The sequence below is a fragment of the Harpia harpyja genome, unplaced genomic scaffold (assembly GCF_026419915.1).
Source record: "Harpia harpyja isolate bHarHar1 unplaced genomic scaffold, bHarHar1 primary haplotype scaffold_39, whole genome shotgun sequence".
In the NCBI taxonomy this organism is placed as follows: Eukaryota; Metazoa; Chordata; class Aves; order Accipitriformes; family Accipitridae; genus Harpia; species Harpia harpyja.
This window is the reverse complement of record NW_026293320.1, coordinates 1,475,623-1,545,598: the sequence shown is the minus strand read 5'-3', so window position 1 is coordinate 1,545,598 and position 69,976 is coordinate 1,475,623. Positions and strand designations below refer to the sequence as shown.

The 69,976-nt window shown below is 55.4% G+C and overlaps 3 protein-coding genes and 1 non-coding gene across 4 annotated transcripts; all 4 read right to left on the bottom strand.

Moving 5' to 3' along the window:
• Positions 1-7,187: 7,187 nt before the first annotated feature.
• LOC128138354 (olfactory receptor 6P1-like) lies at positions 7,188-7,787 on the bottom strand. The gene has a single exon (XM_052779649.1). It carries the CDS (start codon positions 7,785-7,787, stop codon positions 7,188-7,190), a length of 600 nt encoding a protein of 199 aa, XP_052635609.1.
• Positions 7,788-17,298: 9,511 nt separating this feature from the next.
• On the bottom strand, positions 17,299-18,234 carry LOC128138373 (olfactory receptor 14A16-like). The gene has a single exon (XM_052779664.1). It carries the CDS (start codon positions 18,229-18,231, stop codon positions 17,299-17,301), a length of 933 nt encoding a protein of 310 aa, XP_052635624.1. The 5' UTR covers positions 18,232-18,234.
• A 2,452-nt stretch (positions 18,235-20,686) lies between these two features.
• LOC128138353 (antigen WC1.1-like) lies at positions 20,687-41,644 on the bottom strand. Its single transcript, XM_052779648.1, has 12 exons — positions 41,578-41,644; positions 40,321-40,635; positions 35,269-35,583; positions 34,363-34,689; positions 33,962-34,276; positions 33,291-33,605; positions 32,753-32,815; positions 32,346-32,664; positions 31,894-31,919; positions 31,470-31,607; positions 30,659-30,754; positions 20,687-20,889 (listed from the first exon to the last, which is right to left on the bottom strand). The coding sequence occupies exons 1-12, from the start codon at positions 41,642-41,644 to the stop codon at positions 20,687-20,689; spliced, it is 2,499 nt and encodes an 832-aa protein (XP_052635608.1).
• Positions 41,645-66,394: 24,750 nt separating this feature from the next.
• On the bottom strand, positions 66,395-66,467 carry TRNAF-GAA (transfer RNA phenylalanine (anticodon GAA)). The gene has a single exon. It is a non-coding gene; the product is annotated as a tRNA-Phe (tRNA).
• Between the last annotated feature and the right edge of the window lie 3,509 nt (positions 66,468-69,976).

Below are 69,976 nucleotides of genomic sequence, written 5' to 3'. Positions count from 1 at the left end.
CTCTGTGTGTTTAAACAAAATAAAGGGCCCTGCAGTAACTTGGGTTTTTTGAGATCCTTCCTCCAAGACCTCTGCAGCTACAGGGAGCAGTGCCTGTGTGCAGAGGGGAAGATGAAAAGAGTCCCGGCACAGCAGCACCGCCAGGGAGCTTGGTCTTTCCCGAGCTGCTCTCTTCCCACTTCCATGCTTTCCTTCTGAACCCTTTGGTTGGTGGAAGGCCTGAGTGCTCTTGAAGCTTGGTTAGAGTCCTGCTGTGTGGCAGGCCTCTGGTCACGGGCAAGGACAGGCAGTGGGCACTTGTGTGACAGAGCTGGCCTCCATAGCAGCATTTCCATCATACAAGGGATCTCCTCAGGCCTTGTGCCACAGATGCCCCCCAGCCCTGGGGCTCAGCCCTCTCCACCCCCGAGGAGCTGCTGTGCCCTTCAGAGGGTCTGGGGCTGTGGGGTGAGTGCCCAGAGCTCTGCCGCACCCTGTGGTGGGCACTGCTGTGGGGCCAGCCCAGACTGGGCTGTGCTGGGGAGAGGGCAGGGGAGGTGGAGAGAGGTCAAGGGAAGTGGGGAGAGTTTATGGGGAGCTGGTCTGTGCTGGAAAGTGCCCAGGAGAGAAAAAACATCAGTGTAGAGCTTGTAGTCTGTGGGCATGCAGGGCAAGGACTCACACCGGGGTTTTGTCATTCAGAGCCAGGGCTTGTGGCAAGCATTCAAGACATGCAGGTGTAGGGGAGAGGAGGAGTCTGGTCTGTGCCCTTGGTGGTGTGGACAGATGCGAAGGTGGATCAGGGCCTTTGTCACCCTCAGCATCTCTCATTGGCCGTTTCCAGCACTTGCTGGTCACCCCAGGTTTACAGGTGAGTTTTGCTGTGAGGCCACCTCCATCTTCCTGGTGGTCCAAAGGCTGGTTTGGGGGAACAGACAGCCCTGCTAAGCTTCTCTTCTTCCCCAGACCTTGGCAGAGCAGAGCTGTCTGCAAAACCCCATGTAGGACAAGGCTGCGGCAGGGCATGGGTCGGGTGCTGGGGAAGCTGCAAAAGTAGGAGGGTCATGGTGGAACTGTGATCTGAAGGCTGCCATTGGGATCACAATGGGGGGAAGGTCCCCGCCCCGACTCTCCCCTTTCCCATACTGTGCCTGCACAGTGGGGCCGTGGGACCGTGTATGGTCAGTGGGGCTGGGCCAGCACAAGGACAGGCGCCATGAAGCAGCTGCCAGGAGGCAGGCTCACATTACTCCTTTGATCCAAATTCTTCTACTCATCCCAACGCCAAGAGGAGCATGGGGGACAGTGAAGAGGGGGTTAACAGTCAGTACAGAACAATTCTGCTGCTCCTTCCTCCTCACACTTCTCCCCTGTTCCAGCTTGGGTCTCCTCCATGGGATCCCACAATATTTGTGGTCAAGGCTATGTGGTGTTCATTTTTTTCTGCCCTACCTTTCTCCTTTATAATCGCAGAATCACAGACATGTTGTGATTGGAAGGGACCTCTGGAGATCATCCAGTTCAACCCCCTCAGCTGAGGAAGGCTCAGCTACAGTATGTTGCTCAGCACCTTATCTAGGTGGGTATGGAGTACCCCCATGGATGGGGACTCCACAACCTGTCCGGGCAGCCTGTTCCAGTGTTTCACCACCCACAGCGTCAAATGATGTCTTCTTGGGTTCAGATAGAATTTTATACACATTAATAAGATCCCCCTCAGCCTTTTCTTCTCCAGGCTGAACAGTCCCACATCTCTCGGCCTTTCCTCCTAGGAAAGATGCTCCAGTCCCTTCAACCAGCTTTGTGGCCCTTTGCTGCACTTGCTTGAGTAGGTCAACAACTTTCTTGCACCGGGCAGCGCAGCGCTTGACACAGCACTCCAGCTGTGGCCTCAGCAGCGCTGAGTAGAGGGGAAGGATCACCTCCCTCCCTCTGCCAGCAATGCTTCTCCTAATGCAGCCCAGGAGGCTGCTGGCCTTTGCCATGAGGGGGTATCGCTCGCTCATGCTCAGCTGCTTGTCCTCTGGGACCTCAAGGTCCTTCTCTGTGGAGCTGCTATCTAGCTGGTCGACCCCCAGCATGACGTCCACAGTGTGGATGGATCACAGGCTGTCCTCCCCCAGGGACTTGTCCTTCTTGAAGATGAGCTTCACCTCTGGCACAGGTCCCACAGTGCTGCAGAGTCACCTGGGACAGCAAACCCCTCTCCTGCCAGGGCTGCACAGCCCAGGCCTCTTTCTCCCTGGGCTCAGGGACTGCAGCTTTTTCTCTTTGTGGGAACTTGATTCATCATCATGTTGCCATCTACTCCGGCATGCCTCTGCTGAGAAGCAAAGCCTTTCTAGACAAGGGCTGCCATCACCTGGTAGAAGGTTTCCTTGTTTCAAGTCTGCCCTTGGCCCTGGAGCCACATCTGAGGTGCTGCAGTCCTAATGGGCATCAAAGCCCACCGCCTGGGGCGCGGACAGCGGGACCGCTGTGTACCATGGCAGAGCTGTGACAAGAGCCGAGGTGAAGAAGGACAGCTCCCACGGGTTATTTGGTGAATGGAGACACAACATGTTTATGAGAGAATGACACAGAAGGTGAGAAGTGGGGGATGCCTTGTGTGATGTCAGGGCAGCTCAGATATGTGTGCACATTCTCTATGGGACAGGCAACTGATGAGGTGGGAGCTTCTGTGTGGGTCAGCTTCTGACTAGGCCATCCAGTCTGATGCTCACCTGGACCTGGAACTCCCAGAAGAGGAAGAGCTGGTCAGGGATGTGAGGACTGGTGTCAGCCTTGGCCATAGTGACCATGAAATTGGGGTGTCCCAGATCCCCAGGGATGGGAAGAAGGAGAGTAGCAGAGAGCAGACCCTGTACATGAGGGAATGAGAATTTGGCCTATTGAGGGCACTGGCAGGTGGGGTCTAACATGGCAGTGTCAGGGCCCTGGGCACCATCACCTGCGGCCTCCACCCACACCTCTGTCCATGGGCCCAGGAGACAACTGAAGCTTAGGCCTGAGTTTCAGCCCCAGCTTGATCTATGCTGTAGGGCTACTGGTCTCCAGACACAGCCATAGACACAGCCTTGCCTGTCCATGGACCTTGTTGATTCGGACTTGCAGGCTCACTTCCCAGCTTGATTCTTTATGGGATGCACAATGGAAGGACTCTGTGGCCCTCCAAGTGCCAGACCCCAGCTGAGTCATGGAGGCCTAGGGCCTTTCTGCTTCCTTTCTTCCTGTCATCCCTTGGTCAGGTTTTGGCAGGAGAGGAAGGAAAAGCAGGGGTGGTTTGAGCAGAGCCATCACATGTGAAATGATCTAAAGGCTATGCCAGTTCAAAACTGTTATCTTCTGCTGTTATTTCAGAGGACTTAAGTCTTCAGCAGGAACCTGGCAGCTCTGAGATCCCTCCATCTCCCTCTCCTGTAGCAATTAAGCTGATAGGACCCCAGTCACAGGCTTTCTTTCAATTCCTTTTGCAGCCTAAAGCACCCCATTGGTCTGCAGATATGCCAGGAAACTTGCATAAGGAACCCACTCCTGAGGACAAGGAGGTGGATGTTCCCAGGAATCTCAGGAGGCGTGGCATACCCATAGCTGTGCTCAGGGAGCTGGTCAAATGCCTCGTCTCCATTTCTGTAATGCTGGCCTAGACGCCTGGTTCATGTGTCAACTCTCTCTGTGGCTGCTGACATTTACGGAGCAACCTGGTCTGACCTCAGAGCTGGCCCTGCTTGCAGCTGGGCATTGGACTACAGACCACCTGAGCTCCCTTCCACCCTGAATGGTCTGATCAGCATATGATGTAGAGACCCTCGCCTCCAACTTTATCTCTTCTTGTACAGCGTGTGGCAAGGCACAGGCTCCCGGAAGGGCTGGTGGGCAAGAGACTGTTGGGGAGTCTCTAGTCCAGCCTCCAGGCTGGCTGTGAATTTGAGGAGCAAGGAAGAGCTCCAAAGGTGGAGATCACAACAACACTCCTCCTAGTCCATTTTATTTTTCCTAAGGCTCAGCCTAAAGCTCCCAAGAGGCAAGTTGTGGCTGTTGACTCTGTCATATCATTGGCCACTGCAGAAGACAGCTTGGCTCCACCATCTCTCCAGGTAGCTGTAGGTTCTTCTTAGGTGGCCCCATGCCTCCTTCAGCAGGCTGGAGAGGCCCAGTTCCCTCAGACTCTCCTCACAGCTCGTGCCTTAAGCCCCTCACTCCACTTTGCAGACCTCCTCCGCACCTTCTCCAGTTTCTCCACTCTCCTTTTAAAATGGGAGGCCCACTGGCTCATATGGCATCATCCTGCTGCCCAGGCCCTTCTCCTCAGAGCACTCCTTAGCCGGCCAGGTCCCTACCCATGCTGCTGTATGGGGTTGTTGTGCAGCTTGTGGATTGGGATAAAAACAGATAATAGGTGAATGAAAAAAGATTAAAACAAGTATAAACCCAACCGAACAGGCAATGCAAAGGCAATCACTTACCACCTCCCACAAGCAGACTGACACCCAGCCAGTCTCCCTTCAACAGACACCTTGAATGACAGGAAACTCCACTGCCTTCTTCCTCTGCCCGAGCTTTTATTGCTGAGCATGACGTCATATGGTATGGAATATCCCTTTGGTCAGATGGGGTCAGCTGGCCTGGCTGTGTCCCATTGCCCCCCAACTTCTCGCCCACCCCCAGCCTACTCGCTGGGAGGGAGCAGAGTGAGAAACAGAGGCAGCCTTGACGCTGTGCAAACAGTATTCAGCAACAGCTAAAATGCTGGTGTGTTACCAACACTGTTTAAGGCACTAATGCAAACCAGAACACCAGAGGGGCTGCTACGAAGGAAGTGAACCCCACCCCAGCCAGACCCAGGACACTTGAACCAGGGTCCCAAAAATGGACACAGTAATGTACAGGTGGTTTGACAAGTGATGGGCAGGGGAGACAATAATTTCCCTCACTCTTTGGGCGAGGCTCTTCTTTCTACACTCCAGGACACTGCTGGCCACCTCTGCTACCAGGTAGCCCCGGATCATGTGGATCACTGCTGGATCGTGTTTTGCCTTCTGTCCCCCAGCACCACCAGGGCTGTTTCCTCAGAGATGCTCTCTGGCCAGGCAGTCCCCTTCCCCTACCACTGCGGGCTGTTAGTCTATCCCAGGCGCAGGATCTGGCCTTTGTCTTTCTTGTATCTCACAAAGTCCCTGACAGGACAGTCCTTCTGCCTGTTAGGGTTCCCCTGAATGGCATCCCAAGGCACAGGAATGGTCCTCCCAATATAGTGCCATCAACAAACGCGGTGAGAGTTGCCTCCTCCGGGTCATGGATACAGGTGTTAAAGTGCACAGCGCCCAGGAGAGTCCCATGTGCAGCCCCACAATGCCCCAGTATGTTCCACTGGCCTCCAGGTAGGGTATGGCCCCTTCACCACTGCGCTCTCAGCCTCATCATCCAACTGGTGTTTTGCCCATCTCTTTGTCTACCCATCCAGATCATAATGTCCTAACTGGAGTAAAAGGATATTGAGGGACACTGTGCCAAAAGTCTTGCTGAAGTGGAAGTAAACAACATCCACCGTGCTTCTCTCATGAACAAATGTGCTTCCTTCATCATGACAGCAATCAGGTTCGAAAGGCCTGATTTACCCTTGGAAAGTCCAAGCTGATGTTGTCCTTTTTTAGGTGCCCAGAAATGCCACCCATGAGGAGTCATTCCATGGCACGCTCCTCATCAAAGTGACCTTGTACAGCCTGTGGCTCCCTGCGTTGCTGTCGTGGTTTAACCCCAGCCAGCAACTAAACACCACGCAGCCGCTCACTCACTCCCCCCCACCCAGTGGGATGGGGGAGAAAATCGGGAAAAGAAGCAAAACCCGTGGGTTGAGATAAGAACGGTTTAATAGAACAGAAAAGAAGAAACTAATAATGATAATGATAACACTCATAAAATGACAACAGCAATAATGAAAGGATTGGAATGTACAAATGATGCGCAGTGCAATTGCTCACCACCCGCCGACCGACACCCAGCCAGTCCCCGAGCGGCGAATCCCTGCCCCCCACTTCCCCGTTCCTATACTGGATGGGACGTTACATGGTATGGAATACACCGTTGGCCAGTTTGGGTCAGGTGCCCTGGCTGTGTCCTGTGCCAACTTCTTGTGCCCCTCCAGCTTTCTCACTGGCTGGGCATGAGAAGCTGAAAAATCCTTGACATTAGTCTAAACACTACTAAGCAACAACTGAAAACATCAGTGTTATCAACATTCTTCGCTCTGAACTCAAAACATAGCACTGTACCAGCTACTAGGAAGACAGTTAACTCTATCCCAGCTGAAACCAGGACATAGCAAAAAACCTCTTAATTTCCAGCTTTTAATGATCTTTTATGAAATTTTGCTGATCACGGAGGGATGCTGCTAGTATCTGGTCCCTCAGAGGACTTTGTACCACTGATGGAATTTGATCCTTACTGTCCAGCCAACTTCCCATGCACTGCATCGTCCATGTCTTCAGTCCAGATGTCAACAATCCGCTCTAAGGAGACTACGGGAAACCACTTCCAAGGACTTGCAAAAGTCCAGGTACACAGCATGCCCTTCTTTCCCCTCCCACATGGGTTCAGCAATCCTTTTCTTCTCCTTCAAGCAATGGAGATGGCTGCAAGAGCATTTTCCGTGTCACCTTGCTACGGTCTGAGTTGAAGGTGGCCGACCTGTAACACTCCCCATCCTCCTTTTTGCCCTTCTTGAAGATGGGTTTGAGATTTGCCTTTTCTGAGGATCTTGGAACCTCCCTGATCTCTCTGCCCCTTCCAAGATGTTTGAGAGAGGCCTCGTGATGACACCAGCCAGCTCCACCAGCACCTCTCTGCTGCGTCGCACACCAAAAGCAATCTTCATATCCCACACTTGCAGGTTAGTGCCCAGGACACTGCACAAGCCAGTCCGGGTCCTCTGGTCTGGTTCAAAAGAGAACCAGAAGCGATCTCTTCCTGCAGGCCCACAGCTCCCATGGGCTCTCCGTGCAGCTCACAGCTTCCCTGAGCATTTTTCTCAGTGTCCCCCTCCCTCAACCTTTCTAGTCCACAGGCTGTAGATAAGAGGAATGAACAGGGATGTGAGGATGGTGTAGATAAGGGGCTTTGTCAACCTATTTCAGGAGGGCTCTTCTGGGCATCACACACCCAAGGATGAGGGCATCATACCAAACAGTGACACTAGTGAGGCGGGAGAATCAGGTGGAGAAGTCCTTCTGCCTGCCTGCCCCGGATGGGAGATGTTCCTCAGGGTGGCAGCTCTGGTGCACACAGGATGACCATGTGAACAGGAAGGGGAGGGTGGGAACTAAAAAGCAGGTCATGACAGCAAAGAGCATGAGTGTCACAGTGTCAGTGTGTGAAAGCTCCAGCAATGGGGTGAAATCACAGAAGAAGTGGTCCACTCCACTGGGGCCACAGAACTGTATCTGGGACATGACTGAAATGATTACTGTAGATGACAGAAATCCCCCTAGCAAAGGAGACAGACCTGGCAGTTCCTGAGTCCTGCAGAGAGCAGGGTGTGTCACGCAGCCCAGTACTGATCGTAGGATGTAGTCACCAGCAGTAAACACTCTGTACTTGCAAAAGCTGCAGGAAACAACTCTAAAACCATGATGAGCAGAGATGCTGCTGTCCCCGGTCATGAAGCTGGCCATCAGCTGGGGCAGGGTGGTGGATCTGTAGAAGATCTCCAGGGAAGACCAATGCCCCAAGAAGAAGCCCATGGGGGTGCACAGGTGTTGGTTTGCCACCGCCCGCATGATGATGAGGTTTTTCCCAAGCACAAACACCATGCAGGTCATGAGAGAGAGGAGGAAGAGATTTGTCTAAGGGCTGGGAACAGTCCTCATTCCATAGGTGTGGGGGATTCCATGATGGCCCCATTGGCCTTTCTCCATGGAAGGTTTTAGGTCCTTCGTTTGCCCTCTAACTTGGTAGGAAACTTACGAGGAAGAACATTTTGTTTGGTTTTAGTTGCTTGGGTGTCAGACAGGTAATTCACTGCGAGTACGTTTATTTTGTTTAATTAAAAAAGGGGTATAGCGCCCTGTTCACACAGTCGCTGGGTCACACTACTGAGGTAGATAATGAAGGAGAAGTGGGGTGGCCACAGTTTTTTTGTGGACAGCATTATCACAAATAAAAAAATCAAAAAAGGAAAAAACCTCATCCAACAACAATGACAACAACAAACACTAATAAAGGCTGGACCTGCAATGAGGTCCATTATGAGTCATATGCTGAAGAGGATGGACACTCTGCAGCTTCTGGAAAACATTCAGTCATCAGTTGCCACGCTGCATCCCTGAGGTCCTGATTCCTCCTGCTGTAGATGAGGGGGTTCACAACTGGAGGTACCACTGAGTACAGAACTGCCACCAGCAGGTCCAGGGATGGGGAGGAGATGGAGGGGGGCTTCAGGTAGGCAAATACAGCAGTGCTTATAGACAAGGAGACCATGGCCAGGTGAGGGAGGCACACAGAAACAGCTTTGTGCCATCCCTGCTCAGAGGGGATCCTCAACAGAGCCCTGAAGATCTGCACACCGGACAGCACAAAGAAAGCAAAACACCCCCAAAAAGAGGGAAACAGTAAACATGAGAAGCTGAAATTCCCTGAGGTAGGCATCTGAGCAGCAGACCTTAAGGATCTGAGGTACTTCACACAGGAACTGGTCAAGGGCATTGCCCTTGCAGAGGGGTACTGAAAATGTATTGGCAGTGTGCAGCACAGCAGTGACTAACCCACAGCCCCAGGCAGCTGCTGCCATGTGGACACAAGCTCTGCTGCCCAGGAGGGTCCCGTAGTGCAGGGGTTTGCAGATGGCAGCGCAGTGGTCTTAAGCCATGACAGTGAGAAGAAAATACTCTGCTGAGATCAAAAAGACTAACAGAAAGAACTGTGCAGCACATCCCAAGTAGGAGATGGCCTTGATGTCCTAGAGGGAATTGGCCATGGCTTTGGGGAGAGTGGTGAAGTTGGAGCCCAGGTCGGGAAAAGAGAGGTTGATGAGGAGGAAGTACATGGGTGTGTGGAGGTGGTGGTCGCACACAGTGACATGATGATGATGAGGCCATTTCCCAGGAGGGCAGCCAGGTAGATGCCCAGGAAGAGCCAGAAGTGCAAAAGACGCAGCTCCCGCATGTTGGCAAATGCCAGAAGGAGGAACTGAGTGATGGAGCTGCAGTTGGAAATTAACTTCCTCTGGGCATGGGGGACTGCCCAAGAGGCAAAAGGCAGTGACAAGTTTGAAGAGACTTCTCTAAACAAAACCTGATGCATGTCTCACAGAAGTCCCACTGATATTGCCTCACCTGTGTCACGTCCCTTTCATGGGCTGTGGTTGATTGGTGCTGGCTGAGGGTGACCCAGGGAGCAGGGGGGCTCTGCTGTGGGCTCTGCAGGAGTCACTCCTGCCCTACAGCAATGGGTAAGTAGGAACTCAGTCTGTTCTAAGATTAAATCCGATTTTGTGACATCAAAAAGCTTTTCAGCATTGTCACTCCCAATGCACCCAGTCCAGAGCCTCAAAATAGTTCCTCCTGGTAGGCCTCGGTGGCAGAGACAGCTGCCATAGCCAAGGGGACAAAGACTTTGGGCCTTTCAGCCTTGCCAGAGACCTTGGCCATCTCTATTGCAGCCTGTACTACACTGTCCAATGCCTGCACCTCTTTCCCTTCAGGCTGCAGACACCCATCTTTATTTCCCACCTAACTCTCAGCCCAGCATTTCTATATCTTCACTGATGTCTCTCCACCTTCACTGGCGGTTCCTTGAAACACAAAGCCTTGGGCTGATCCCGTCTCCCTCTGGGTGACTTCTTACACCACAGCACTGCCCTTTGAGGGACATTTCTTTGTGTGCAGTCTGGGCCTCCCCAGCTGCCCCTTGTGGCACTAGTTCTTTCTCATGCTGTCTCTTACTACAAAGAAAACCTCCACCATCTCTGAAACCACCCTGGAAGCACGCTCAGGCTACTCCTATACTGTCTGGCGCCTCCACACCACTGGGCCAAAGAACTCCACGTCCCTCAGCCACTCCACGCAGGCCATGTGCACTAGGTCCCAAACCCCACTTTGGCAGACCTTCACTCCACACTCTGTGGTTCCTCCCTACTTCTCCAAAACGGGGAGCATCACCCTGGGACGCACCCTTGTGTGTGGGTCACACCAGGGCTGAGTTGAAGGGCATGATAACTCAGGTTGTCTGGGTAGCCCACACTCCTCCTAACGCAGCCCCATATGTAGCTGGCCTTGTTCACAGTGTCCATACTCTACTGGATCATAGGGCATCCCTCGTAGTGCCCAGACCCTTCTCCTCAGGGTCACCTCTCAGTTGGTCAGGTCCCAGCCTGTCCTGATGTATGGGGTTATTCTCCCCACACCCCCCTGCCACCCACCTATGCAGGACTGGCCACTTCTCCTTGTAAAACTTCAAGTGATTTCCATTTGCTGAACCGCAGAGTTTCTCAAGGTCCCCGTGGACTGAAGAACCATTTGGCCAGCTTTTCATGTTTGTGTGCAGCTGGCTTGATTGGGGTGTCTCCCACAAGATAACAGCATGAAGAATTGCAGGCCCCTACAAATCCCCTCTCCTGGAGAAACTGTGGGGTCCTGGGGGTCTGGTAGGGATAAGGCCATAGGTCTGGACCCAGAGGCAAAGTTGCCTTTTATGGCAGAGAGCGGCAGGAACAGGCGGAGCTCTGCCTGGGAATGGACGATGAGTCAGATGACAGCTGAAGGGTCATGGGCAACCCTGTGGTGGGTGGATGTCTTCGCCGGTGCCCCTGATGAGGAAGAGGAAGTAGATGAGGCCTTCTTCAGACAACTGGAAGAAGTCTCCTGTTTGCAGGCCCCGGTCCTCATGGCAGGCCTAAACTATCCCAACATTTGCTGAAGGGGACACATAGCAAGGCGAAAGCCATCCAGGAGGTGTTTGGAGTTCATTGACAATGTCTTCCCAACAAGGGTGAGTGAGGAGCCAGTGAAGGGGAGTGTCCTGCAGGACGTCATCCTTGGAAACAAGGAAGAGCTGGGCAGGGGTGTAACAGTCAGGGGTGAGAAAGTAGAGTTGAGGTTCCTGAGAGAAGGGAACAAGGCAAAGAGCAGGACTTCGGGAGAGCAGGCTTTGGTCTGCCAAGGGACATCCTTGGCAGTATCCCATGGGATATGGTCCTGCAGAGAAGAGGGGAGAGCTGTTTGATGGTCAAGGATCTCCTCTTCAAGCACCAGAACAGTACACCGGGACATGCAGGAAGTCAAGCAACATTGCGGGAGGCTGGTGTGGGTGAGAAAGGAGCTCCTGACAAAAATCAAGCATGAAGAGGAAGCACAGAGAAGGTGGAAGCTGGCTGCTTTCCAGCCTCAGTGGTTCTGTGATTCTGTGCTGGAGAGAGACGTGTGTGTGTTTGTGCGTGGGAGAACTGGAGGGATGAGGCGATCCCAAGGCCAGCTCATGGATAAATGGAGAGCCACAGGTCAGCTCCTGGAGAGATGACTACTGTTATGCATGTCTATAGAGGCCTAAGTTTTCCACTAACACAGCCTAGCAGACAAACAACCCAGCCCTTGTTTCTCTTTTCTCCACTGACAGTGGTTTTGCTTGGCTTACAGACCTCCCAAGATCCTTTCCAGGATGAATGATTGTGCATTTTCTTCCACCACCAGTCTTCCCTTGATGATGGTAGGGATAGCACTCAGGTTCCCCATGACCATGGAAGTAAGCAGACATAAGTTTGGAGTGATCAGCTGTGGCTTTTTTGTCCCACTGAAGTCATGGATGCAGGGCTGCTTGGCAGGTAACCCCAAGCAGGCCTCATCATAGCTGAGCTTAACCTCTGGTTTTCTTTTTCCTTCTTTTCCCTCCCAAGTTCTCCTCTGATCATCCTCACACATTCCTCTACAAACAGCCCAACTCTGCTCCTTCCCCGCTGGCCCTGGCTTTTCTGGCTTTGTACCCTCGTGTGGTGTTTCTAAGATGGTTGTTGTGCTGATTCCTACATTGGTCAGTACAAACCCAGTAACTCCTTTTATTAGCTGTAGTGTCCTGCAACTTCTCACGCTGTGATCTTGTGTTGATGGCTCACCACAATCAGGGTGAGCCATCTGCACACAAATATTAACAGCCGGCAAAATGGAACTTCACTCCAGGGAGACCCTGAGAAACTCTGGGATTTGGCCAATAGAAACTTCTCAAGTTTTTCAAAGAGAAGTGGCCAGTCCTGCGTCAGGGGGAAGAATAACCCCATATATCAGGGCAGGCTGGGTCCGCACTGGCTGAGCAGTGACCCCCATGAGAAGGACCTGAGCACTACGAGGGACACCATACAAGCCAGTGGTGCATGCTCACCATGAACAAGGTCAACTGCATCTGGGGCTGCATTAGGAGCATGGCCACCCCAGGTGTGGGAGAAATTGTGGGAGAACGAAGGAAACTGCATAAGGCACTGAAACTGGATAAGGCACAACTGTTATTCTTTGTTTGCTAGCACAAGACATCACTGTTCTTTGTTATAAGTTTGCTGAAGTAAGCACAAAAAGTAGATCAAGGTCGGGCATACGTGAGTGATAACAGGAGGGCGACGTGACGGAAGACAGAGTGCAAGACAGCATGCAGGCGGAGGAAACTATTCGCGTGATCAGAAGACTTTATCCAATTACACTATTGTTTAAGCACGTGAACAGCACATGTTAACCAATCAACAAATGGCTTATGCGTGAGTAGATACTAGAAACATATATAACCGAGTGTTGCGCAGTTAATAAACAGAGAAACCATTTGATCCACAGTATCTGTGTTAGTCCGTTTTCTTCCCAGGGCGAGTCCCTGGCGATGCGTCGTTTTCCCTAGATTGTCGAAGCGAAGAAAGTGCGGCACCCAGGCATCCGGAGTTCTCATCCCCCTCCAGGGAGCCGCAGTGTGGCCACACCTAGACTAGTGTGTCCCTCGGTGGGAATTCCTGCTGTAGACAGGTGGGGAGGAACTGGAGAGTGCCCAGAGGAGGTCTGCACATTTCCTCTTCTTCAGGCCCCAAACCCCATCTGTGCAGAGCTCTTCTCTACCCACTCAACCCTGGCAACATGCAGTCCTGGAAGAACCACTGTGCTCTCCAGGCAGTTCCAGATTCCCCTCCTAGAGGATGAGTGTCCTTAATGTCACCTGTGGAAAGCCCTGGGTACATCCCTCAATTACACTCACCATCTCGCCTGTCATCAGATACCAACTGGTGACTCCTAAATCGAGTCCTGTGTCTGTTAAAGCTCACAAACAGACACTAAGCTTTTTAGTCCTGAACACATGGAGGAAGAGGAATTTCAGGGGTGCAGTTCTTCAGGCCTCTTTGGAGAAAGAGCCTGGCATGAAAGCAGGGCACCAGCAAGATCCCATTTGATTACAGAGCTGCTACGAGAGAGGCTAACTCTGAGCCAGTGTTAAACATACTTTTATAAGGGCACCAGGGGCACTTATGCATGCAAAGTAGGTACATGACTGAGAGGTAGTGATGCAAATGCAAATATTTGTGGGGACACATAAAAACCATGAATGAAAAATAACAGCAGCAATAATGATAATTATAATGATATTAAAAAAAGAAAAAGAAAAAAAAACAACCACAAGAAGACACATCAAACAAAAAAAAAGCAACAAACCCCTGCCTAGAATCAGATAGTCTGGGAATCATTTGTGGAGAGAGGTGTTAATATTCTCACTGCTGCAAAATGTCAATGAAATCACTTTCTTAAGGGCATCCTTGAGCTCCTGGTTCCTCGAGCTGTAAATAAGGGGATTCACTGCTGAAGACACCACTGAGTATAGCACTGTGTGGTGGGTTGACCCTGGCTGGATGCCACGTGCCCACCAAAGACGTTCTATCACTCCCCTGGACAGGGGAGAGAAAATATAACAAAGGGCTTGTGGGTTGAGATAAGGACAGGAGAGATCACTCACCAATTACCATCACGAGCAAAACAGACTCAACTTGGGGAAAATTAACTCAATTTATTACCAATCAACCAGAGTAGGGTAATGCGAAATAAAACCAAATCTCAAAACACCTTCCCTCCACCCCTCCCTTCTTCCTGGGCACAACTTGACTCCCGGATTCTCTACCTATGCCCTGGCAGCGGCACAGGGGGATGGGGAATGTGGATTATGGTCAGTTCATCACACGTTATTTTCTGCCGCTTCATCGTCCTCAGGGGGAGGACTCATCACACTCTTCCCCTGCTCCAGCGTGGGGTCCCACCCACGGGAGACAGTCCTCCATGAACTTTTCCAACGTGGGTCCTTCCCACGGGCTGCAGTTCTTCAAGAACTGCTCCAGCATGGGATTCCCAGGGGTTCACAGCCTCCTTCAGGCACCCACCTGCTCCAGCGTGGGGTCCTCCACGGGCTGCAGGTGGATATCTGCTCCACCGTGGACCTCCATGGGCTGCAGGTGGATATCTGCTCCACCGTGGACCTCCATGGGCTGCAGGGGAACAGCCTGCCTCACCATGGTCTTCCCCATGGGCTGCAGGGGAATCTCTGCTCCAGCACCTGGAACATCTCCTTCCCCTCCTTCTTCACTGACCTTGGTGTCTGCAGGGTTGTTTCTCTTACATGTTCTCACTCTCTTGCCGGCTGCCGTTTCTGTGTGTCCTGCAACTTTTTTCCCTTCTTAAATATGTTATCACAGAGGCGCTACCACTATGGCTGATTGGCTCGGCCGTGGCCGGCGGCAGGTCCGTCTTAGAGCCGGCTGGTATGGGCTCTGTCAGAAATACTGGAATCTTCCAGCAGCTTCTCACAGAAGCCACGCCTGCAACACCTTTCCTACCCAAACCTTGCCACACAAACCCAATACACACTGCTTCCACCAGGTACAGAGATGGGGAGGAGATGGAGGGGGGATTCAGGTAGGCAAACATGGCAGTGCTGATAAAGAGGAAGACCACCGCCAGGTGAGGGAGGCACGTGGAAAAGGAAATGTTGGAAATGTATTTCTGTGTATGTACACTAACCCCCTTCTTTCAGCCCATTGCCTCTTGTGCTTGTGTCTTGTACCATGGACATGAGCCTGACTCAGTCTTCCTGGGAACACTGCAATGCTGCTACATGTTTCGCCCAAGATCTTCCTTTCTCCGGGCTGGACAAGCCCAGCTCCCTCAGCCTCTCCTCACAGGTAAAGTGCTCCTGCCTTGGACCATTATGAGGGTCCTTTGCAAAACTGGCTCCTTCTTGCCGACATCTTTCCTGTACTGGGATCTGAAATCTGGACACAGTGTGTGGTATAATCCCTCCACTCCATCACCTGGCCGTGCTCCTGGTTGTACAGCCCAGGGTGCTCCTGTCCTTCCTTGCTGCCACGGCACACGGCTGCATCCTGTCCATCTCACTGTCCACCAAGACCTTTCCAAAACGCCTCCTTAAAAGCCAGGCAGCCCCCCGCCTGTGCCATTGCCAGGGTTAGTCCCCTGCAGGGAGAGAGACTGGCATCTGTCCTTGTGGGATTTCCCGAGTTTCATGCCAATGCATGCTCTCCTCTTCCTTGAAGCCTTTCCCTGAGCACAGGGGCCTGGAGACCATTTCAGGAAAGACTCAGGCACAGCAGGCATTCATTCCTTCAGCCCCAGCTGTGTCTGCTGTTATTAAACCACCTTTCCCAGTCAGCAGCAGCCCTGCATTTTCCTTGTTCAGCCTTGGTCTCTCAGAAGTGACCAAAGCTCTTCTGTTTGCTTTTGAATTCCCTTGCCACCAGCATCTCCAGGTGAGCTTTTCTTTTCCTACACACATACCTCCACAACAAAGGCAACAGAAATTCCTGCTTTGGACCTGTCCTTGCTGACACCTCCTGGCAGCTGCGTCATGGCCTATGTCAATGGCTTGTCCTTATGCTGGCCCAGCCCCACTGCCCATACGTGGTCTTACAGCCCCACTCTGCAGGCACAGCATGGGAGAAGGTAGAGTCAGGGGTGGGAAAGTTCCCCCCATTGTGATCCCTATGACGGCCTTCAGGTCACAGTTCCCCCATGACCCTCCTACTTTTGCAGCTTCCCCAGCACCCGACCCATGCCCTGCCGCAGCCTTGTCCTACATGGGGTTTTGCAGACAGCTCTTCTCCAGGGTCTGCCAGGGTCTGGGGAAGGAGCGAGGCTGGGCAGGGCTGTCCATTCCCCCAAACCAGCTCTTGGCCCAGCAGGAAGATGGAGATAGCCTCACAGCAAAACTCACCTGTAAAACTGGGGTTACCGCCAAGTGCTGCAAATGGCCAAAAAGAGATGCTGGGAGTGACAAAGGCCCTAAGCCACCTTCCCTGTCTGTCCACACCACCAAAGGCACAGACCAGACTCCTCCTCTCCCCTACACCTGCATGTCTTCCATGCTTGCCGCAAGCCCTGGCTCTGAACGACAAAACCCCCATGTGAGTCCTGCCCCTGCATGGTCACACACTGCAAGCTATACAGTGATATTTTTCTCTCCTGGGCACTTTCCAGCACAGACCAGCTCCCCATGAACTCTTCCCACCTCCTCTGACCTGTCTCCACCTCCCCTGCCCTCTCCCCACTGCAGCCCAGTCTGGCATGGCCCCACAGCAGTGCCCACCACAGGGTGCGGCAGAGCTCTGGGCACTCACCCCACAGCCCCAGACCCTCTGAAGGGCACAGCAGCTCCTCGGGGGTGGAGAGGGCTGAGCCCCAGGGCTGGGGGGCATCTGTGGCACAAGGCCTGAGGAGATCCCCTTGTATGACGGAAATGCTGCAATGGAGGCCAGCTCTGTCACACAAGTGCCCACTGCCTGTCCTGCCTGCGGTCACAGGCCTGCCACACAGCAGGACTGCAACCAAGCTTGAAGAGCACTCAGACGTTCCACCAACCCAAGGGTTCAGAAGGAAAGCATGGAAGTGGGAAGAGAGCAGCTCGGGAAAGACCAAGCGCTGGTGCTCCCTGGCAGTGCTGCTGTGCCGGGACTCTTTTCTTCTTCCCCTTTGCACACAGGCACTGCTCCCTGCAGCTGCAGAGGTCTTGGAGGAAGGATCTCAAAAAAACCAAGTCACTGCAGGGCCCTTTATTTTGTTTAAACACACAGAGGGTATGGCTCCTCATTTGCACAGCCCCTAGGGCATACAAAAGCTGCATAAACTTTGGATTAGAAACCGGAGGAATAAAGGCATTTCTTTGTGGAAAGAATGCAGATAAGTAAAACAAAGCAAAAAGAGCAATCAAAAAATGCACTCAAAACCCAAAATTACCCTAAAAAAAACATCAGAAGACAGGATGGGCCTGTAATGAGATATGAGTACTATGCAGAAAACAACAGGAACTTTATTGCTTCTGAAAGCATCCAGTCATTAGTTTTCTCAGGGCATCCTTGATCTCATGGTTTCTCATGCTGTAGATGAGGGGGTTCACAGCTGGAGGCACCACTGAGTACAGAACTGCCACCAGCAGGTCCAGGGATGGGGAGGAGATGGAGGGGGGCTTCAGGTAGGCAAAAAGGCCAGTGCTTACAAACAAGGAGACCACAGCCAGGTGAGGGAGGCAGGTGGAAAAGGCTTTGTGCCGTCCTTCCTCAGAGGGGATCCTCAGCACAGCCCTGAAGATCTGCCCATAGGACAGCACAATGAAAGTAAAACACCCAAATGCAATAAAGGCAGAGATCCCAAGTACGCCAACTTCCCTGAGGTAGGCATCTGAGCAGGAGAGCTTGAGGATCTGGGGGATTTCACAGAAGAACTGGTCCACAGCATTGCCTTGGCAGAGTGGTAGTGAAAATGTATTGGCAGTGTGCAGCACAGCATTGAGGAACCCACAGCCCCAGGCAGCTGCTGCCATGTGGACACAAGCTCTGCTGCCCAGGAGGGTCCCGTAGTGCAGGGGTTTGCAGATGGCAACGTAGCGGTCATAGGCCATGACAGTCAGAAGATAAAACTCTGCTGACATCAAAAAGAATAACAGAAAGACCTGTGCAGCACATCCTGCATAGGAAATAGCCCTGGTGTCCCAGAGGGAATTGGCCATGGATTTGGGGACAGTGGTGGAGATGGAGCCCAAGTCGAGGAGGGAGAGGTTGAGGAGGAAGAAGTACATGGGTGTGTGGAGGCGGTGGTCACAGGCTACGGCGGTGATGATGAGGCCGTTGGCCAGGAGGGCAGCCAGGTAGATGCCCAGGAAGAGCCAGAAGTGCAAGAGCTGCAGCTCCCGAATGTTGGCAAATGCCAGGAGGAGGAACTCGGAGATGGATCTGCTGTTGGACATCTGCTGCCTCTGGATGTGGAGCACTGAAGGAGGCAAGGGCAGTGACAAATTAGGGGATTATCCTCTGATTAAAATCAAAGCCATTTCTCATAATACTTGTTCACTGAATTTTTTTCCATTTCAGCGAGATCTCTCCTCAGCTCTGTGGATGGAGCTCTGGTAGTTGCTGGCTGAGTGTGCTGTGAGGATCAGGCCCTCTGCCCATTGGCTGCCAAGGAGTCAGCCCTGCTCTGCAGCAGTGGGTTTCTTGGAACGTTGTCTGTCAGGGGGTCAGTCCTGGTGTTTGAATTGGTCAGAGGAAACTGCTCCTAATGTAAAAGTGCTTGTCAGCATCTGCACTCCCAGGGATAAGAAACCACAATCAAAAGAGTGTTTAGGAGACAGGGGGGAGGTTAGAGGCAGCTGGGCACTCAGGAGAGAGTTACCCTTACCCAGCTGTGCATGCCACCTGCCAGACACCAGCACAGCCAGGCAGTTGTTCTCAGTCCCTGTGCTCTACTTCAGGAGGCTCCTATCAGACTTACTGATCACTCCAAGTTACAGCTCAGGAGTCTCAGGGACTTGTTCAAGCATGACAGCTCCTTTTCCATTTGTCTCAAAAATTTCACAAGAGTAGGAAACTGAAAACACAGACTCAGGAAAGATCCTTAACTTTATAGCAATCACTGCTTCGACCTTCCCCTTGAAAAATGCCCTTGGAAATGTCCTGGGGGTGATCTAGAGATGTGAGCAGCCCTGATCCACACAGCACCCTCTTGTCAGCAGAAGGACCCTGCCCTGCTGGGGATTGCTTCTTCCACCCACAGCTTCTCCCCACTCTGCTGTTACAGTTCCCAGGCAGGCTGAGTACTTACCCTGACCGGTGGCAGAGACCCTGCCCGAACACACAGCCCCCTGGGGCGCAGGGACCCTGCTCAGGACAGCCCTGGGCACCCCTGGCTGCACACCCACCTTCACACTCTGCAGCCATCCCCAGGGGAAGGCAGCTGACGTGCCCTGTCCCTCTGAGGGTGCAGCAGGGAAGCTGTGCTCCAAAGCACGTCCTTTTTCTCTGCACTGGAGAAACCGTGAGAGTCTTTCTGACACATCCCATAGGCTGTGGGATGTGCCAGCTTTAGGAGGTCATTCCAGGAACCACAACTGCATTGCCTTGCAGCCAGAGACTTACCCTGTGAAGGGCTGTGAAGATTTTTCTCCAAGTCAGCTCTCCTCTCTCCTCCCACCCAGACTGCCTTTAACCTCTCCCACCACTTCCCTCCTCTCCCCTCGGTGCCTGCAGGCAGTGCCCTCAGCCCTGCTGCGCTTTGCAGAGGAGCTGCTCCTGGGCAGAGCTGTCTCTCTGCAGTGCTGCCTGCTTGCCATGAGCTCCCTCCAGCCCAGGAGCCCAGCCCAGCTCAGCAGCAGAGGACCAGCCCAAGGCAGCACTTTCTCTGCCTCCTCTGGGCTCCCTCCAGGTGTCCCTGGGGCTCCAGGGGAACCTGCTGGCAAACAGGCTGAAGCAATCACTGATTTTCCCTTCCTCAGCTGGGGAGAGATGCTTCTTTCAGCAGTGACATTTCTCCTATCTGAAAGAATGAGGTGCAAGAATCACCTTTTCATTGTCCTGTCTTTATACAGGAAGCACATCACACTGGGTTGGCCACATGTATGGCTACATTCTCAAACTTCTGGTTTTTCCTCTCCACCTACCTTTACTCACCCCCTTGAAACCATAGTCAAGGAAATGTCCAACGGTTTTCACAGTGGGCCTGTCAGTAACACCTTGTCATTCCTAGAGATCAGCTTCTCCTCCACCAAAGGCCCTCAGGGGCAGCAGAGCCACCACTGACAAAAACCCCATTCCCTGGCAGGGCTGCCCTTCCCAACCCTTCTTCTTTCTGTCCTTGCAGATAGCACAGTTTGCTCACTGTGTTGGCATCCGATTTCAGCTTTATGTTTCCATCCGCCAACCACTCCAGCATGGCTCTGAAGCCAAGCCTTTGCACACACGGGGTCTTAGATGCTTGGACCAGCTTCCCGAAGACAAGTCAGAGCCTGGCCTGGTGTTACAGCTGAGGTGCTACAGCCCAAATGTGCACTGATGCCCTCAGCCAGGGGCATAACAAGGACGAGCTGGAGCCCGTGCTTTTTGACATCCATAAAGGAACTGCCAAGGCATGGTGGGACAAGTGACACAGCTTGGGGCACTGCAATGGATGGGTACCGTTTCTCAGGAGAGACAGGCTGGAAGGATCAGGAGTGGGGTTCCCTCAAAGTGAAGAAGTTGCTTGGATGTATGGAGCTCCTTACTGGGGCCAGGGAGAAGTTGGGTCAGCCCTTGTGAGTGAGGGTCAGAGGAGGGGCCAGTAAAGGTGACATTGTGGTTGGAGTTGAGGAACCCACAGTCAGGGTGAGGAAGTGGGCACAGTCTTTTCTAAGCACCCCAAGGAAGTGTCTGGATGTAGAAGCCTGGGCCTCACTGGGGACTTGGACGACCCTGGAATTTTCTGGAAGGGGAACACAGCAGCATGCAAACAGTCCACGCCGTTTCTGGAGTGTCTTGGGCGAACATCTTCACACAGCTGCCAGATGGGCCAACAAGGGTAATGCAAACCCGGATCTGATACTTGCCAGCAAGGCAGAGCTGGCCAGGGAACTGAAGGTCAGTGTAAGCCTTTTCTGTCATGAAAATGAAAGAGTGAGGTCCCAGCTCCCGAGGGGAGTGAGGAAGCAAAATAGGAGACTGCAGATGCCGGACATTAAAGGACCAGACTTTGGCCTATTCTGGGGAGTTTTAGGGGGGTCTCACGGTCATTCAGAATTGAAAGACAGCAGGGCTTCATACAGTGCTCTTCAAGGACAGCATCCTCCAAGCATGGAAATGACCTCTATCAAAACTGAGTTGAAACTTGAAAGTAAATTCAAGGGCACCATAATGAGCTGTTATTACTTCAGGGACAGTTAAAGAAAAAGCAAAGACAATATGTGATCACTGCAGATGAGTAGATATAGGTAGATCTGACAGATTTTGTGTGCTCTTTGACTCAGTTATCACCAGCAAGGTCTCCCGGGCCTTGGTGCCTCAAGGCAGGACTCTAGAGGAAAAGAAGCAACAGTTGGTAGGAATGAAATCAGGGGCTACTTGGGCAAACTCAAATGCTACCAGTCAAAAGGGACCAAAAGTATAAATGTGTATTTACATAGAGGGAGAGAAAATTTCATCAGCTTGCTAATCCCTGTCCATGTCCTATGAAAAAAAAGAAGAAGGAGACTTTACAGACCAGTATCAAAGTTCTGGAAATGAAGACTTCTTGCACACTTACTACACCGAGGTCTTTTCTGTATATGTTTCAAATTCTACCTAACATCTTCTTTCAGAGGTTGATGTATTTGCCCACATAGAGATGGCCACAGCCTCCAAGATTCCCAGGGGTAGCTGAAGACCCCACATGGCACTGGGAAATGTGACCCAGGGCTCTCAGGAGCCTTTCTGGAGCAGGATCTGGTGGACAGGCAGGGTAGGCCAAAGCATCTCAGTTGACACAACTGATTTTTCTCCCTTGAGTAGAAAGGCAAGCCTGGACAATTGCACTCAACGTGTCCAGTGCTGGAGAAGAATGAGAAATAAGTGGGTCTAGGTGCTGCAGAGTCTACTTGAAGATGCTCCTGTAACCCAGATATGTTGGGTTTAATGCAGATTTGGCTTTTCAAATGTGAGCATTTTGTTCAGTTTGTGTCTTTGCTTCCTTCTGTGAATGGAGGGAGCTGCTGACTTCAGCGTGTGACTCGCTGTGAGTGAATATGGACAGACAGAGCCTGGGGCAGGAAGGTCTTTTGGGGTTCTTGGGATCTGTGCTTGACACAAAAATGTGTTTTCTATTGCTCTAAGACGATCCACTGTGGAAAGTGGACTTCAGAGGAGGTAAAGTGGACTTAATATACAGCAGAGGAGGGTGGTTTATTTTTTATTGAACCATGCCTTCCTTTGGTTTTGAGTTTTGGCAATTAAGAAAGATCCTTCTGTCTCTGTGTACAGCTTGTTCTCCAAGTGAAGCCGGTGGCAACTGGTGTCAATGGGCTGAAACATGCAGCTACTGACTGTGGAGAAAGCTCAGAATTGAACAAAGGTGTGTAAGTCCCAGGTGGCTGATGAGAGAAGTGGTGGGGTTGGAGGCAGGGACAAAGACTGCCCATAGAGTGTCTGACATACAGGGTCTTGGCTTCTCTGCATATTCAGAGTCCATTAGGAGATGCTGAGGGTCAGTATCAGTTGGAGTTTGCTGGTATCCCTTAATGTGTAAGCAGAAAAATAAGAAGCAGAAAAAGATGAAATTGTTTCTTACTGATATTTAGTACTGAAAACTTTTCACTTGGACTGCACTCCAGAAACGCCTCAAACTAACCACGTAAGAAGTGAGGAAGGAAGGAAAGTTATGCCCAGAGGCTTGGCTTGTTAGGGCATTTGGCATGTTAATGAGCATTCTGGTGCCAAGTTCCCGACCTGCAGATACTAAAAGAAGATTTCACTGGCCTCTGGAGAAGTGCAAGTCAGCAGCACGTCTCCAAGTTTCTGAAGGTGTTATTTAGTCCCACTGAGGGCCATAGTGAAGCGATCATGGAGGGAAGGAGATGACAAGGTGACTGTCCCTGGGGGCTGGTGAAGCAGGGACGCAGAGGCACTGGTTACAGGTTGAAAATCAACCGTGCAGACAGCTGTGAATGGCCTTGATGTGTTTCATCAAGCAGGATGTTCAAGCGCTGACCCCCATACCCTAGGAATGCGGATCCTTTCCCTCATAGCATGCTCAGGACTTTTCCAGGGAGCAGTGAGATGTGGGGGTGTGTGATGATGCCGAGTGCAGGACAGCGATAGGACTCCTCCTGGGTTCTATGGAGGGTGGGTGAGGAGGCAACACAGTGCTGGGGTTGTAAGGAACTGGTGTCCTCTCAGGGGCTGCAGTGGAAGAGATAGCAGCCATAAGCAAACGGACAAGGATTTCAGTTCTGCTGGGGGATCCCTGACCCCACAAAAGGGTCATCCCCACCACAGCCTGACCTAAACTGTTCTATGCCTGTCCTACACTGTTCTATGCCTGTGGGTCTTTCTCTGCAGATTTTAAACACCACTCCTGCTTCCTCACCTCGCTCTGACCCCATGATGTCCCAAGCTTTACGGATGACTTTCTGTCCTCACTCACTATTTCTTCAAACACAAAGCTGCGGTTTTCTGAGGTTTTGCCAAAGGCTGTGCATTCTTGATAACCTGTGCAGCTTCTTCCAAAGCCCTGCTAATGCTCCTCAATCAGCCAAGATGTCCCAGCCCCCAGGCTCACTTGAATCTTCTATTTTTCTCCACATCCCAGCAGTAATCTGCACATCCTCCTCCTTCTGCCACCTCAAAATCAAAACTCAGCCTATTTCACTACAGCATGACACCCTCCCACTCCACGCTGTTTCACATCATCCTCCTGCCTTTAACACACACACACACCACTCTCTCCCTGCATGCTTTTGTGTCTCAGAAACCCTTCCTCTTCCCCTGCAGTGATGGGACATCAGCCCAGGAGGTCTGTGCATTCTCCAGGCTCAGGGATGTTTTCCTGAGGGCCGTCCAAGTGTGGGGAGTGAAGGAAGAAAAGAGATCGTGTCAGCTCATGGGGCATTACTGAGCACATTCACCCCCAGCCGTGGGCATTGCCCTTCTCCCAGGCTGAGCCATGCAGAGCAGATGGAAAAGTCTCTATCATCATCCCTGTTTGCACAGGAAGGGCCTTCCTTCCTGCCATCTTCCCAGGACAATCCTCTTCTTCCTCCTCAACACAAAGACATCAACTCTTTCCATTTCTGGGCTCAGACATGACTGTAAGGATTTGCTAAAGCCATCTGCCATCCCCTTGTTTCTCCCTGACATCCCCCGACCCTCTCTCCCAGACCTACACGTGACCAATCGCTGCTGCTCAGGGCCTCTCACTCTTTAGAAGAGGCCTTGAGCTTCTTGGTTCTTCCTGGCACTTACTCTAAACTTCCTCGCTCCCTCCAGAGCACATGGTGAGCTTTCTTGGCCATAGCACGGCCTTTATGACCACGTCGTATGAAATGGTTGTCGTTTTATGATTGTCTGTGCAGAAAGATTAGACACAGAAAAGCACCAAAATCATCCACAAACGGATGCTGAGTGAAATGCTATAAAAACCTGATGAGTTACCCTCAAGGTTGTGTCTTTCTGGCAAGGAGTCTGTCATGAGAAAGGGATCCAGCCTCTGCCACTCTCTGGAGAGGGAAACCGGCAGTGTCCATGCCACCTCTGGAGAAAAAAGGTGACTTTTGCAAGACCACCCTTCACCTGAACCACTTAGATATGTTCTTGCGGATGGGCTATCATGCTTTATAGTGCAAACACCTACATAATTGGCACTGCCTGGAATGGCAACCACAGATGCAGACTCCTGTGTTGCAGATACTTATATTTAGGCAGATTAAACTGGTTTTTTTTTAAATGTTGATACCCTTAGGCAACTCACACAAATGCTTGAAGGATTATTGATGCCTTTCAACATGATTATCAACAGAAGGTCCACCAGCTTTACATCTCAGGAAATGGGACACCAGAGGCAAAGAGAAGGATGGTTTGGGCACTGTCCTGGCATCTGGGAAACTGAAGCGTGCTCCCATCTCCCCGACACCCTACCCTTCTCAGTGAGGGGTGTGAGAAACTCTGCCAATGAGGTCAGAACTCACAGTGGTGACAAGTATCTGATGTCTAAGTGCAGCCAGAAGCTAATAATGATAATGATAACACTAATTAAATGACAACAGTAATATTAAAAGGATTGGAATGTACAAATGATGCAAAATTCAATTGCTCACCACTTGCTGACTGATGCCCCATTAGTTCCCGAGTGGTGATCCCTCCACCCCCACTCCCCCCAGTTTATATACTAGCCGTGACGTCACATGGTATGGAATACCCGGTTGGCTACTTTGGGTCAGCTGCCCTGGCTGTGTCCCCTCCTAAATTCTTGTGCCCCTCCAGCCTTCTTGCTGGCTGGGCATGAGAAGCTGAAAAATCCTTGACTTGAGACTAAACATTACTGAGCAACAACTGAAAACATCAGTGTTATCAACATTCTTCTCATACCTAACTCAAAACATAGCACTGCACCAGCTACTAGGAAGACAATTAACTCTATCCCAGCCGAAACCAGGACAATCACCCACTCTGCCGCAGACACCCCAGGCAGGGCTGTCCCAGGGCACTGTTTTGCTGTCAGGACAGTCCTCAGTGCTGAAGGAGTGGGAAGGTCCCTGAGACCAGCCCACTCCCTCAGCCCCAGGCAGATGGAAGCTCGCTGTTCAGCTCACCTCCAGGGATGCTGGGGGACAGAGGGTGCAGGGGGAGGCCCAGTGCCTGGAGGAGGGGGTGTAAGATTTCTGCCCCCATGTTCTCTCCACCACATGCCCTGGGATGCCATAACAGCCTGAGGACACCTCACCCCAGGGAGGGCATTTCCCTCACCCTGTGGCACTGCTCCTGCTGTGGAGTTGGGGACAGATGTGTCACAGAGGGGTGTTGCCCTGGGTGGCAGAGGAGGCCCAGGGGTTTTCTCCGCTCCATCAGCCCACCCCGGAGTTGGCCACAACATGGGAGAAGTGCCAGCAGCAAGAGCCTCCTCCCGTCCCATTGCCCTGCAGAGACGTTGAAGGGCAGCGCTCTGCAGTGCAGCCTGTGCCAGGATCAGATCCCAGCAGAGAGGCAGTCCCGACTTCCCCCATCTCAGAAGGGTTCAAGTGTTGTTTTCTGCAGAGGGTCCCTGGGCACCCAGGGGACAACAGGGCTGTGCTTGTCATAGATGCATCGCGGGTGAAGAATGTCTCTCCTGCTGGCAGGCATCAAGGGGATGGAGCTCAGTGCAAGAGCGCCCGCTTTGCATGTGGGAGGTCCTGGGTTCAATCCCTGGCATCTCCAGGGGTGGTGCTTTTGCCCTGACTGTCCAGCCTCAGGCAGGTGTGGGCTGGAGCTTGGGCACTGCTCCTCTCCAGGCCCTGTGCGCCTGCCCTGCCCACCCAGGGCTTGGTTGTGAGGTGGGGAGGGCTGTGGGAGGGCTGTGTGTGCTGCCTCTGCTGAGTCCCCTCTTGGAAGAGAAGCAGGCAGCTGTGCTGGACCTGAGCCCAGGTCACTGCCCTGCATCCTAGACCCACCCCACTCAGGGGCAATGCTTGGCAGCAGAGTGTGCCTGTGAGGAGACCTCAGGGAGGGCATAGACAGTAGCAGGCGGCTAAGGAATCCTTTCTGGCTGCACTGGGAGATGTGGTGTGAGGGTGCTGGTCCAGCCCAGGTGTCCTTTGGGACCAGAGCCACACTGCCCTGGTGAATTTCCAGGGCTAAGGAGCTGAGATTGTCCTGTCTCCACTCCAGGTGGAGATCCCATACCACATGGGAAGCATTCTGTGCCAGCAGGTAAGGCTGTCTGGGCTGGACAAGCACGGGCAGGGCTGTGGGACTCCCAGCTGGAGGTTTCCTTCCACCATCCTTCCAGCATCGCCACTGGCTTGAGCAGAGCCTCAGCTCAGGCAACCTGGGTCTGCTGAGGTCAGGAGCAGCCCTGCAGAGGTGGGACTAGTGGGGCCAGTGCCCACCTCTTGTTCCTGGGGTGTTTGGTGACTCTGTCCACCCTGTGTTGGTAGTATCAGGGAGTCACAGGTCTGTCCACAGGCAATGAGGGCCAGGAGATGGTGCCTCGGCTGCTCCCCTGACCATAACCCACACAACCAAAATGGGGCATGAGACACGGAGTTTCACTGCAGGGTGCCCAGCACCCTGGTGAGCCGAAACTCACAGAAATAAGGCTGCTCTCCTATGGGCTTTAAACAGCCAAGCTCTGCCCAGCATGGGGGCTGCAGTGCTGAGACTTGGGGTGTCACTGTGACCCCCCTCAGGCAGGTCCTCGGGAGCTGCAGGAACAACCACAGATCTGGGCTACAGTGACAATCTTGCCTTGCTGCAGAGAATGGACCCAGCCTGCAGGGCCAGACTGTTCAGGTCCCCAAATGCCATGAAACAGGCTCTTCCTGCTCAGGTGTGCTGCTCCCTCAAGCACACACAGGGCTGTGGCTCATCTCCCCAAGGAGAAAGAGGAAAATGTCTGCCAGGTGCCAGAGTAAGGGAGAAATATTACCCCTGTGGGAGGGCAGAGCTGGCAGGGAGGTGGCACAGGACAGGCGCTGGGTTTCTCTCCCCAGTCCCCACTTGGAGCGCCTTGAGTCTGCATGTCAGTGTCCATACTGTCCATAGCCCCCACCATCCTGTGTTCAGAAGATAACACTCCCCCCTCCTTCTTTACTTCACTTTTATACCTTAATTCTCTGAGATACAGGGCTGGAGCTTGCCCCCATGGGAGCTTTCCAGGGGATGGAAGCTGTGATTGCAGTGCCCATGTATGTCACCCATCACCGTGGGGGGTCTCACCCTGGGAACGCTGCCCTCCCATGGGGTCTGCCAGCAGGAAGGCTCTGGGGTATGGGGCAGAGGAATGTGTGTGCCTGGGCTTTTCCCAGATCACCAGAGGGATGGACAAGCTCCAGGCAGGGAATGGGGCAACGCTGAAGTGGGAAAGGATGTTGGTGACAGCTACCTCCTCCCCGCTTCTCCTCTAGGGCCAGATCCTGCTGCTTGCAGCAGTACTGAGCTCCAGCACTGCAGGGAGCCCTGCCACAGACAGCCAATGCACCTTCCAGCCCACAGCAGAGGAGCTTTTTGGGGAAGTGCTGGAGGGATGTGGGTCCCACCAGTGAGAGCAGGGAGGGCAGTTTGGGTGCCAGGTCCTGCCCAGGTGTCAAACCCTTCTCCCCGCCTGGTTCCTGCATAAGAGGTTTCTCTGCCAATGGGTATTGGAGCAGGTGAAAGCCACAGCCAAGGGAGAGGGGCCCTGGCTCAGCTCCCAGCAGTGCCTCTTTTAGGGGAGGGACACAAAAAATCTCCTCTGCCATGGAAATGTGCCCACATGAGCATCCTCCCAGATGAGCCCTTCTCCAGGCCAGGGCCTGCACCACGGCTTTTGGCTGCAGCACACATCTCCTGGGGATCTTTTCTCCATCTCCCCAGCCCTCCAACAGTGCTGGGGGAAAGGTGCCCCCATCCCACCTGCTCCCATCCCTCTTGTACCTGCACAAAAGTACCGCCCTGACCCAAATCAAAACTGACATCCATGGAGAGGCAGCAGGAGGGCAGGGGTGGGGGCTGGAGGAGAGCAGGAGGAGGGGTTCCCAGGGCTGCTGTGGGGCCTTACAGCCTCTGCTCAGGAAGGAGACAGTTCAGTGCCTTGACAAAAGTGCTCAAGGTCTGCAAGGGCCCAAGGCAGCAGGAGCAGCCCATGGAGGCTGGAGTCCTGGCAGAGCATGAGGAGAGGGAATCCCAGCCCCGTGTGTCCCAGAAAGCGGCTCTGCACCCTGTGCTGGGGCAGTGGGGAGCAGAGCTGCCTCCTAACCATGGTGGGAGGTAATCCATGGGCCACGTTTCCCCCAGGGGCTGGCTGGGGTGTTCAGGGCACTGCGGCCACCTCAGGGCTCACTTCTGTGGGGCCACAGCCCAGGGCTTACCCCGACATGGCAGCTCTGTCTTGGCCTCTGCACTGTGGGACCAGCATGGCCCAGGCCCTGCCTGGGGCAAAGAGCAGCTGGGAAACCCTAGGGCGAGGAAATGGGTGCTCCCACTGTGGTGCATCATGGGACCTATCAGAGAGCCGTTTTGACTAGAAACTGCCTGTGGCCAGTAGGATGGAAATGTCTCTGTCAGCAGGATTATTCCCCAGGGACCATGGGCTCTCGCTCCTCCACAGCCTGACCCCAAGCCTGCTGTCCCTGAGACATGCCCATTTCCCCACCTCCGTGACTTTGTTCTCTCCTCCTCCTGATCAGCCTCAGGAAGATGCTCTGACACTTGGGCAGGCAAGCACCAGCTCCAGGTCAAAGCCCCCGCTCCAGGTCAAAGCCCCCAGAGACTTTTATTGAGAACAAAGATGATGCACAGCATAAAAATAGGAATAAAAATAGAGGAAACTCCAGGCAGTTTCTGTTGCCCGTGGGCCAAGGGACATGGTTCCCTGGTGCTCACGGCTCTCCCAGCTCCACAGACCTCTTCTCCCTCCTGGCTGCTCCCAGCTGCACAGCAGGGATGGGCTCTCATGGCCTGGGGCTTTGGGACTGTTGTGCACTGAGCTCCGGTGTCACAGCCGTTGTGTCCTCAGGGGGATGTGCCAGAGACACCTCTTCAGCATCATCATAGCCCATGATCCCCAAGGACAGGGGCCACGTGTCTCCCTCAGCTCCAGGGACCCCAGCACTTCTCCAGGAGCGCAGGCTGGCCCCTGCAAGCAGCAAGGCAGGACAATGCAGTTCGGCCCATGGGGTCTGTACATCATCTTCCTCCCTGCTCCTTCTCCTACCCTTAGTCCCTCCAAGGAAAACTCCTGGGACAGGTTCCCCCTTCCCAGGAGGCTGGGGTCTCAGGACGGCAGTGACTTGGGTGGCACCAGGGATGGCACCCCAGGAACCAGCAGTGCTAAATTTCCCTCTCACCTCCAGGTGCATCCCTGGGCTCTGCTCCCTCCTCTGGCTCCCTGGGCATTTCCCTCTCTCCCTGTCCAAGGGCAACATCCTCCGCTGGATCAGAAACCTCCCTGGCATCATCATAACCATCTGCTGGGTCACCTGCAGGTGGGACAAGAACATCTGAAAAGAGACGGGAGCTGGTGACAGTGAGAAGATACGTCCTGCAGAGCAGAGGGAAGATGCACAGGGACACAGGGCTGAGACATGACTATTGGCAGGACCACAGGAGACGCCCCATGTCCTCCCCATCTCCAGCGGTGACACTGAGAGACACCTCTGTCCATCACAGGTCTTCAGGGAGATCAACTCCTTCTTGCCTCTGTTACCTGGTGCTGATCCCAGACCATCCTCCTCCTCGCTGACCCCAGGGTAGGGCTGCAGCTGGGTCAGGGACTCCTCTGAATAGGAGCCTGCAGAGATGCACAGTGGCTATTATGAAGTGAGCCCCACTGACCTGGCTCATGGTCAGTGCTGCTGGGGAAGGGGGACCCCCAGAGCTGGGGCTGCATGGGGAGGAGGGCTGGGAAATCACCCTGCCTCCCTGGGGCAAACCCTGTCTCAAAGGTGCTCCCAGAGCTGCCCTAGGACAGCCCCTTCCCTCACTCCGCGGGTGTCACTTGGGGTGCAGGGGCAGGAAGAGAGGGGCTGTCCAGCTAGGACAGGCAAAGCTGATGGGGAGAAAGCTCCCCTTCCAGGCCCAGGACCTGGATGGTCTCCCCACAGACCACATGGCCCCAGTGTCACAAGGACCATGGGCTGGGGGGCTTCAGGGAATCAGCCCGGGGTTGGGGCCAGGGGAAAGGGTCCTGCACATGTGCCTCCAGGGAGGACCCACACCCACCTGAGCGAGGAAACCTCGCCTGCTTCTCCCACACTGGGCTGTAACCGATCTCCTCGTACAGGGCCTCAGGGAAGGGCTCCTGAGCACTCCTGGAGCCTGGGGACAGAGGTTGGGCTGGCAGAGGGGCAATGGGATCACACTGCACTGCCCCAAACCTGTTTCTTGGGCCAGCCCAGGACTGGCCCGACGGCACAGCCCCACTGCACTGTCCAGGCCCAGCTGCCACGTCCCCAGTGAGGGCAACATCGCTGTGGAGATTATCTGGGGCAGCGTCACCCTCGCATCATCCCATTGGAGACAGCGCTCATGCCCCTCTGGCCCCTGGGTCATGCACCCCTTGTCTGACCCTGGAGCAGCTCCCATGTTTCCTCCACCTGGAGCTTTCCCCCATCTGCCCCACGGGTCTAGAGTAGCCGGGGGTGGGCAGGGCTGGGCAGAGGGGACAGCCTGGGGGCCTGACACCACAGAGATGGACCCTGCTGCCCTGCACTCCTCCCTCATCTGCCTTGTCCCAGAGCCCCCCCCAGCACTACCCAGAGCACTGCCAGCTTTGGCCATCTCCCTTCTGCTCACATCTCCCCCAGTACCACTGTGCCATTTCTCTCCTCGCCCCATTGCTACCTCCCCCAGCTCTGGGCTCTTTCCACCCCTTGCTGCTGGTGCTCCATGGCCAGGCACTCAATGGGATGGTGCATGAGAGGTGGCAGCACACGGTCTCATCCCCCCAGCTCTGCCTGTGCCCCTCACTGACACCCTGCAGCCCTTCCAGGAGGTATCTATCTCCCCCTGGGAGCGCTGTGGAAAGACCAACCTCTGCGCCCAGCCCTGCTGCTTAGTGCTTGCCCAGCCAGGAGGGCCAGGAGCAGGCAGAGAAGGGCCCCCAGGATGATGCAGATGATGACAGGCACTGAGACTCTCCCACTGCCACTCAGACGGCCCCGGGGGGAATCTGTGTGGGCAAGAATATGGGAAGGCCAGCACCAGGCCTGGGTGAGGTGGAAAAAGCACCATTCCTGACCCCCATCACACAAGGCAGCAGGGGGTGGAGGGCCCCAGGGATGAGCAATGGAGAAGCTTGTACCCTGATGAGTAAATGACAACCTTCCCTACCCCCTCACCACCAGAACAGTGCCTTCTCCTGGGAGTTTCACACCCCAGCAAGGAGCCCCTTCCACCCAGCTGTGGGTCACAGCCTTGCCCTGGGGATACCCAGCCCCAGGGGGAAGACAAGTTACCTGCTCGGGGTGGGGATGCTGCTGTCCTGGGTGTAGCTGCAGAGGAGGAAAAGGAGAGCTGGGCTGAGAGGGTGGGTGTGTGGGTACCGGGGAGCCTCCTCCCCAACACACCGTCTGTGTGTCTATGGATGTCCCTGACCCATCCCACCCAAATTGCCCCTCCTGTGCTGCTAGAAAGAGAGGTCGGGATAGGGCTCAGTGCCTCTGCTCCGGGTGGCTTGCAGGATGGCACAGGCAGCCCAGGGGATAACCCTGGGGCTGCAGGGCCCCACGGGCAATGGCCAGAAGACGTCCAGTTCCACCGAGGCTGCTCCCCACTTGGCACCAGGCTCCTGCGCTCCGCAGGAACATTCTCGCTCTTGGGAGGTCAGGGGCCATGCCAGGACCAATGGGGCAAAAGGCCTTCCCCAGCTCCCTGCCAATACCCGAGCAAGAGGTCCCAGCCCTGCCACTCACCTGAGCAGTTCATGGCAGCATCTTCCTTATGCCGGCAAGCACCGCCATCCCCAGGCCGGGCCCAGCAGTCCTGCAGAGATGGCTCTGTCCCACGGCACTCCACCTGCTCCAGCCAGATGGGGCCCGTCCCCATCCCAAACGCAGCCTCATGCAAGGCAGACACCGCGGGGCCACAGCCCAGCTGCCTGCACGCCACCTCAGCATCCCGCATGTCCCAGGAGTCGTCGCACACCGTCCCCCAAGAGCCACGGTGCCACACCTCCACTCTGCCCGAGCACCCGTCCTCACCTCCCACGGCACGAATCTTCTCCCTGTCTGGAGAAGGCAAAGACCTCCCATGGCACTGGGACAGCAGGCAGAGCCCTGCCAGAAAAGAAGCTTACACGGAGGAGCAGCTCCCTACCTGTGCACGTCGTGGAGTTGGGGCACGGGGCCAGCGGGATCGAGGGCATTTCTGGGCGTCTCCCTGAAGAAGGAAACACTGTGGTGAAAGGGCTGGTTCGGGAGGTCATGCAGAACAGAGCAGGACTGAGTTCTGCTTGTGCCTCCCTCTGCCATCTCGATCACGGCAGCAACTGAACCCTGGTCATTGAGGGGACACGCACAGGACTGTGAGGGGACCCCGACTGCTCAGCCCCAAAAGGTCCCTGTTTAACACAGCAGCAGGAGCATGTCTATGGAGGGGAGGCTCTTCTGAACCCTGTCTGGTCTCTTCTGAGACCTCACCTGGAGATGCCTCTGCCTCCCCCAGGCGCTGTTGGTAACCTGGGTGGCAACTGCTGCTGGACGTGTGTGGCTGTGATCGCTTTTCTGCCACCACTAGCAGAAGGGACTGACATGGAAACAAAAAGCCCCTCCAAGCTCTTTCTCTGCATTTAGCCATACCCAGCAGGGAACAGGAGCTGGGGTGACACTGGGGTGCCCAGGTGGCTCAGAGTTACCATTGCAGGTGATGTGGATCTCCTCTCTCAGGTCTTCACATGACCGTGGGTTCCAGGGAGCAGAGGGACACTGCCAGAAGGAGCTGGTTTTCTCCCCACACTGCATGTTATCCAGCCACGTAGGGCCAGACACCCTTCCATAAGGCAGCTGTGTTTCCAGGGATCCTCCATCCCCGCAGCCCAGCTCCTTGCATGCCAGCGACACTGTGTCGAGAGTCATGGAGTTGGAGCAAATGCTGCCCCACGTCCCGTTGTAGAAAACCTGCAGGCGCCCGGAGCAGCCATCACTGTTCTCCAGCCTCAGGGCCACGAACTCTGGGAGGAAAGGCACCAAGGGGGAACAGGCTGGTCTGGGGCTGTGGGAGCCAGGACACCTCTGCACCCCCCAGGCCCACAGCGGGGTAGGGCCATGGAAAATACATCCGCCTTGCACCCAAGGGCAGAACGAAGTCCCTGATGGACAGACACCCTGCCCTTCCTGCTGACCCTCGGGGACGACTGAGCTCCCCAGGGACCCGCAGTGGGACTGAGGGTACCTTTGCATGGGTGTCCACAGGACATGCTCGGGCAGGAGCTCAGAGGCAGCCAGGGACAGCCTTGGCCATGCCCATCTCTCCTTCTATCCTGGCCTCCGCGAGAGCCAGGCTCCCACTACAGCTCCCACCACAGACCTGAGCAGATGACTCCCGCATCCTCTTTGTGCCCGCAGTCGTGCTGCCCCCAGGGCCTGGCAGGGCAGTCCCAGAGAGCAGCTTCAGCCCCAGAGCAGTTCACGCCATCCAGCCAGATCTGCCTGGAGCCTGTCCCAAACCGAGCGGAGCTGGCTGCCTCCACTGCCCCTCCACAGCCCAGCTGGTGGCAAACGACGGCGGCATCAGACAGGTCCCAGCCATCGTCACAGACAGTCCCCCAGATGCCCTGGTAGTAGATCTCCACTCTCCCAGCGCAGCGCCCGGACCCGTTCACCAGCTGGACCCTCCGGCTCCCTGTAGTGGGCAGAAACCCCAGTTGCTGTCAGGGGCCGGCTGCCCACCTACCCCATCACCTGGGGGGCCCGTGCAGCGCCTCTCACCCCAGCAAATGACTCCCACGTCCTCCACAATCCCTGCCACCGGTGAACTCTTGGGCAGGGAGGTGTTGCAGAGGGCCAGGTTGGCCTCGTGCCCTGCGCACCGGACCCCTCGCAGCCCCACGGGACCCATCCCTCTCTGGGGCTTTGGGGGGTTGTAGGCTTCCTCTGCCTCTCCACACCGCAGCTGCCGGCACACCACGCTGGCCTCCCGCACGTCCCACTGGTCATCCAGGACTCTGCCCCACGTCCCATTCTGGAAGATCTCCACTCGTCCATCGCACCGGCTCCCTCCACCCGCCAGCCGCAGGGATGCAAAGCCGGCTGAGCCTGGGGAGAGCAGAGATGCCACAACCATTGGTGGCACCGGGGAGCATGGCAACCTTCAGGGAGCAGGGCGAGGGGGGATTTTCTGACCAAACACGACAAGATTAAGCCTTTTGCTGATGAGAAGCGAGGGCAAGACCCGGGCCCTCTCTGCAGCTCACACCCAGGTCTGCTGCTGCTGGGGGCACCCAGCACCTGCTGCCTGGGTGGTGGGATGAGGCTCTGCAGAGCTCTCTCTGGGGATGGGATGCAGTTGTCTGCAGCCAGAGAGATGGAGCACAGCCCTGCAGCCCTGTGCCGGGCTTGTCCCACAGTAGGAGAACGGAGGAGCCCAGGCCTGGTGGTGGTGCTGGGGCCTAAGCCACCACCCTGGGGGCAGATGCCTGCCTCCATTCAGCCCTCAGCTCTCCCAAAGTAGAGCTGTCACTCTGAGCAGGCAAAGCCCTCCAGATGGCTCCTGGGGAAGCCAGGGTTTCTCCAGGGAGAAATTCAGCTTTGCACTGCCATGGCATCCCTGTTTTGGGTGGCCACGTCACACACAAAGGGCAAATGGAGTTAATGCAGCACTTTTCCAGCACTCACCTGAGCAAACGACAGCAGCGTTGTTCCCGTGGGAGCATGGTGAGGCCCCCAGGGTGATCACTGGGCACTGTCCCAGGTGGGCTTCTGTCCCGTCACAGTGGAATGAGTCTCTCCAGACAGGGCCAGTCTCTCTCCCAAAATGCTCTCCTCCAGGAATGGACTCAGCAAACCCACAGTTGAGTTGACGACAGAGAACGTGGGCATCCGACAGATCCCAGCGGGAGGCACAGAGGGTCCCCCAGGTCCCCAGCACCTGGACCTCTACCCTCCCTGCACATGCTGTGCTGCCGTTCACCAGCCTGAACCCTGTGTATTCTGGGGACAGAGGAGGAGAGAGGGTGGATTGGTGCTCGTGTACCCTCAGTAGCTGGCGGAGACGCCAGAGTGACAGCATGCCTTTCTTCTCCTTCTGCACTATTTTCATGCTGCAGACAATGCCATCATCCCTCCTGTCCTCACACCTGGCCCAGCACGGCCCTTGCTCTGTTCCCCAGCCCCTGGCACAGCCCCGGTGTTCAACACCTCCCTGAGTCCTTACGTGTGCAGGTGACAACAGCGCTGGTCGCGTGGGTGCAGGGCTGGTCCCTGGAGGACCCTCTGCGGCAGGAGATGAGGTGGGATTCATTCCCCACACACTGCAGCTCTCCATCCCAGATGGGACTGACCCCTTCTCCAAAGTGAGCTGGCCCAGCAACAGGCAGGGCCACGCCGCACTGCAACTCCCTGCAGACCACGTCAGCAGCTTTGGGACTAAAATGTGAATCACAGACAGTTTTCCACTGGTCCCCATCATGGATCTCCACACGTCCTGAGCAGCGGCTCTTCCCTTCCACCAGCCGGACAAATCCTGGAAAAAAACCCAAAACAACTGGGAGTTCCCAGAGCCCTCTGGCAGTTAAATGCCCACGTCCCACATCACCTCCAGCAAGCCATGACCAAACTGCCCATTGCACACCCCAGAGGAAGTTTTTGGGAGGGTGTTTGTGACACAGGCACATCCAGACCCCCCCACACCCCATCTCTACACCATCAGACTACTCGAGGGTATGTGTCTGTCGCAGACTCACAGTCACAGGTACTGCTCAGACAAACTGCTGCACACAAGGTACCCTGAGCAGGCTGGCGTGGTCCCTCCAGCACTGTCATAGTGTGAGCACTTTGGATCCAGGAGAACTGGCCCAGATGATAATGACTGCTGCAGCCTGCTCAGCCCCTGCAGAGCTTTGGGCCGGGCAGGAACATCACCCTGATGCAACCAGAAGCACCCCCTGATCCCAGGGGTGTTCCTGGGGTGATAGAAGGTTCATTTTAGGCAGAAGATGTCACAGAGCACAGAAATGGTGCAGCTGCTATCATGCCTGGTGCCTGTGAAGATCCCACTGATGTCTGCTCGGGGGGAGGGTGTCCTCAGCCAGGGACACAGTGCTCGGACTGGAGGTGTCCACAACCCAGATGGATGGCTGACAGAGGGGCAGGAGACTCCCACTGGGCCCATGCCAGCTCTCAGAGAACAGCAGGCACAGATGAGAGCCAGTAAGTGCTGGAACAGACCCTGTTTCATGGGGCAGCACGGGGAACCATGGGCAGGCAGGAGGGCTTGGGCAGCTGGTCACTGCTGCCTGCATGGGGCTGTGTCCCCACAGGACTATTCACAGCCCCAGGGACATCTCAGTACCAGCCTGTGCATGCGGTGGTGCAGGAGGAAGCAGCCAGAGTCAAGCAGCTGCCAAGCTCCTAAGCCTCGCAAATGCTGGTCCACACAGCCGAGCCCTTGGCACAGGCAGCGAAGGGCTTTGTGGCCACCCTGCTCCATTCCCCAGGGCCCAGCACTCATCCTCTCTGAAAAGCCCATTTGATTCAGGTGAGGTACTCATGCCTGTGAAGGGGAATGGCCCAGGAGGGTCAGCCATCTCATGCCGTTCCTCCAAGGCGTGGAGCGCCAAGCAAGTGTCCCCGGGTGTTTCCAGCATGGGGACCCTCAGCATTGTTGGCTGCAAATTGGCAGAATGGGTGGAGATCGATAAAGCCCAATGGACACACCAGGGAAGGGATGGAGGATTGATCTGCAGCCCAAGACACTGACTGAAGGTGACTGAGACACTCTGGCAAGGTCAGATCACCCTGGGGTAGGATCCCTCTGGGCCCTCCCCAAGGACTGGGGACATCAGCAATGACAGTCCCAGCCTGGCAATTAGACCAGCATCACTTGGCCCTACTCCGGTGTCCACTTGTTGCTCCCTGAGGGCAGAGCCAAGGTTGCTTCCCCCATCCCAGACTCAGAGGTAGGCAGCAGGCTGTCCCCTTACCTGAACATATCACTCCAGCATCGCGAGCGTGAAAACAGTTATGTTCACCCCATCCGCTGTGTTTGCAGTCAGACAGGGCAGACTCAGTGCCATTACAGCCAACATCATCCATCCAAATGGGGCCAGATCCTTCCCCAAACTGTCCATACTGAGGAGCTCCAACAGCAGACCCACAGCCCAGCTGCTTACAAACCACTGCCGCATTGTTCATGCTCCAGTAGTCACCACAGATGGTCCCCCACTGGTCCTGTTGTTTCACCTCCACTCTCCCAGCACAGTGCCTGTCGCCATCCGCCAGCCTCACCTCCACAGCACCTTCAAACACTGACACAGGGCCAGTTAGAACAGTGCCAAGCCCCAGCACTCTAGGTCTGGGGGAAGCCCTGCCCAGGTGGCATCAGAGGTGCCAGGGTGGGAGCCCACTCCCCTCCAAGTCTGTCCCCCGGGCAGTGCAGGGGTCTCTTCTCTCCTCACGGGTGCAGCAAGGTTGGGGGTCTGCAGTTCTGGCCCTGCTGGGTCATTCGTGGCCCCACAGCCTTTGGCACCTCCTTCTACCCCAACAGCCAGCTGCCACCTGCCCCTGGCCCATGCCCACCTAGGGCACCTTCTCCTCCCCTGCCAGCACCCTGAGAAGAGACCTGCCCCACCAAGGCTCCCCCAAGCACACTCTGCTGCTTCTCCCCAAAGACCCCAGTTCCCCTGGACCACAACCTGCCCTGCCCTCCTCCCAACTTATCCTCTGACTTCAAACCTTTCTGTGTCCCATGTGGAACACGATGATCCCACTGAGCCCTCCCAACCCATGCCCCCTCCTTGTCCTTGGGCAGCAGCCCAGCCCTGCCCTGTATAGGATCCCCCAGGAAGGTCACCTCTCTGCCAGCCTGTGGGAACAGATAGACCACTTCCCTTGTCTCAACAGGCACAACCTGCCCCCACTCGGGCTGGAGCTCACCCCCGCGTTCAACAACCCTCCCTGAGTCCTTACGTGTGCAGGTGACAACAGCGCTGGTCGCGTGAGTGCAGGGCTGGTCCCTGGAGGACCCTCTGCAGCAGGTGATGAGGTGGGATTCATTCCCCACACACTGCAGCTCTCCATCCCAGATGGGACTGACCCCTTCTCCAAAGTGAGCTGGCCCAGCAACAGGCAGGGCCACGCCGCACTGCAACTCCCTGCAGACCACGTCAGCAGCTTTGGGACTAAAATGTGAATCACAGACAGTTTTCCACTGGTCCCCGTCACAGATCTCCACACGTCCTGAGCAGCGGCTCTTCCCTTCCACCAGCCGGACAAATTCTGGAAGAAAACCAAAACAATTGGGGGTTCCCAGAGCCCTCTGGCAGTTAAATGCCCACGTCCCACATCACCTCCAGCAAGCCATGACCAAACTGCCCATTGCACACCCCAGAGGAAGTTTTTGGGAGGGTGTTTGTGACACAGGCACATCCAGACCCCCACGCACCCCATCTCTACACCATCAGACCACTCGAGGGTATGTGTCTGTCGCAGCACCAGGCATCACTCAGACAAACTGCTGCTGCACAGGGCACCCTGCACTGCCTGGCATGGTCCCCCCAGCACTGCAGTAGCGTGCGCAGTTCATGTCCAGAACCGGCCCAGATGATAATGACTGCTGCAGCCTGCTCAGCCCCTGCAGTGCTTGGGACCAGGCAGGACCATCACCTTGATGCAGCCAGAAATGCCCCTTGCTCCCAGGGCTGTTCTGGGGTGTTGGGAGTCGGGAGTTCCTGTTAGGGGAAGATGTCACAGAGCACAGAAACGGTGCAGCTGCTATCATGGCTGGTGCCTGTCCAGACCCCTCCGATGCCTGCTTGGCATCCTCAGCCAGGGACATAGCTCTCTGCCTGGAGGTGCACAGGTCCCAAGCCAACAGCCAGGTAGAGAGGCAGGAGACCTGCCTGCCCCCTGGCCTCACGCTGGCTCCGAAGGTAACAGCAGGCACAGATGAGAACCAGTAAGTGCTGGAACAGACCCTGTTTCATGGGGCAGCACGGGGAACCATGGGCAGGCAGGAGGGCTTGGGCAGCTGGTCACTGCTGCCTGCATGGGGCTGTGTCCCCACAGGACTATTCACAGCCCCAGGGACATCTCAGTACCAGCCTGTGCATGCGGTGGTGCAGGAGGAAGCAGCCAGAGTCAAGCAGCTGCCAAGCTCCTAAGCCTCGCAAATGCTGGTCCACACAGCCGAGCCCTTGGCACAGGCAGCGAAGGGCTTTGTGGCCACCCTGCTCCATTCCCCAGGGCCCAGCACTCATCCTCTCTGAAAAGCCCATTTGATTCAGGTGAGGTACTCATGCCTGTGAAGGGGAATGGCCCAGGAGGGTCAGCCATCTCATGCCGTTCCTCCAAGGCGTGGAGCGCCAAGCAAGTGTCCCCGGGTGTTTCCAGCATGGGGACCCTCAGCATTGTTGGCTGCAAATTGGCAGAATGGGTGAAGATTGATAAAGCACAATGGACATGCCGGGGCAAGGATGGAGGACTGATCTGTAGCCCAAGACACTGACTGAAGGTGACTGAGACACTCTGGCAAGGTCAGATCACCCTGGGGTAGGATCCCTCTGGGCCCTCCCCAAGGACTGGGGACATCAGCAATGACAGTCCCAGCTTGGCAGTTAGACCAGCATCACTTGGCCCTGCTCTGGTGTCCACGCGTTGCTCCCTGAGAAAACAATCAAGGTCCCTTCCCCCATCCCAGACCCAGAGGTAGGCAACAGGCTGTCCCCTTACCTGAACACATCACTCCAGCATCCTCACTGTGGCCACAGTTATGTTCACCCCATCCGCTGTGTTTGCAGTCAGACAGGGCAGACTCGGTGCCATTACAGCCAACATCATCCACCCAAATGGGGCCAGATCCTGCCCCAAAGTGTCCATACTGAGGAGCTCCAACAGCAGACCCACAGCCCAGCTGCTTACAAACCACTGCCGCATTGTTCATGCTCCAGTAGTCATCACACACGGTCCCCCACTCGTCATTGTGTTTCACCTCCACTCTCCCAGCACAGCGCCTGCCGCCATCCGCCAGCCTCACCTCCGCAGCCCCTTCAAACACCAGCATGGGATGGGTCAGGAGAGTGCCAAACCCCAGCACTGCAGGTCTGGGGGAACCCCCTACCTGGGCCAAATCACAGGTACTGGGGTAGGAGCCCTCTCCCCTCCAAGTCTGTCCCCAGTGCAGGGCAGGGGTCCCTTCTATCCCCACGGGCTGCGCAAGGCTGTGGGTGCTCAGTTCCAGCCCAGCTGGGTCACTCACCATCCCACTGCACAAGGCAGCTCTTCCCACCCCAACAGCCACCTGCCTCCCACCCACCCACTGCCCAGCGCTGCACTGGACACCTGCTACTCCCCAGCCCGGCACCCCCTCAACAGCTCCTTGTACCCAGGCCTGCAGCTTCCAGCACCAGCCTGCACCTGCCCCAGCACCATCCAAACCCACCCCCACCACCCATGACTCTTCCTCACCCCTGGTGTCAGCCCAGTCCATGCCCTGGGCCAAGCTCCCCAGGAAGGATGTCTCTCTACTGTAGATGCCCCGCTCCCCTTCTCTCTGTGGGGTCCAAACCGCTCTCATGGGGTCAGGGGTCCCCCCGACCAAGGGGGCAGTGAGCAGCACACAAACTCTCCGAGGTACCCTAGAGCTCAGCAGTGCCCTGGGCATCTCTGGGTGCTGCCATCACCAGCTAGCCCACCACCAGCTCCAGAGGTACAGTGCTGGGGAACAGGGGATGCCAAAGGGGTGCCCCGGGACAGGGTGTCTATGAATCCAGCCAGGCGCAGGCTGCCCTGAACACTGGAGCCCTGGGAAAGGAGTTATTCTCACCCACCCAGATGGGCACAGGGAAAGGCACAGGGTCCATGGACCTGAGCACCTTCTGCCCCTCATCTCAGTAGCACCTGCAAAGTAACCCCATTCCCAGACAAATCCCAATGACCACACTGGTACCTGCTGGCCCTGGGCTGTGGGACAAAGGAGTCAGCACTTACCCCTGCACAGCTGTACCCAGAGGAGCAGCCACAGCATCTGAGGGGACAGGAGACCCTCGGTGCCCATCCTGAGCCTCCTGCCCTGCCAGCACATCCCTGCTGCGCCGCACTCCCTGCCACGGCTGCTGGGGACTCATGGGGACAATGACGACGGGAGGGCAATATATCTCTGCAGCTGCCAGCCCAGCTACAGGAGGAGCCAATCGAAGCAGCAGCACCTTTTTAGACATTATCGGGAGCCATCTCCCCTCCGACACAGCCCAGCCCTCCAATGAACTTCTCCAGCACCATTCATGACCATATATGAGAGATGGCTCCGCTACAGGTGTCACGTCACTGTGGTGGGGGGGCATCACAAGACAGGGCCAGTTGTGGGGGGGAACAGGTTTTTCACCCCCTGGACCGTGCCGTGTGGACTAGGAGCACTGAGCATCTCGTATTCCTGGCACATCCAAGAGCCCCAGGTATGAGTGTCCAGCCACCCCTGTGCCATGGGAATCACAGGGCTGAGACTGCAGCGGGGGCTGTGTCAGGAAGGGAAGGAAACAGCCCCTGCCCCTGCTTCAGACTCTGCTCTGCTGGGAGCAGCAGCTGGGAAAGGGCCTTAGCCCCGGCCAGAGCCCCATCCCAGCAGCGCTAGCTTGCCCGTCCCTCCCTGGAGAGCCCCATGGATGGTCCCTTCCAATGAGCTGGAGCTGGGACACGTCTCTGTCCCAGCAGCAGACATGCAGCCCAGAGGCTCAGTCATATCCCTGACTCTTGGCATGTCACCGAGGGGCCGTTATTCCCCGCGGGTGGCTCGGGACCTGCAGCCTGCAGGTGCACAAACCACAGCCCACGTGACCTCGCAGCGCTCCCCGTGCTCCGGAGGAAGTCTGTGGTTTCCTCCTGGCGCCGTGCCCAGGCACATCCCTGCGGTGCCCCCGAGCCACCCCTACCCCGACTGCTCCAGCCAGGGCTGCAGGGGCTGCTCCTTCGGCCTCGCAAAGACGGGCCTGGGTGGATCCCGTCCCCTCTGATGCCCTTGTGACAGCACACGGCCGCTCTGCACCGAGCCCCGCGGCCATGGGGTGCCATCGGTGACGTGAACATTGCCAACCTCCCACGGCCACCGCTGCGTGCTCATGATTTATACTGACGGTGACCTCACACCCCTCCTACTGCCACCACTGCGTGTGCCTGAGTTACAGTGCCACACGCGTGGGCGCGGTGGATGGACTTCTGCTAACGATGCTTCTTCCAAAAAGCCGTGTTTGGTTGTGGTCTGAATATTGTTTTGGTGACACCAGAAGCACCTGCCCAAGCTATGTGCCAGCTCCCGGCCTATCAGCTCTCCAGGCACCAGTGACATCACAAGTTCATCCATACACAGCCATGTGCATACTCCTAGCCTATCTGCTACTCAGCCACAGGTGACGTCATAGTATCTGCATCTGACATGGGCCTGCTCCATGCCTATTGGCTATTCAGACATCAATGACATCAAAACCACAAGCACAAAACAGGGGCCTGCTCCTGCCCTATCAGCTACTCAGGCAGCAGTGACATTAGAAGCACCTACACGTGCCATTGGCCTACTCCAGGCCTATGAGCTACTCAAGTAGGAGTGACCTCATCAGCACAGACACAAGCCATGGGCCAGCTCCTGCCCTATCAGCTACTAAGGCACCAGTGACCTCACACGTATGGGTACACCCATTTGCCAGGTACTTGCTGTTGCAGTAGTCTGCCTCCGGTGACCTTGCAAGAACCTATAAGAGCCATGCACCTGGTCCTGGCCTATCAGCCCTTCAGCCCAGAGTGACAACACAAGTACATACCCAAGCCATGTGTCTCCCTGTCCTGGTTTCAGCTGGGATAGAGTTAATTGTCTTTCTAGTAGCTGGTACAGTGCTATGTTTTGAGTTCAGTATGAGAAGAATGTTGATAACACTGATGTTTTCAGTTGTTGCTAAGTAATGTTTAGTCTCAAGTCAAGGATTTTTCAGCTTCTCATGCCCAGCCAGTGAGAAAGCTGGAGGGGCACAAGAAGTTGGGATGGGACACAGCCAGGGCACCTGACCCAAACTGGCCAATGAGGTATTCCATACCATGTGACGTCACCTTTAGTATATAAACTGGGGGGAGTGGGGGCAGGGAGATCGCCGCTGGGGGAATCAGCAGGTAGTGAGCAATTGTACTGTGCATCATTTGTATATTCCAATCCTTTTATTATTACTGCTGTCATTTTATTAGTGTCATCATTATCATCATTAGTTTCTTCTTTTCTGTTCTATTAATCCATTCTTATCTCAACCCACGAGTTTTACTTCTTTTCCCGATTTTCTCCCCCAAACCACTGGGTGAGGGGGGGGGTGAGTGAGCAGCTGCGTGGTGCTTAGATGCTGGCTGGGGTTAAACCACAACACTCCCTCTTGCCTAGCAGCTACTCAGGCACCAATGAGCTGGCCACCACATAGCCACCTACTTGCTATCTGCTTGCCTGTGAGATGCAAAAGCACAAGTGACCTTGTAAGCTCTGACACAAGCCACGCCCCTACTCTTGGCCTATCAGCTACTCAGGTATCAGTAATCTCACAATCACTTACACAAGCCACGTGCCAGCTCCCAGCCTATGGTCTACTCAGGCAGCAGTGACCTCACAAGCACATACCAACCTATTTTCTATGTGCTTGTCTGGTGGGGTGACCCCATGTGGCAGCCCCCACCCAGTCACTTCCTCACTCCCCACCGGTAAGATGGCGGAGGAAAACGAAAGGACAAAAGTGAGAAAAAAAATCTCATGGGTTGAGATAAAGACAGTTTAATAAGTGGATTACTTCTATTTTGAAGAATGCCCAGCACTCCCCTAGTTCTATTGCTGACTATGACATCATATGGTGTGGAATATCGCCTTGGTCCATTGGGGTCAGCTGTCCTGACTTTGTCCCCTCCCAGCCTCGTGCCACCCCCAGCCTCCTCGCTGTTGGGGCAGAGTGAGCAACAGAGAAGGCCTTGATGCTGTGCAAGCGCTGCTCAGCAGTAGCTACAATGTCAGTGTGTTATCTGTCAACACTCTTTTGACCACCAAGGCAAAGCTCGGCACCATAGGGGCTGCTAACAAGAAAACTAACGCCATCCCAGCCAGACCCAGTACAATCTTCACACCTTGTTCCCTCCCGTTTACACCCTGCTGAGGTCCTACAGGATTCAATACATTTACATCCACCCTCACCACCCCCTTCCCCATCCTTTGACAGGACGTACACACAGCAGACTGGCTTTGGCTGCTGTGGCTCAGGTGGACCTGCACAAGTGCCAGCACACTCCTAACCTCTCCCCTCTCTCAGTCAGCCAGAGCTGTTTGAAACATTCGATCAGGTTATCAACCTAAGGACAAGGAACTGTATATAGCACCAGCCTGCACCCCGCAGTGGTCTTACAGGTAGCTGTGACATCCCTCACAACCCCATGGGGAAAGGGAGTTCCCCACTACCATCCTATCTCTCTGCTTGGAACCTCAAAAGCCACTTTGCAGTTCATGGGCTCACTGGCTAGTTCCTCTCATCCACATGGTCTTTTCTGAGATCCTCTTTGGGTCTTTTCCGTATTGCCCCCATGCACATATTCTTCTGAAGTTTGCATTTTGTCCTGCTTTTCCATGTCGGCAGGTGGCGTTGCCTGTGTCTTGCAGCACTGAGGAAAGCTCAGAGTCTTCCCCAGTAACCCTGCATGGCCACCATGCTGGGCTGGGCTGGGATGTGGGGCCTCCCAGGCCGGTTCACAGGATACCGGCGTAACCATCAGCAGCATTCAGTCAGCGGCGAGGCCACCAGAGGCAACTGTAAGTCGGCGGCTAAGTGCCAGATTGAGGAGGACTGGGAGGTTCCCGAGGTCCAGGAGTGCCGGGGAAGAGCTGAGGGACCTGTCGAGAGCCGGCGGCTCTCGCGAGACTGTCTGACGCAGCATGGGTGTTGCCAGGGGGAACCACGGGAGATTTAAATGGCCCTGAGGAGCGCCAGCGACCAGAAGCGTGGCGGACAGGGCGGGCAAACAGGGCGTGGTGTGTCAGAAAGGGCGTGGCACCGCAGTTCACACAGGCAGGGCATGCAGGTAGGGTGTAGCCCCCCCCCCCCATTCCCAGCTCAAGAAGGCTACTCAAGCAGGCATCAGCCCAGAGGGAGACCCAGGTATGGTTGCCACTTGGGTGAAAGCCATTGTTAGGAAAAAATTGGTGACGCAGACAGAGCTCCCATGTAAACGTGCAGCTGTCCAGGTCTCTGGCTGCAGGGAGTGCCTGAGTCTGTCACTGATGACGGAGGGCAGCGGGGACAGCTCTTGTGTGAGGTGTGACCAGGTGGATGATCTGCACAGCCTGGTGGTAGAGCTGAAGGAGGAAGTGGAAAGGTTGAGGAGTATCAGGGAGTGTGAGAGGGAGATAGACTGGTGGGCCTAAAACCTACCGTCCCTGAGGCAGAGGCAGGAGATGGAGGCTTTGCAAGAAGTGGAGGTTCCTGTCACGGTCGAGACGGACAAACGACAAGTATGCATTCTTATAGTACAAGCAAAGAAGGTTTTTTTATTCTTACAAGCCAGCAAATTTATACCCATTACACTTGTTACCTTGTACATATGTCTGTCCCTTATTTGTCAAAACGTTGTCAGAAGTTGTTTTTCTCATGCCTCATTGGGTGGTTTTTTCAGGTTCCTTATAACATCTGCAAACAGTCAACACATTCCTTAAACTTAGTTTCCAAAACATGCTTATTGTTCTTTCTTGTTCTCTCACGGGAACACTGCAATCTTGTCAAGGTCAATATCCTCCCCAGGCCACTCGGTCCAGCCGAGGTCGTCTACATCCTGGTCTACCCAACCTGCATCGTCAGGGAGGGCAGGTCTACCCCGCAGGCACGGGTAGGGAGGCCAGGTTTACCACTCTCGCGCGGGTAGGGAGGCTTGTCTACCCCGCTGGCGCCGGCAGGGAGGCCAGATCCAGCCCGCTGGTGCTGAAATGGAGGCCAGATCTACCCCGCCAGTGCGAATAGGGAGGCCAGGTCTACCCCGCCCTCACAGATATGGAGGACAGGTCTACCTCGCCCGCGTCGGCAGGGAGGCCAGCTCTATCCTGCACGCGCGGGTATGGAGGCCAGGTCTACCCGGCCAGTGGCGGCAGGGAGGCCAGGTCTACCCCAATGGCGCCGACCGGGAGGCTAGGTCTACCCCGCCTGCGTGGGTGGGGAGGGCAGGTCTACACCACCTGCGCAGATATGGAGGCCAGGCCTACACCGACGGCGCCAACAGAAGGGCCAGGTCTACCTCGCCTGCGTGGGTAGGGAAGCCAGGTCTACCCCTCCTGTGCCGGTAGTGAGGCCAGGTCTACCCCGCCCACGCGGGTACGGAGGCCAGGTCTACCCCGCCCGCGCGGGCAGGAAGGGCAGGTCTACACAGCCTGCGCGGGCAAGGAGGCCATGTTTACCCTGCCCGCGCCGGTAGGAAGGCCAGGTCTACCCCACCTGAGAGGGTAAGTAGGCCAGGTCTACCCCGGCCGCACGGGTATAGAGGCCAGGTCTACCCCTTCGGCGCGAGTAGGGAGGCCATGTCTACCCCGCCCACATGGGTAGGGAGGCCAAGTCTACCTTGCCCGCACGGGCAGGGACGCCAGATCTACCCCACCCGCGTGGGTATGGAGGCCAGATCTACCTCTGCCGTGCCGGCAGTGAGGCCAGGTCTACCAGAACCAAACGGGTAGGCAGGCCAGGTCTACCCCGCCCACGTGGGTAGGGAGGCCAGGTCTACCCCCCCGCTCGGGTAGGGAGGCCAAGTCTACCTCTCCCGTGCCCGTAGTGAGGCCAGGTCTACCCAGCCTGCGCCAGCAGGGAGGCCAGGTCTACCCCCCCCGCGCGGGTAGGTACGCCAGGTCTACCCCGCCTGCGCAGGTAGGGAGACCAGGTCTACCCAAAATGAGCAGGTAGGGAGGCTAGGTGTACACCTCCTGTGCGGGTAAGTTGGCCAGATGTACTCCACTCGCGCGGGTAGGGAGGCCAGGTCTACCCCTCCTGCGCGGGTAGGTAGGCCAGGTCTACCCCACCATCACCGGCAGAGAGGCCAGGTCTACCAGAACAAAACGGGTAGGGAGGCCAGGTCTACCCTGCCCACGAGGGTAGGGAGGCCAGGTCTACCCCACCCGCACGGGTAAGGAGGCCACGTCTCCTACCACTTTCCTCGGAGGAGCCTCCACTGCCAGCCACTCACCGCGGGAGCAGACAACAACCTCCTGAAGCCACAGACTAAATGGTATGTTTACAAAGGTAGCCTGTAAAAGTACAGGCCGGGGCAGCTGGTAAATCGCACAGAGACGTCTGGCGTGCAGCGTAGTCCCCGTATGGGAGGAAGGTACCCTGTATCGTAAGGGGGGATTTGCTGACCGATAGAGCGGCCGCTAGCGATCTTGGGGGTAGATCGAGCAAATCCAGGGTGACTGCTGTATCCTGGTATCGGGAGCCAGGACGGACCTGTCGATGACTGGTATATAAGAGGCAGGAGAAGGGTAGGCGCACCCCCTCGCAATTGCGCTTGGTTTATTTTTGCAGCTGCTGGAAGGTTGTCAACTGGAGCGATGATTGTATGATGTGAATGTTTGGAAATTTATGTTAAAGATTTTGTGGGGGTGTGTGGAAATGATATGTTGAAATCTATAGGTGTATGTATGTTTGTGTGAATGTCTTTACGTATTAATAGCGGTGATCCCCTGCTTTGTATGTGGGCTTGTAACTGGACTATATAGTAATTAGCATCCAGCTTGGCTTTTGTTGAAGTGTAAATCTTGTGGGAGAAGGTGGTACTGTAGCAGTACTGTAGCAGACGGAAACCAGACTGCCTTGAGTGTTTTCCCCAAATTCCACACTTTTATGATTGGGAAAGAGTTCACTAAGTGAAATAGTGAGATTGGTGTGTAAAGGAAAATTTAATTCCAGAAATTTGGGATGTGTGGGAGGGAAACGGAGGGAAGACTATAAAGAAGTGTAAGGAACGATTTGCATGGAAGCTTATTAAAAGGAGAAGCCAAAATCCAACTTAAGAATTATTAGGAAGAGTATTAAAATGGGAAACAATCAAGGAGGAGTATTGAGGAAGAGTCCTCTGGGTTGTGTAATTGCCCACTGGAAAGATATTGTTGGGACCGGAGGTACGGAAAGTAAAAAGAACCTTATTAAATACTGCAATCAGTGGTGGCCGTTGTATAAGTTAGAAGGTGATGCTAAGTGGCCGCTTAATGGGTCAATAGATTATAATACTTTATTACAACTAATGCTGTTTTTAAGGAGAGAAGGAAAATGGGATGAGGTTTCGTATGCAGACATGTTTTTCACCCTCCGAAATCATCCGGAGTGGCAAAGGGACTGTGGAATGGTACCCCCACAGGACCCCATGGTGCTTGCACTTGAGCGAGAGAACAACAAGGAGTTTAGAGGTAAACTGAGGCGGTGTTGTTCGGCATGTAGTATTGGACAAAGATGTACAAAGACAAATAAAATCCATCAGGCACCAGAACAAGATCTAACTGATTTGTTTAAGCCTCCCCCTCGACCACAGGAACAGGATGCAGACTCGGATAGAACTCCAACCCCCCCGAGCAGCCCTGTATCTTCCCGTACTAGGAAGAAAACTACCTCAACAGCTTTACAAGCACCTCTCCGAGAGGCGGTGGGGCCGGATGGTGGGACGATGTTAATCCAAGTACCCTTTTCTACTGCTGACCTAGGGGAATGGAAAAAGGTTGCAAAAGATTATAGGAGAGATCCGATAGGTGTAACTAAGCATTTCCAATTTATTGTAAAACAGCATAACCCTGATTGGAAGGATATACAGCTATTATTGGAATATATGACTGAGACAGAAAAACAGCTGATTTTAAAAACAGCAGGGAACCTTGCTGAAGATCATTATAAGATTACAGGAGGGGACATTAAGGAATATTTCCCTCTCCAAGACCCAAAGTGGGATGTTAATAGATCTGCACATATGGAAAGATTGCAGGGGTATCAGGAATGGATTACAAAAGGAATAGAGAGAGCAATCCCTAAAACTGTAAACTGGTCAGCTTTATATGCAGTTAAACAGAGTCCTTCTGAGTCTCCATCCGAATTCCTGGATCGATTGAGGGATGTAATGTGCCGCAGCACACCGCTGGATCCTGGGTCAGAGGTAGGAATACAACAATTAGTCTCCCTGTTTTGGGGGCAATCTACAAGGGATATAAGGCGCAAACTTCAGAAATTACGGCCTACAGAGAGTAGGAATTTAGAAATATTGTTGGATGAAGCATGGAGAGTATTTATTAACAGAGAGGAAGGATATAGGCAGGGGCAAAGGAAATTAATGGCTGTTATCCAGGAAGAAAGAGGAAGAGGGCCTAGACGAGACTTGCCGCGACTGGGCAAGGATCAATGCGCTTTGTGTAAGAAATTCGGTCATTGGAAAAAGGAATGCCCAAGGAACAAGGAGGATCAGAGGGCTCAAACAGGAGGAACGGTAGCCCATGTGAAGGGAGATTGACGGGAACCTGGGGAATCTACCCTAGCGGATCCACTGGTTATAATTAAGCTAGGGAAAACACAACAAGAGGTAGAATTTTTGGAAGATACAGGAGCAACATACTCGGTTCTGAATCAAGCTTTGATGCCCCTGGGAGATGATTATGTCATGGTGAAAGGAGCGACTGGCCAAAGTGAAAAGGCATATTTTTGTAAACCTTTAGAATATAAATTAGGAAAACAGTGGGGCATTCATAAATTTTTATATATGCCCAACTCCCCAAAGGCACTTTTGGGAAGGGACTTGTTGGAACAATTGGGAGCAAAAATTGTATTCAAAAAGGGAGAAATTACTCTGGAGGTAAAAGATCAGCAATATATTCATATATTGAGCCTAACTTTAACCAGTCTCCCCCTAGAAGGAAGCATTAACGAGGACATCTTAAACCAAGTGTACCCGGGGGTATGGGCTACCGATGCACCTGGAAGAGTGAAAAGTGCTCCACCTGTTGAAGTTAGGATCAAGGAAGGCCAAAAGCTGGTAAGAATTAAACAATATCCCCTAAAGAAGGAAGACAGAGAAGGAATCCGGCCGGTGATAGAAAAATTTTTGCAGTTGGGATTATTAAAAGAGTGTGAGTCTGAATTCAATACCCCTATATTACCTGTTCGGAAGCCCGATGGTTCATATCGGGTGGTCCAAGACTTACGGGCGGTGAATAAGATAACTGAAGATCTTTACCCAGTAGTGGCGAACCCATATACCCTGTTGACCATATTAACACCTGAATTGACTTGGTTTACTGTTTTAGATTTGAAGGATGCTTTCTTTTGCCTCCCTCTCCATGAAGCCAGCCAAAAATTATTTGCATTTGAATGGGAAAACCCCAAGCGTGGTCGAAAGACCCAGCTCACTTGGACGGTGTTGCCACAAGGATTTAAGAATAGTCCTACCATTTTTGGCAATCAGCTTGCAAAAGACTTAGAATCCTGGGAAGCCCCGTCTGAGGAGGGGAAGCTGTTGCAGTATGTGGATGATATCCTGATCGCCACCAAAACAGAGAAAGATTGTATGACATGGACAGTGAGTCTGTTGAATTTCCTGGGACTCCAGGGGTACCGGGTATCCAAGAAAAAGGCACAGGTAATGCAACGCAAAGTGAATTATTTGGGCTATGAAATTAGTGCGGGACAGAGAACTTTGGGACAGGCCCGTAAAGAGGCAATATGCCAAACTCGGAGACCTCAGACAGTAAAAGAGTTACGGACTTTTCTTGGAATGACGGGGTGGTGCCGATTGTGGATCTATAATTATGGATTGCTTGTTTAACCACTGTATGCGTTGACAGCCACTGAGCAGAAACACCTTGAGTGGAACAAGGAGACCGAACGAGCCTTTGAGCTACCGAAAGAGGCTTTGATGTCGGCCCCGGCCTTAGGACTCCCAGATGTGAGTAAGCCGTTTCTTCTTTACTCCCACGAGAAGCAGGGTATTGCCCTGGAAATATTAGCACAAAACCTGGGTCCGTATCGACAGGCAGTTGCCTACCTTTCTAAGCAGTTAGACACGACTGCAAAAGGTTGGCCTGGATGCCTGCGGGCAGTTGCGGCTGTGATATTGAATATACAGGAAGCCCGAAAGTTTACTCTGGGCCAGAAAATGACTGATTTGGTGTCTCACACAGTATCAGCAGTACTGGAAGCGAAAGGTGGACATTGGCTCTCTCCGCAAAGATTCCTGAGATATCAAGCTATATTGGTAGAGCAGGATGATGTGGAGATTGTAGTCACTAACATTGTCAACCCAGCTTCTTTTCTCAGTGGGAACACAGGAGAACCGGTACATCATGACTGTTTGGAAACCATCGAAGCAACATACGCCAGTCGCCCAGACCTGAAAGACAGCCCCATGGAAAACGGGGAAACTTGGTTCACAGACGGAAGCAGTTATGTCCTAAATGGTAATCGACATGCGGGATACGCCGTCACCACCAGCCAAGAGGTAATAGAATCAGGGGCTTTGCCTATGAACACCTCCGCACAGAAGGCAGAAATAATTGCTCTAACCCGTGCCCTGGAATTGGCCCGGGGCAAAGTTGTGAACATTTATACAGACTCAAAATATGCCTTTGGAGTTGTACATGCACATGGAGCAATTTGGAAGGAGAGAGAACTATTGAGTTCTCAAGGGAAAAATATCAAACACGCAGAAGAAATTCTGAAGTTACTGGAAGCTGTCCAGCTCCCTAAGAAAGTAGCAATTATGCATCTTAAGGCACACCAGAAAGTGAGCTCAGATTTGGAAAGAGGGAATGAGCTGGTGGACAGAGAGGCAAAACAAGTGGCCAAAACAAAGGTAAAAACAGAAGGGGCCTTAATTCCTGATAGGCAGATTTCCCTAGAAGGTAAGCCAGAATACACCAAGGAAGATCAGAAGCTCATGACAGATTTAGAAGGGTCATATAATGAAGAGGGGTGGGCTCATACCCCACAAGGAAAGCTAATCGTTCCCTCTTGCTTATTATGGCATTTGATACGGGAGGAACATAGGAAAAGACATTGGGGAACAGAGGCTCTGTATAATCATTTGATAAGAGAAATTGTGGCTAGAAATTTATACACCACGGTGAGACAGGTGACTCAACAGTGTGATCTTTGCCTCCAGACTAATCCTAAGAATACCCCCAAGGCGGAAACGGGCCAGATTGGAAAAGGCAAGGGGCCTGGACAACAATGGCAAATTGATTTTACAGAACTTCCAAGAAAAGGGGGGTATCGCTATTTATTGGTATTAACTGATACCTTTTCAGGTTGGCCAGAAGCATTCCCAACAAGAACGGCTAAAGCTCGGGAGGTAACTAAAATATTGGTGCAAGAGATAATACCACGGTTTGGGGTTCCAGCAACCATATCCTCTGACAGAGGACCACATTTTGTCTCAAAAATAGTACAACAAATTAGCCGCCATTTGGGTATAGATTGGCAGCTTCATACTCCATATCACCCCCAGTCGAGTGGTCAAGTAGAAAAAATGAACCACTTAATCAAACAGCAAATTGTGAAATTAGGACAAGAAGCAAATTTGACATGGCCTCAGTCTCTCCCTTTAGCCCTTCTGCGTATACGAACAAGACTAAGGGCGAAAGAAGGACTGAGCCCCTTTGAAATTCTGTATGGACAACCCTATGGGATACAGAGAGGGGTGTCTGTACAAGCGGGGGATGAAATTATGACTTCTTACATGGTAGCATTAGGTAAGCAACTTAATAAAATCAGGAAGCATGTGGTAGGGACTCGAGGGAGAGGTTTGGATGGGCCTGTACATAATATACAACCAGGAGATTATGTGTATATAAAGTCTCTTACAGAAAAAGCTCTGGAGCCGCAGTGGGAAGGACCATTTCAAGTATTACTTACCTCCTTCACCGCGATTAGGATCAAGGAACGGAACGCTTGGATTCATCACACCAGAGTGAAAAGACACCCAAAACTCCATGGAAAGTCACCACAAAATCCGATGGACACTTAGTTTTTACACGGTAATATGGGCAACTATGGGGACAAGGAGTGTAGCGTGGGATGGGAACGTGTTTGTTCAACTCCACGAAAGTATCGCAAAAATAGTGAATCAAACTGATTGCTGGATATGTTCACATTTTCCTAAGGGTCTCGGACAGGGCTACCCCGTAATTGCTACAGTTTTTTCTAACACCTCGGTGATAGCAGCAGCTTTTAATAACATGTCCCTCACAATGTACACTGAAATACCCTCTGAGAACCTTCAATGGCAAACAGATCTGAGCGAATTGTGGAATGAAACCCAAAGGGTTCCGTGTGTTCAAAGATGCCATCTGAAAAATACAACTAAGAATTCTGGAGGTAATAGCACGGACCCTAGATGTGGATCAGTCAAGTTGTTTGTTGGGAGTTACCCCAATTGTACTGAATATATTAAATATGGTAGCGCAAACATGTGGAACTTCAATCAAACCCGGGTTGCAAGAACCCGGGGGCATAATTCTACTAGACCCAGGGGATGGCCCACTCCAGTAGGACTAGGATGGTATTGGATTTGTGGACAGACAGGATATAAAGTGCTGCCTCTAGGCTGGACTGGCCAATGTGCCGTCGGAACCATAGTCCCTAATACCATTGTGGTTAAAAATTTGACTGACAATGATTCAAAAAAATTTTTACGGACTTATATGAAACCAGTAATAAGGCAAAAATGCACCAGCAATCCCCTAGTGGAAAGACCAGCTAGATTTCACAGTTTTGTACGATGGCTCATTCCATCATTGGGAGTTAGTGAGTTAGAGAAAGCTCTGCTAAATCTTTCTGCCACTATGGAAATTATTAATAATGCCACAATCGATGCTATAAAGACCCTCCAGGAAGAAACCACTTCCCTAGGAAAAATGGTGCTCCAGAATCGACTAGGTCTAGATATGCTCTTTGCTCAACAAGGGGGCCTGTGTACTGTAATTAATGAACGCTGCTGCACCTATGTTAACCAAAAAAGACGAATAGAAACAGATGTCTCTCAAATTTGGAAACAAACCCAGCTTTTACATTTAATGTCACAAGATGACACTTCATGGGAATTCACTGAGATATGGGAAAAATTAACCTCCTGGTTGCCAAATTTGGCATGGTTGAAGCAATTGTTTGTCACTATAATAATCATTATTCTCTCGTCTGTGGTCCTTTGCATAATGGTTCGGTGTGGCTTCTTGTGCTGTAAGAGTACAGGAGACTCTTACAGTGAATGGAAAAAGAATCAGTTACGACGAAAACTCGAGACCAACAAATACTTTGAGAGGATGCTAGATAGGGAAACAATGTATTAGAAGTACTAGGATTAGATATAGTAAAAGAATTTACTATTTTCTAGAAAAGGGGGGACTGAGACAAGGGGAGTCAAAAGAATCTCAGTAGACATAATAAGGGGGGATGAAGGATGATGTTTAGCGCTTCCATTGTTGAAATTAGCTGAGGCAAAGACAGTCTTTGATAAAAAGAGCTAGTCCCAAGGACCAGCCAATGAGGTAAACACAGCTCCTGATAAGAAGCAGGAGCAGGCCCCAAGAGCCAGCTAAGACTGGTCTTGCAGATTGGGTGAATACCAAGAAATCACTGAGCCTGCGCAAGAAAAAAGGTTACTAGCGGTGACGAAGAGGAGTCATCTATCTTCATCTCTGCAACCACCAGACGACCACCATAAAGAGGCACTGCGCAAGCGCAGTTGAGAGGAGACTATGGAAATGACCTCTCGGAGCTAATTTTAATATGGAGCGGGGATAGGTCATGCATATGTATAGGCGTATTGTGAATATGTAACACTTGACTGTATAAACTTGAGACAAACTGCCGAGTCGGGCGCACACCACTTTGGTGGGACTACCCCGTGTGCGGCCCAGCGCTGTATAAACATACCTACTTTACAATCTCACTGATTGTGGAGTCTGTTTTCCGCACGTCAGGGATAGACGGCCTATCATAGAGGGTCAGATAGGGAGTTCGGGACTACCTCTGATCGCCCGTACAGATAGCAAGTGTACCCCGGAGTACCGGTGGGGGTACCGGTGCTACCCCGGAGTACCGGCAGGGGGTACCGATACTACCCTGGACTATCGGTGGGCGTACCGGTAGTAAACCGGATTAACGGCGTGGGTTATCGCTACCACCCCGGAGTACCGGGCGGGGAGCGGGGGTGGGGTACGGGTACTGGCCCGGAGTACCTGTGGACGTTACCGGTACTAGCCCGGAGTACCGGCGGGCGGTACCGGTACTAGACCGGATTTCCGGTGTAGGTAGAGATACTACACCGGATGATCAGGTATGGGATGCCAGGCCTACCCTGGAGCATCAGGTAAGGATACCAGGTCTACCCCGCCCGTGCCGCCTAGTGAGGCCAAGTCTACGCCGCCGGCGCCGGCTTGAGAGGCCAGGTCTACCCCGCTGGCGCCGGCGTGGGAGGCCAGGTCTACCCCGCCGGCGCCAGCAGGGAGGCCAGGATTAATCTGCCTGCGCTGACTAGGGAGGCAAGGTCTACCACGCCGGCGCAGGCTAGGGAGGCCAGGTTTAACCTGCCGGCGCCGGCAGGGAGGCCAGGTCTACCCCGCAGGCGTAGGCTAGGGAGGCCGGGTCTACCCCTCTGGCGCAGGCAGGAAGGCCAGGTGTACACCACCGGCGCTGGCGAGGGAGGCCAGTTCTACCCCGTCGGCGCCGGCAGGGAGGCCAGGTCTACCCCGAGGCGCCAGCTAGGGAGGCCATGTCTACGCCACTGGCCCAGGATAGGGAGGCCAGGTCTGCCTCCCTGGCACCAGCAGGGAGGCCAGGTCTACCCCGCCGGCGCCTGCAGGGAGGCCAGTTCTACGCCGCCGGCGCCTGCAGGGAGGCCAGGTATTCCCTGCCGGCACCTGCAGGGAGGCCAGGACTACCCCGCCAGCGCCGGCTTGCGAGGCCAGGTCTACACCACTGGCGCCGGCAGGGTGGCCAGGTCTACCCCGCGGGCGATGGCTAAGGAGGCCAGGTCTACCGGGCCAGCACCGGCTTGGGACGCCATGTCTACCACGCCGGTGCCGGTTAGGGAGGCCAGGTCTACCCCTCTGGCGTAGGCAGGGAGGCCATGTGTACCTCACCGGCGCCGGCTAGGGAGGCCAGTTCTACCCCGTCGGCGCCGGCTTGGGAGGCCAGGTCTACCCCGCCGGCGCTGGCTAGGGAGCCAGGTCTACCCCACCGGCATCGGCGAGGGAGGCCAGGTGTAGCCCGCCGGCACCAGCATGGAGGCCAGGTCTACCCCATCGGAGCCGGTTAGGGAGGCCAGGTCTACCCCTCTGGCACAGGCAGGAAGGTCAGGTCTACCCCACCGGCGCCGGCTAGGGAGGCCAGGTCTAGCCTGCTGGCACCTGCTAGGGAGGCCAGGTTTACCCCGCAGGTGCCGGAAGGGAGGCCAGGTCTACCCGTCTTGCGCAGACAGGAAGGCCAGGTCTACCCTGCCGGCACCGGCAGGGAGGCCAGGTCTACCCTGAGGCACCAGCTAGGGAGGCCAGGTCTACCCTGCCGGCGCACGATAGGGAGGCCAGGTCTGCCTCGCTGGCACCAGCAGGGAGGCCAGGTCTAACCCGCCGGCACCGGCTAGGGAGGCCAGGTCTATGCCGCCGGTGCCTGCTTGGGAGGTCAGGTCTACCACGCCGGTGCCGGTTAGGGAGGCCAGGTCTACCCATCTGGCGTAGGCAGGGAGGCCACGTGTACCCCACCGGCGCTGGCTAGGGAGGACAGTTCTACCCCGTCGGCGCTGGCAGGGAGGCCAGTTCTACCCCGCCAGCTCCGGCGAGGAAGGAAAAGTCTACCCCGCCGGCGCCGGCTAGGGAGCCAAGGTCTACCCCGCCAGCGCCGGCAGGGAGGCCAGGTCTACCCCTCAGGCGCCGGCTAGGGATGCCAGGCCAACCCCGGAGCATCAGGTAGGGATAGCCAGCCTATCCCAGAGGGTCATGTAGGGAGGTCGGGCCTACCTCCGATCGCCCGTAGGGATAGCAAGTGTACCCCGGAGTACTGGTTGGGGTACCGGTGCTACCCCGGAGTACCGGCAAGAGGTACCGGCACTACCCTGGAGTATCGGTGGGCGTACCGGTACTACCTTGGATTACCGGCACGGGTTATCGCTACCAGCCCGGAGTACCGGGTGGGGGGCGGGGGTGGGGTACCGGAACTAGCCCGGAGTACCGGGGGGCGGTACTGTTACCAGACAGAATTACCGGTGTGGGTACAGGTACTATGCCAGAGGATCAGGTATGGGATGCCAGGCCTACCCCAGAGCATCAGGTATGGGACGCCAGGCCTACCCCAGAGCATCAGGTAGGGATACCAGGCCTAACGCGGAGGGTCAGGTAGGAAGGGTGGGTTTAACGCCGAGTGCCAGTACGACATCAGGTGTCGCCCGGAGTACTGTTGGGGTGTACCGGTACAACCCCGGTGTACCGCTTGGGGTACCGGTACTACACCGGAGGATCAGGTACAGGACGCCAGGCCTACCCGGGAGCATGAGGTAGGGATAACAGGCCAAACCCAGTGGGTGAGGTAGGAGGGGCGGATCTAACCCCGAGCGCTAGTAGAGACATCAGATTTCACCAGGAGTACCAGTGGGGGTACTGGTACTACCACAGAGGACCAGGTACGGGACACCAGGCCTACCCCGCAGCATCAGGTAGGGATACCAGGCCTACCCCGGAGGGTCGGGTAGGAAAGGCTGGTCTACCCCCGAGCGCCACTAGAGACAACAGGTGTCGCCCGGGGTATCAGTGGGGGGTACCAGTACTAGCCTGGAGTACTGGCACTACCCCGGAGTACCGGTGGGGGTTATCGCTACCACCCCGGAGTACCGGGCGGGGGGCGGGGTACCAGTACTAGCCCGGACTACCGGCGGGGGGTACCGGAACTAGCCGGGAGTACCGGGGGGCGGTACCAGTACCAGACAGGATTACCGGTGTGGGTACAGGTACTACGCAGGAGGATCAGGTATGGGATGCCAAGTCTACCCTGGAGCATCAGGTAAGGATACCAGGTCTAACCCACCCGCGCCGGCTAGGGAGGCCAGGTCTACCCCGCTAGCGCCGGCAGGAAGGATAATTCTACCCCGCCGACGCCGGCAGGGAGGCCAGGTCTACCCCGCTGGCTTCGGCAGGGAAGCCAGGATTAGCCCGCCGGCGCCGGCTAACGTGGCCAGGACTACCCCGCCAGTGCCAGCTAGGGAGGCCAGGTCTACCCCGCCCACGCTGGTTAGGGACGCCAGCCCTACCCTGGAGCATCAGGTAGGGATACCACGCCTAACCCGGAGGGTCAGGTAGGATGGGTGGGTCTAACGCCGAGCGCCAGTAGGGACATCAGGTGTCGCCCGAAGTATCGCTGGGGGGGTACCGGTACAAACCCAGAGTAACGGCGGGGGTGTAGGTACTACCCCGGGGTACTGGTGGAGAGTACTGGTACTACCCCGCAGTACTGCTGGGGGTACCGGTACTACACTGCAGGATCAGGTACTGGACTCCAGGCCTACCCCGAAGCATCAGGTAGGCATATAAGGCATACCCCGGAGGGTCGGGTAGGTAGGGCGGGTCTACCCCCGAGCGCCACTAGGGACAACAGTGTTGCCTGAGGTACGAGTGGGGGGTACCAGTACTAGCCCGGAGTACCGGCACTGCCCGGAGTACCGGCACTACCCGGAGTACCGGTGGGGGTTATCGCTACCACCCCAGAGTACCGGGCGGGGGGCGGTGTACCAGTACTAGCCCGGAATACTGGGGGGCGGTACCGGTAGTAGACCGGATTACCGGTGTGGGTACAGGTACTACACCGGAGGATCAGTTATGGGATGCCAAGCCTACCGGGGAGCATGAGGTAGGGATAACAGGCCTAACCCGCCCGCGCCGTCTAGGGAGGCCAGGTCGACCCCGCCAGCGGCGGCAGGGAGGATCAGTCAACCCCGCCGACGCCGGCAGGATAGCCAGGTCTACCCCGCTGGCGCAGGAAGGGAGACCAGGTCTACCCCGCCGGCACCGGCTTGGGAGGCCAGGTCTACCCTGGAGCATCAGGAAGGGATACCACGCCTAACCCGGAGGGTCACGTAGGAAGGGCGGGCCTAACGGCCGAGCGCCAGTAGGCACATCAGGTGTCGCTTGGAGTACCGCTTGGGGATACCCGTCCTACCCCGGAGTAACGGCGGGGGTATCGGTACTACCCCGGAGTACAGGCGGTGAGTACCGGTACAACCCTGGAGTACCGGTGGGGGTACCGGTACTACACCGGAGGATCAGGTATGGGATGCCAGGCCTACACTCTAGTATCAGTTAAGGATAGCAGGTCTACCCCACCCGCGCCGGCTAGCCGACGCCAGGCCTACGCTGGACCATCAGGTATTGGATGCCAGGCCTACCCAGGAGCATCAGGTAGGGATACCGCGCCTAACCCGGACGGTGAGGTAGGAAGGGCGGGTCTAACGCCGAGCGCCAGTAGGGACATCAGGTGTCGCCCGGAGTACCGCTGGGGGGTAGCGGTACTACCACGGAGTAACGGCGGGGGTCGCGGTACTACCCCGTGGTACCAGTGGTGACTACCGGTACTGCCCCGGTGTACCGGTGGGGGTACCGGTACTACACCGGAGGATCAGGTATGGGATGCCACGCCTACACTGGAGCATCAGGTAAGGATAACAGGAGTTCCCCGCCCACGCCGGCTAGGTAGGCCAGGTCTACCCCGGAGCATCAGGTATGGGATGCCAGGCCTACCCAGGAGCATCAGGTAGGGATACCGCGCCTAACCTGGAGGGTCAGGTAGGAAGGGCGGGTTTAACGCCGAGCGCCAGTACGACATCAGGTGTCGCCCAGAGTACTGCTGGGGTGTACCGGTACAACCCCGGTGTACCGCTTGGGGTACCGGTACTACACCGGAGGATCAGGTACAGGACGCCAGGCCTACCCGGGAGCATGAGGTAGGGATAACAGGCCAAACCCAGTGGGTCAGGTAGGAGGGGCGGATCTAACCCCGAGCGCTAGTAGGGACATCAGGTTTCACCAGGAGTACCAGTGGGGGTACCGGTACTACCACGGAGGACCAGGTACGGGACACCAGGCCTACCCCGCAGCATCAGGTAGGGATACCAGGCCTACCCCGGAGGGTCGGGTAGGAAAGGCTGGTCTACCCCCGAGCGCCACTAGAGACAACAGGTGTCGCCCGGGGTATCAGTGGGGGGTACCGGTACTAGCCCGGAGTACCTGCACTACCCCGGAGAAGTGGTGGGGTTTATCGCTACCACCCCGGAGTACCGGGAGGGGGGCGGAGTACCAGTACTAGCCCACAGTACCGGCGGGGGTACCGGAACTAGCCCGGAGTACCGGGGAGCGGTACCAGTACTAGACCGGATTACCGGTGTGGGTACAGGTACTACACCGGAGGATCAGGTATGGGATGGCAAGCTAACCGGGAGCATGAGGTAGGGATAACAGGCCTAACCCGCCCGCGCCATCTAGGGAGGCCAGGTCTACCCCGCCAGCGCCGGCAGGGAGGATAAGTCTACCCCGCCGACGCCGGCAGGATGGCAAGGTCTACCCCGCTGACGCAGGAATTGAGGTAAGGTCTACCCCGCCGGCACCGGCAGGATGGCAAGGTCTACCCCGCTGACGCAGGAATTGAGGTAAGGTCTACCCCGCCGGCACCGGCTTGGGAGGCTATGTCTACCCCAGCGGCGCTGGCACGGAGGCCAGGTCTACCACGCCGGCGCCGGCTAGGTAGGCCAGGTCTACCCCTCCCGCGGCGGCAGTGAGACCAGGTCTACCCAGCCCGCACAGGCAGGGAGGCCAGGTCTACCCCGCCGGGCAGGCAGGGAGGCCAGGTAGACCCCGCCCGCGCGGGTAGGGAAGCCAGGTCTAGCCGCCAGCGCGTACGGAGGCCAGGTCTACCCCTCTGGCGCGGATACGAAGGACAGGTCTACACCGCAGCTGCCAGCAGGAGGCCAGCTCTACTCTGACAGAAATGGCACTGAGACCAGGTCTACCCCGCCGGCGGCGGCAGGGAGGCCAGGTCTTGCCCGCTGGCGCCACCTAGAGAGGCCAGGTTTACCCCGCCGGCGCCGGCAGGGAGGCCAGGTCTACCCCGCCGGCGCCGGAAGAGTGACCAGGTCTACCCTGCTGGCGCCAGCTAGGAAGGCAATGTCTACGCCACCGGCGCCGGCTAGGGAGGCCAGGTCTACCCCGCTGGCGCCGGCTAAGGAGGCCAGGTCTACCCCGCCGGCGCCGGCTAGCGAGGCAATGTCTACGCCGCTGACGCCGGCTAGGGAGGCCAGGTCTACCCCGCCGGCGCTAGCCAGGGAGGCCAGGTCTACCCCGCCGCCGCCGCCAGGGAGCCCAGGTCTACCCCGCCGGCGCCGGCTAGCGAGGCAATGTCTACGCCGCCGACGCCGGCTTGGCAGGCCAGGTCTACGCCGCCGGTGCCGGCTTGGGTGGCCAGGTCTACCCCGCCGGCACCGGCTATTGAGGCCAGGTCTACCCCGCCGGTGCCGGCTTGGGTGGCCAGGCCTACCCCGCCGGCGCCGGCTTGGGAGGCCAGGTCTACCCAACCGGCACCGGCGAGGGAGGCAATGTCTACGCCCCCGGCGCCAGTAGGGAGGGCAGGTCTACGCCGCTGGCCCCGGCTTGGGAGTCCAGGTCTACCCCGCCGGCGCCGGCAAGGAGGCTAGGTCTACCCCGCCTAGCCGGCTAGGGAGGCAATGTCTACGCCACCAACACCGTGTAGTGTGGCCATTTCTACGCCGCAGGCGCCGGCAGGGAGGCCAGGTCTACCCTGCCGGCGCCGTCTAAGGAGGCCAGGTCTACACCCCGGCACCAGCTTCGGAGGCCAGGCCTACCATGCCGGCGCCGGATTGGGAGGCCAGGTCTACCCCGCTGGCGCTGGCAGGGAGGCCAGGTCTACCCCGCCGGCACCAGCTATGGAAGCCAGGCCTACCCCGCCGGCGCCGGCTTGGGAGGCCAGGTCTACCACGCTGGCGCAGCTAGGGACATCAGGTCTACCCCGCCGGCACCAGCTAGCAGGCCAGGTCTACGCAGCTGGCGCCAGCTAGGGAGGCCAGGTCTACACCTCTGGCGACAGCTAGGGAGGGAATGTCTACGCCGCCGACGCCGGATAGGGAGGCCAGGTCTGCCCCGCCGGCACTGGCTACGGAGGCCAGGTCTACCCCGCTGACGCCGGCTATGGAGGCCAGGTATACGCCGGCGGCGCCGGCTTGGGAGGCCAGGTCTACCCCGCCGGCGCCCGCTTGGGAGGCCAGGTCTACCCCGCCGGCACCGGCTTGGGAGGCCAGGTCTACCCTGCCAGCACCAGCTAGGGATGCCAGGTCTACGCCGCCGTTGTGGGCTTGGGAGGCCAGGTCTACCCCCCTGGCGCCGGCAGGGAAGCCAGGTCTACCACTCCGGCGCCGGCTAGGGAGGCCAGGTCTACCGCATCGGCACTGCCTAGGGAGGCCACATCTGCGCCGCCAGTGTGGGCTTGGGAGGCCAGGTCTTCCCCGCCGGCGCCGGATAGGGAGGCCAGATCTACCCCGCCGGCGCCAGCAAGGGAGGCCAGGTGTACGCCGCCGATGATGGCTATGGAGGCCAGGTCTACGCCGCCAGCGCTGGCTTCGGAGGCCAGGTCTCTGTCTCTCTCCCCTTGCCTCCTACTCAGGACTGACCCCCTGCAGTCCCATGGCCAATGGTCCCTGCAGCACTGGGGCTGTGGGGTCTGTGGGGAGAGCAGCCAGGTCCTGGGCCCAAGAGAGGAGCTTCCTCCCCACCAGTTCCTCCCATCCAAGTGGGGGACAGCCTCTCTCTGCCTGCCCCCGCACCCTGGGTGACACCTGAGGGCTGAGGGAAGGTGCTGTCCTGGGGTAGCTCTGGGAGTCCCTTTGAGATGGGGTTTGTCCCAGGGCGGCAGGGTGAGTCCTGAGCCCTCCTCCTCACTCAGCCCTGGCTCTGTGGGTCCCCTGTCCCCAGAAGCACTGACCACAGTCTGGGTCAGCAGAGTGCACTCCCATGGCACCTGCTGCACCTCTCTCCAGGCTCCTATTCAGAGGGGTTCCGGACCAATCTGCAGCCCTACCCTAGGGACAGCGAGGAGGAGGATGGTCTGGGGTCAGCACCAGGTAATAGGGTGTGGGAAGGAGTGGCTGCCTCCTCCCTGCAGGCATGTGAAGAACAGCGGTGTCACTGAGTGTCACTGTTGAAGTTGGGGAGGACATGGGGGTCTCCTGTGGTGCTGCCAACACCCCCGTCTGAGCCTCGTGTCCCTGCATATCCTCCCATCCTCTGCTCTGCATGTGTATCTTCTCATTGTCACCAGCTCCCCTCTCCTTGCAGGCATCCCTGTGCTGCCCGGAGGTGACCCAGTGGATGGCTATGATGATGCCAGGGAGGTTTCTGACCCTGGGGAGGATCCTGTGTCTGCGCAGGGAGACTGGGAGATGCCCAGGGCACCAGAGGAGGGAGCAGGGCCCAGGGATGCACCCAGAGGTGAGAGGGAAAGATAAGCACTGCCAGTTCCTGGGTGCTGGATGAATTGGTGCTGTCCTGAGAGAGCGCCCAACCTCCTGGCATGAAGGAATGTGTCCCAGGAGTTTTTCTCGGGGGTCTGCAGGTGGGAGAGGGAGCGGAACATCTCAGGACTGGTGAGGAGAAGGGAGGAAGGTGATGTAGAGGCCAGGAGGGGCACCCCATGGGGCAAATGGGCAATGGCCTGCCTTGCTGCTTGCAGGGGCAAACCTGCGCTCCCAGAGAAGTGCTGGGGCCCCTGGAGCTGAGGCAGATGCCTGGTCCCTGTCCCCAGAGAGCACAGGCTATGACGATGCTGAAGAGGGGTCTCAGGCACATGCCCCTGAGGACACAACGGCTGTGACACCGGAGCTCAGTGCACAACAGTCCCTGATGCCAGGGCAAGCAGAGCCCGTCCCTGCCGTGGGGCTGGGTGCAGCCAGGAGGAAGGAGAGGTCTGTGCAGCTGGGAGAGCCGTGAGCACCAGGGAACCGTCTCCCTTTTCCCACAGGCAGCAGAAGCAGCTGGGCATTTCCTCTATTTTTAGGACCCTGTTTTTACGCTGTTCTTATTAAAAGCCTTTGGGGCTTTGAGCCAGAGCTGGTGCTTGCCTGCCCAGGTGTCGGGGTGTCTTCCCGAGGCTGACTGGGGGGAGAAGAGCACAAAGACATGGCGGTGGGGAAGGGACACATCTCAGGGACAGCAGTCTTGGGGTCAGGCTGTGGGGCTGCAAAAGCCCATGGTCCCTGGGGAATATTTCTGCTTACAGTTCCAATCCGCCAGCCACAGGTTCCATCAAAATGGTCCTTTGCAAGTTCCTGTGATGCACCCCAGCAAGAGCACCCATCTCCTCATCCCGGCATTCCCTGGTCGTTCTTTCCCCTAGGCCCTGCCTGGGCCACGCTGGTCGAACACGGCCGAGGCCGTGGCAGAGCTGCCGTGCTGGGGCGAGCCCTGGGCTGTAGCCCCACAGAAGTGAGCCCTAAGTTTTCCATCATGCCATGAACACCCTGGCCAGCCCCAGGGTGTATCATGGCCCATGGATCACCTCCCACAGTGGTTAGGAGGCAGCTCTGCTCCCCACTGCCCTGGCACAGGGTGCTGAGCCACTTGCTGGGGCACACGGGCTGGGATTGCCCCTTTGATGGCTCTGCCAGGACCCCAGTCTCCATGGGCTGCTCCTGCTGCCTTGGGCCCTTGCAGACCCCAGCTGCTCATGAGCAGCTCTTTCTTCTTCTGGGCAGGGACTGATGGCTGTGAGGGGCTGCAGCTGGGCTGGGCAGTGCAGTCTGGTGGGTGAGGAGGTTTGAGTAAGGGAACTGGGGATTACTGAGACACTTGTGCTGTGGGCCCTGGGTCTGGTGCTGGGGGGATGGAGAACACAGAAGTGTATGTGATGCCAGGACATGCAGAAGAGGGTAAATTTGGAGAATAAAAATAACATGGAGTGGTTGAGCTGGGGCTGTTGTGAAGACACGGTGTGAGAGTTGGTGACCTTCCATGCTGGACCGCAGGGGAGCCACTGCTGGCATTTGTGTCCCAACTTGTGCCCTTGCAGTAGGCTTGAACTGATGCAGAGCGATGTTCATGTGGGGCCCCAGAGGGATCCCGCTGTGCTCTGTATCTTCCTGCTGATGCCCAGAGAGGAGCACATAGGTGTTTCATCAATCATTGCAGCGGGGCCAAGAAACTCTGCTCGAGACAGCGTGTGACTAAATAACACTGGTGCCCAGGCACTACAGTGGCTGATCCTCAGCACGGCTTTCTCAGCTGTCCTGGGCACATCAGAGGTCTGGCTGTGACAGACCTCTGGAGGGAGGATGCTGCCATTGAGGCCTCAGCTCCAGGGAGTGCCTCTCCCTGGGACTGGGGGGATGGTGGCCTCAGGTCTGCGAACTGAGGACTAGGTGAAGGAGGTGTATGAGGATGGGAGCAGTCTGTGCACCATCGAGAATGACAAGCAGGAGAGAGAGGGGGTCTTTGCAGAGACCCCGCAGAGGAAAGATCCCAATCCGTGTGGAGCAGGGAAGGAGGGACAGCTGGAGAGCACCCCAGAGGAGCACTGAATGGAGAGTCCTGCCCAGGGGGAGGCTGGGGACTGCTGGTGCTGGAGGAAGGCTCCTTCTTCGCCACAGATCTGCAGCTACAAGGCAGGGACAGTGCTCTGACAAGGGGTGAAGGAGCAAGCAGGGCTGGGGCAGGCTGGAAGGCAGCAGATGGGCTGTGCAAAAATGAAAGGGAGCAAATCACTGCTGAAGCCCGGGGTTGAACCAGGGACCTTTAGATCTTCAGTCTAACGCTCTCCCAGCTGAGCTACTTCAGCCCTGCCCCAGCAGCCCTTGTCCGTGCCAGGCCACAGGCTGACACACAGGAGGAGAGCTCCTCAGGGAGGTTCCCAGGGAAAAGCTGTGCCCAGCCCTGGGCAGAGGGGACCCGGCCCCTCCCTGTCTCCAAGGCCAGCTGGGCTCCAGGTTTGGTGGAGGCCAGCTTACACTGGTGTGTGTCAAGATGTGTGTGGACCTTGTACAAACGTGACAGTGGCAAAGATACGTGGGCAGACCAGGCATGTGCAGTTGCAAAGGCTGAGGGTGGAAGAAGTGTGGGGCTGGTGGAGATAAGGAAGACCTTATCTCCTTCCCCATGGAAGGCCTCTCCCCACCCTTTTCTCCCTTGCTCAACTTCCCTCCTTAGCTCACAACTCTTCTACCTCCTCCCCCCTGAGCAGTGCAGGGGGTGGAGAACGGGGGCTTGTAGTCAGTCCACACCGGTTCCTCTTTGCTGCTCCATCCTTCTAACACTTTTTCCATGCAGTCCCTCCTATGGGCTACAGTCCTTTGACATAAACCTGCTCCAGCATGGGCTTTCCTCAAGCCACCGTTCTTTCAGGAATTATCCAACATCTCCAGTGTTGGGTCGTCCACAGGCTGCAGGGATTACTTTCTCCACTGTGGTCTTCTCCATGGGCTGCAGGAGACCATCTGCTCTGGCACCTGGAACACTCCCTCCTTCTTCACTGACCTTGGTGTTTGCAGGGCTGTTTCTCACACTTTTTCTCCTCGCTCCTCTCCCACTCTAGCAGTTGTGTCCTTTCTTAAATATACCTTCACAGAGGTTCCCCCAGCTTTGCTGATGGGCTCAGGTTTTGGCCAGTGGTGGGTGCATTTTGGAGGCAGCTGGAACCAGATGTGTCTGGCATGGAGGCAGCCCCTCGTCTCTCCTCACAGAGGCCTTCCCTGCACCACCCCCGCTACCAAGATGTGGACATGGACACCAATAGACAGTGGAAACCTTTGACTTGCTAAATGACATCCCCTGCTCTTCCCTCACCAAGAAAAACAGTTTAGTCACTGGGGAGGAAGAAAGAGAACAGAGAGGGCCTTGATGCTGCGTAAACACGGTTCAGCAATAGCTACAACATTGGTGTGTTGTCAACACTCTTTTGGTCACAGATCCCAGACATAGCACCATAGGGACCCCCATGAAGAAAATTAACTCCACCCCAGCCAAAACCAGTACAATGTGCCTGCAAATATTTCCAGGCTTAGCTACTCCATTACCTTCCCAGGGAGAGAGGTAAGGCTGATTGGCCTGCAGTTCCCTGGGTCCTTCTTGGAGATAGGAGGGACATGTGATTTCTTCCAGTCTTCAGAGGACTGTATTGAGTGCACACCTGAACTGAGGCAAGAGGATTCCCACCACCCATGGGTCTGTGGCAGTAATCGGAGGGAGCTGAGTCCCTGGGATGGATGCATTCGACTCTGGCCAAACTAGTGGTAGTGTGGTTCAGGCTCCGAAAGAGGTAAAGGCCTAGGTATAACAGGACCAAGAACCTCTGTGATTCCAAGCTATTCTCTGGAAACCCACACAGGAAGAGAGTGACATGGTGAACATTGATGCATACGGGCTTGGAAACTGGAACAGCAAGCATGCAATTAACACATGAATGGCAGGTGTTTCCTCCATGGCTCATTTGTCAAGGAACAAAGTAAGTTGTGGGTACAAGGAGTCTCATGCATACCTTCTCCATTGCATGTAATTTGACTGCAAGCCAACCACTTTAGGCCATAAATATGACAGCCTAAGTGAGCCTTCTTTGAGCTCTCCCTGCTAAGCAGCTGGCTGCATGGCAGTGCTCTCCCCTTGAGCTGGGACATCTCTCAAGGTTCTCGAGGCTGAAAGACTTCTTACCATCTGCAGATTTTTGGTAAGTGACCAATATCACGTATAACCTTGTATGATAGTGCTCTATACAGCTTTTGTATTGGTACCTTTGATTCTGTGTTGGTAATTTTGAATCACTGTTAGATCCTTTGTGCAGTAAGTGATAGAGTGAACCTTGCCATCAAACGTTGTTAAGTTTCAAGACAACCACTTTTGCTGATACCTCTGGCAGTCGTTCTTTAAGCAGTCTAAATCGCCTGTCTGCGATAAATTGGTGTGCTTGGCAGAATTCTAAATCAGGATCTGTGACAGGACACCTTAGTGCAGCCATACAATATATAAAGGCGGCTTTTAAGAAGATGGAGAGAGACTTTTTACCAAGGTCTGTAGTGACAGGACAAGGGGTAAGGGATTTAAATAAAAAGGGTAGATTGGATATAAGAAGAAAATTTTTATGGTGAGGGTGGTGAGACATTGGGACAGGTTGCCCAGAGAAGTTGTGGATGCCCCATCATTGTCAGTGTTCAGGGTCAAGTTGGATGGGGCTTTGAGCAAGCTGATCTAGTGAAAGATGTCCCTGCCCACGGCAAGGGGTTTGAACTAGGTGGTCTTTAAAGGTTCCTTTCCAACCAAAACCATTCTATGATCCTATGAGTCTGTGATTCTATTCTTATCAGCTTTCCTCTTCTTAGTATCAGGCAGGTGAGTAGAGGTTCAGAGAGAGGAGAATAGCCCGGGGCTGAGAACACAGGCACAGGGGAGGGCACCCTGCTGTGATCTGCTTCGCAGCCCTGCATCACCACGGGTGTAGATGGCATGGCCTTGCATCAATGCCGTGGTGCTGTCATTCAGGTAGTGGCACATAGTCACCGGACCCCTTTGGGATGCCCTGGGATGTCTGCCCCCACCAGCTCTAAAAGGGCATGGCTTTCCTGGAGGTTGGGTGCTGTGTTTGCCTACTGAGTGGAGTTGTGTTTGGCACCCAGGCACCTGGCATGGCAATAGAGGCTTTTCGGATATTTTACAAGGCACATTCAGGTGCCCTAAACATCTGATGTCATTGTGGGTGGCCAAGATCTCTCCATTCCCCCTCTGGCCCTCAGCTGATGCTCAGGGAGGAGGTGGCTATTCTCAGAGATTTTTCCATCAGGGCTTATAAACACTTGCACATGTCTTGGACCACCTCTGGCACCTCAGTCATCACAAAGTATCTGTATGGGAGCACCTGAGTCCCCAGTGACTAAAGTTAAGGGGCTCAGAGCAGGGCTCACACACTGGCAACTCTTTTGTGCACACCTGAACTGAAGCAGGAGGCTTCCCAGCTCCTCTGGGTCTGTGGAGTCAAAGCGGGGAGCTGAGTCCTGCTTCAACCCAAGGTCTTCCTGGTCAGGATGAGAAGCCTGCATTGCCTCACCTGAATCCCTGGTCTGCACAAGGGAAGCCAAGCCCCTCCCTGGCCCTGTCTGTGTGTCCCTTTTCTTGTGGGTGAAGAATATCGATGTCCAGAGGGGAACGTTGACACCTGTCACAGAGAACCGCACTCTGGCAGGGCAAACCATGCTGCTGGAATCATCAATCTTTCTCTCTACTGTTGGTGATTACTTCAGGTGTTTTTGCAGCATGCTCCCCAGGGGTGTCCCCAGGGCCTTTCAGGAGCTGTCAGTCCCAGAG

Coding starts and splice junctions, on each gene's coding strand:
- LOC128138354 (XM_052779649.1), bottom strand. CDS start 7,787: ATGGTGTTTGTGCTTGGGAAAAACCTCATCATCATGCGGGCGGTGGCA.
- LOC128138373 (XM_052779664.1), bottom strand. CDS start 18,231: ATGTCCAACAGCAGATCCATCTCCGAGTTCCTCCTCCTGGCATTTGCC.
- LOC128138353 (XM_052779648.1), bottom strand. CDS start 41,644: ATGGGCACCGAGGGTCTCCTGTCCCCTCAGATGCTGTGGCTGCTCCTC. Junction 40,636..41,577: donor CTGGGTACAGCTGTGCAGGG/GTAAGTGCTGAC, acceptor TGGTGTTTGAAG/GGGCTGCGGAGGTGAGGCTG. Junction 31,920..32,345: donor GCCATGAACTGCTCAGGTGA/GTGGCAGGGCTG, acceptor AGCTACACCCAG/GACAGCAGCATCCCCACCCC.